We start from the raw sequence: 72,089 nt of genomic DNA, 5'->3' as shown, positions 1-72,089 counted from the left end.
CTTCTGTCATATGTCTTTGGACAGGGACAGAAACTCAAACCCTTCTATACAAGTTTTATTTCTGCCTCCATAAGTTCAAACCTAGAGATATTGCGCTCAGGCTAGCTAGATACTAGTCTCGCACTGTTCGTTCTCAGTTTATTGCATTTTGTCTTAATTAATCCCTGTCACATATGATCCCTTGCTGGATCCAGTAAACTTGAAAGGATTGATATATATATATATATATATATATATATATATATATATATATATATATATATATATATATATATATATATATATATATATATATATATATATATATATATATATATATATATATATATATATATATATATATATATATATATATATATATATATACTGTGTCATAAAACTGTATTTACCGAGTAAAGAGTCTTAAAATAGTCTCTGCTAACCTTTGGAATCCATAAATCATTGTTTTCACTCAGTCGTACATTTCGTGTGCTAATGCTGCTTACAAACTTTACAAACTTAAAGATACTCTGGGACTAAATTATTTAAAAATATAATAGTAAGCAAAACATGATACAATCCTTAATTACCATTTATCTAAGAGTGTACAAATAGGATTATATAGATGGAAAATATCTTAACAGTCAAAATCACCCGGCCGCTCTTTTCTGTAAGCTGTTGTGTATATACACAATATACATCAATCAGTATACAAAATGTGGAAAAATGCTCGGCATTGCACATATCATAAATCCTCTAAACATATTTAGAATTTGCATTTTCTCACATGCTTTTATACATAGTGTTTCAAGGTGCCTTGACCACGATAAATGATTTCAATAGGATACGTAGACGTTTTGCATATTTAAATTTCAATTTATGTATTCATTGTACTGTTTAGTCATGTAAAGTTTTGTACATTCAAGCTTTCTATTGTGCCTTTAGTTATGTCTGTTTCGAGAGAGACGCAGTGAGAGTCCAACTTGCTGAAGGTCGTTAAAATATACATATATTTTTCTTTAACATACATTTGTTTCCGTATGCTGACTCTGTCTATCTATATACCTGTCAGAAATTAATATTAAAAAACTCGGAGAGTCTGATCCGCCTTGAGTTTTGCGCTGGTAGTCCGTGACATTGCTTTGGTTACTGAATGAATGATGAAGACATTTTTTTAGTCAGGACTTCCGTTTCCTTCCTAGAATAATAGTATGGGATTGTTGACAGATATTAACATCAAAATGACCTTGATCCGCCCTTGAATTTTGCGCAAGCTGTCGGTGATAGTGTTTTTTATTTTTATTTTTTATGAATAAATAAGGACTTTTACTTCAGGTTTAATACATTGATTACGAATACGGGATTACTGCAAATATTAACACGTTTGACAAACACATTAGAAATAACCACGTGCGCATCATATGGTGGCATCAAAGGAATGGATGCATCTTATACCAAGCTTTCCACTGTCATTTTTTCCATCCATCCATTCTGTATTCATGGCCCTATCAGATTTATTCCAAGCACTGGGTTGTAAGTTTGCATCAAGTGCTGCATATTTATTGTCAAAACACGGCTCACCAAAACCTCACTGTCACGGAGTCATAAATCGCGTGTTCTGTGAATGGAAACCAACCCTGAAGAAAAACAAATCAAGAGATCTGATTTGTTTTCCCATGAAGAGATAAAGGACGCGATTAGATCGGGGGTATTTCATTCTTTCTTTTCTGAAGAAAAATATTTTTTCATGTGTAAGGTTACAACACTCTTGAAACACGTGTTGGTCACATTCAAGTACTTTTTTGTTAGTGTTTTCCAGATGCAATGTCTTAGGATAGTGAAAAAAACGTGGCTGGTAATTTGTCTTGGAAAGATGAGACGTATTTGATGAAGGACAATGATAATGAAGACATCTGAAAACTTTAACTTACAGTAAAAGCAAACATTCTTAATAACAGAAAAAGAAATTGTCCGCAAGTCAATAGCTTTAAATAATGATACACACAAATGATCCAATAATGTTTGCAATGAGTTTGTAATGTCAGTTTGTTTGTGTGTGATTCTGATGGTGGTGGTGGTCGGCGGCATATAAAAACTTGGAAGGCTGTACAGTGTCACGCCAGTGAGAGTATACTGTGATGCGCATTGATGTACCAATGCTACAGATCCTGGCTAGTCTTAGTAGGATTAGAACGGCGACCATTGGCATGCGCGCGTGTCTGTCAGTGCAGTCGCTGGAAAGACACGTGGTTTGATTATTTAAGATATATATGTTAATACTAACATTCATGCGTTTTCAGTGACTTTTACAGGCAAATGACGAAAGGGTTGCTAATATCCGCAGAGAATTTTTTTCTAAAAAAAACAATTAAATGGTAAATTAACCTCATTTTTGATTTCAAGAATGTAATCATAATGTTATCCAAATAATTGGCTTCCACTTAAATTCAGTAATGGTCAATTTTGTTACGCTTTGCTGCGAAGAAAAGAAAAACAGTTGTCTTGTCGAGAAGATAGGAGGATCATTTTGGCAAGTTTGTATCATCGCATCCCTCTGCAGCATGTACGTGTCTACACAATGTGAATGCGCACTTCGACTCAGTCATAGCGCACTGATATAAACACCCATCGTACGCATAAGACGATCAAAAATGAAAATGTACCTATTAGATATGTATACACAATTATGACACTTGATTCTCTTTACTCGTAACTGCAACATAGACAAGAAGTGTAAACATAGGACGTCTGTTAAGTCAACCTCGTCAAGAGCTACACAAATAGTCTCATATATCGATCTAAGTAGGAGATGACACCACGGGGGTAAAATTGGTTGTAATTTTTATAAAATTGCACATTTCCAACGAAGTTGTAAATATCGCTGCAAATCATGAATTGACACGCACACGTGTACACCAGTTTTACGATCTCGCGTCAAATGAAGACGTTTTGAAAAGGTCAAGGACGTAAAAAGGCAAAGATAGATGTGCGAGTGATCCACGTGGAATGCTCAACTGTGGAAAACATCTGTCGGAAAACATCCTGGTTGACAGAGAACGGTTATGTCAAGTGTCAATATATCCCACAGGCAGATCCATTATATCGCTTAGGTGATAGCCCAGAATCCTACCGTATAAGTGGAGCATTTGTCTGGTATTCTCACACACCAGTGCGATGCTTTTCTCTGGAATCACTGCTGCAGTGCGTCCTTCGTTCGGAGGTTTAGTTAGATTCATATGTCTAAATTTGGCTCTGCCTATTTTATATATATTATATAACACTTATTGCTATTGGATACTCTTGTTTATTTCCATTTGTGACTACGTTTAGGTTTCGTTTGGTATTTTGCAGGTCATTGGGGGCGTGATCAGGGTAGTTTATAATCTCCGCCTGCATATTAGGGATGTTTAAGTCCTTTTTAAGGTCATGGATTTGTTAACCTCATGAAAAGTTCATGAACAGTTGGTGTCTGAAAGGCTTATTGCATCTCTCAATAATAGCTCTTGTTGGGTGCAACTTGTGTATTAATAACTTGGACACGTATCTGAAGAGTAACTCTTTGCGTTTTTAATTGACGGGAATATCCCCAGTTAATATTCTACATATCTGAGGAGTAAGTCTTTGCGTCTTTAACTGACGGGAAGATCCCCAGTTAATATTCTACATATCCGAGGAGCAACTCTTTCTGCCTTTAATTGACGGGAAGCTCCCCAGTTAATATTCTACATATCTGAGGAGTAACTCTTTCCGTCTTTAATTGACGGGAAGATCCCCAGTTAATATTCTACATATCTAAAGAGTAACTCTTTCTGCCTTTAATTGACGGGAAGCTCCCCAGTTAATATTCTACATATCTGAGGAGTAACTCTTTTCGTCTTTAATTGACGGGAAGACCCAAAGTTAATATTCCACATTTTTTCCTAGATGTGCCACCAAGAGCACTGGTGCAGATAACTATAGCTTGGTGAATGATCTAATCCAACATTTTAAGTACATTTAGGTGAGCCGAAGCGTACACTTGGCATCAATAGTTATTTTTGGATCGAACGAATGCCCTGTATAGTGTAAGGTGCGTGATGTGATCTTCCCAATAATCGGTGTCCTTAAGGTTCTTCAAGATGTCCCCATTTTGCCCACACAACGACTTAGTAGCATCTCTACGAACCTAGCTACAAAATTTCACTTCTACTCCACTTAGATACAGCTTTGGTGGATGTTTCTTTACTTTTGTTAGTGGTGTGGCAAGGTTGGTGAAAGTAGAAGTTAAAGGAACTACTCAAGATTAGTTTTGTTTTGTTGTGTTGCTCCTCGATAAGTTTAATGTTGATGAATGTTGTTGTGGGGTTTAACGCCATTTAGGCTATGCATGGCGGCCAGTATTGATGTGGAGGAAGAACCCGGGAAAACCCCGGGAAGAACCACCGACCCACGAGAAGCTACTGGCAAGCTTTCTCACATATCTCGATAAGTTTACTGTACGATAGTATTATTAGGTTGATGTGGTATTTTGGTGGATTGCGATAAGGCTTGACATGTTTGGAGTGCAATAGGAGCTGGAGCCAGTTGTTGGATTCTGACTTCTTTCTTGGTTTCTATTTTTACTTCTGTTTTTTCTTGTTTGTTTTATGTTCGTCTTTTTTGACCCAATCGTTCATATCTTCGCTTCGGGGACGGGCGGGGGGGGGGGGGGGGGGGAGTGGTGTCAACAAGGAAGCTGCCGCTTTATTAGATATTGGAGTAGACGGAGTTTGAAATACTTATCGTGTGTCTTCTTCTTCTGCCATTCCTGTGTCTGTGTCTGTCTTTGTGCATTTTATTCGCTTTTCAATATTGTCTTGAAATCACTCTGATCATATTTAGCTGTTTCATCTAACGCTTTCTGGACAAGAGTTGAAAAGATTCCAATAAATGTCTGTACCAATGTCATTTTTCTGTTTCTGACAAATCGGATGGATCTATCAACGCTCGTAATTCTTCTTGTAACTGTGACATCTCGGGGAGATTCTGATGATGAGTTAAATAAAGTGTTTCTAAGGACCAAAGTGAATTTCTGTTCTTCCATAAAGTGCAAAGGTATAAGTGTAATGTCCTTCCAGAAAAGCACGTCCCCGGTAACGTATCCTATCCCATCTCATGACTCCTCCTAAAGGAAGTCCATCAATCGATCATATCAAAAAAGCAACTGTCACTTTTAACAAGGATCCAATCAGCAGGAGTAGAAATCCTCCTCATTAGCATTTCTTTATTTTGACTGATAGTTATTAATATTGTCACAATTTGGCGGAGAACGTTGCGATACTCTCATAATCGCCGTATCTGTTAATGTTTCTTGGAATAAGGTACCGTTTCTTTCACAACATCAAAACAACATTCGTATACATTAATTAAGAAGTAAATAACTTTCCAGTTTACTAACCTAATGAGTGACTAACTCATTTCAACAATGATTATTATATTTTGAAATTCAACACACACACACATTACAAAATATCATAATTAAATTGAACTGATGCAAAGTAACGATTTTTCATTTTTGTTAAGACTTTAATCACGTTCAGTTTTATTGTCATAGGGGAGAAACGTTTTGGACCGGGATGGAGTGGCATTTTATTTATTTTGTTTTGGAGGGTGGTAGTTATAGAACAACATTTAACCGAGGAAAGATAACATATTCTCATTTTACCTACGTATATTCTATCAAGAATCAGTCTTCGGTTGTTTTTAATCCATTAATGGTGTATATTTATATAGAAATTAGTCAATTATAAAAGACGAGAGAGAAAAAGAGTGGAGGGTAATTTCGATGTGTGTGTGAGCTATAACTGACAACCAATGCATAAAGTGCTAAGGAGCCTAAAGTAACTATGTATCACCTATAAGTGACACTATGTGTCAAGCACCAAGACAAACCTGTTTCGTGTTTTTGGTTGTAGTGGTAGTAGTACTTACAGGTAATAATAATAATAATAATAATAATAATTTCTCTCTCTTGCGTTATTATTATTATTACTATTATTATTATTATTATTATTAGTAGTAGTAATAGTAGTATTAGTAGTAGTATTAGTATTATTATGATAACTGTTATTACCACACTCTGCATTGGTACCTTAGCTAAGTTTAATGTCTGTTGACACATGCCACATATCTTTGAAGCCATGTGTTCTCCTTGAGACCTTGCTTTAAAAAAAAAATAGATCCAAAATTCGACCATCCTTACTTGCACACAGAGAAGGTACATAGGACATTGTTTCCGCATAAGGCGGACATTAACAAGGTGTTCGTTCGAATCATCTTGAACTTCTTATTGAACCAGGTTTATCAGGATGAAGGGAAGAATGTTCATTCACTTGTACGTACTGGGGTTTAGAAAAAATTATTGTGAAGACATAAATACAGCCAGGTCATAATACGCCGTTCCTATCTTTGCGTAATGGAAAGAAGCAAATACAACCATATTTGCGAAAACACGCATCCATGTCTGCTAAGATGTCGTTCATATCGAGAAAATGTGACAATGTTTCAACAAAGTCCTTTCCTTAATTCAGGCCGCCTGTCTTGAAAGTCGAATACATATCACGTTTTCCTAGCTCGAATTAAGGTCGTCGATGAGCAACTATTTAAACGTCATTCTTTGACCAAGTGCACAGTCCCTTTTCAGCAGTGTACGATCGTTTCATGTTTGTGAGCATAATATTTTATCAGATCATTGCGTTGTGTGTTTTACGTCAGAATAAAATAATGTTATTGATGTCGAAGCAACATATATGTTATTGTTGTGCATTGTACCATTTTCAAATTACTTGAAAATGTGTCCTCATAGTCACTTTCTCTCTGACTCTTATGTGGAATTCCAGGGAAAACACAAAATTCATTACATATTTGACAACAAGTAGCATATACATTTTCTCCTATTCAGACGGTGGCTTTTTTCATCCTATTTTTACAGGTAGTCTGTTGTCATCAGGTGTCGACCACAATGTTTCAGCAAAAAATGTTAACAATCAGGTTGTCAAGTGTCTGGTTTCGAAACGAAGGCGAAAAAACTAGTGAAATAAAATTTACAAATATCATTTGCCTAGATATCTTCGGAAAGCACTGGTAAATATTAGATCTTAAGGGGTCACTGACCAAGTTTAACATAAATATTTACCGGAAGACACTTGCTGTTAATTAACTTTAATTTAGAATTGCAAGTACATATTTTTGAATGTTTCAATATTTTTGTATTGTCACCAGGAAACTAAAGTTTGAAGAGATCGTGAATGTTTACGTTTCCAAAATGTTCTGTATGTCTGTATACATACACACACACACACAGATATATATATATATATATATATATATATATATATATATATATATATATATATATATATATATATATATATATATATATATATATATATATATATATATATATATATATATATAATCGCGTTTCCAATCCTGATGTTCTAATGTACGTATGTAATATCAACTTAATCAATTACATGTTTATCTGGAACTTTAGACAGTGCAACATGGTTTAAATTTGGTGTTTTTGCAAATAAAACGATCACTAAGGAAACCTAAAATTAGTTACCATTGAAACAGTTTAGTGGTTGTCTTCATTAAACATGTGCCATTCTTATTGCCAGTCAAATCCATTTATATTGCTCGAAGAAGTAAATTCTACAATGCCACCTAGACCACTTCGTTTCTCTTATAAAACTAAATTTTGGGAGGGGTGTAATCGTTAGCTTTCAGCATTTAGTGCTTTCTCCCCACCCGGCTTAGTGCATTTTGATCACGTTTATTCACTTGTATCTTATATAAGCGACTTAAAGTAGGTTAAAATACCACATTAAGAAGAAATATGGTATTTTTGTCCCCAAAAATTTGACATTAATGATATGTTTGATCATCCAGTCATTACATTTTTCAATAACACATTAAACCAATGTTTTGAGTTTTGCGAACAAAAGGATCAAAGTCTGTATACTTTGAGCACGTGCGGTTCTTGTTTGTTTACAGAACACACGTGCTATTGTATTCACAAGAGAGATATTCTCGTTATTGAACTGAAAATCGGTTTATTTCACGTTTCTAACATCGATCTCGATGTTTTCCAAGTTCAACAAAACTACCATATGTTTACACACAATTTTTGGTTAGAGATTTTTGTGAATTAAGTAGTCAACAGTCGGTAAGTATCTAACAAATATTGATTCAGTATTGTCATTTTCTACTTTGAACTTTGTGCGTGAGTTACTTCAAGTCTTATATGTCACAATTCAAATTCAGCCTAGTAATTTCATACAATGCGATTTTGGACATACAAATTGCATGACATTTCTCATTTACAGAGCGCAAGAAAATCAAATATAAAAAAATCAAAATGTTGGCGAAGCCTGGGTTTTATTCCTAGCGTTCTTGCTCTTGCCTTTCCGAAAGTGATGGATATTGTGACCTGATTAAAAAAAGAAGAAAATACAGAGATGTTATTGAACAGTATTTATGTACAAAAGAACCGGTTATCTAGCAGAAATGGGAGTTGTCATTTTACAACAAAAAAAAAAAATTTCTTTACGGAACGCGACTTACTGATATTATGATTAAAGAGCTTTAAGGTTACTTCTGTAGATGGTAAATGGATCATATGTAGGACCAGGTCATGCTGTTGTCAGCTGATCTTCCACCCTTATGAATTATTGTAAGTTTTTTAATTTCCCCAACGCATTGTGTGTTGCTTTATATGTACAATTTCGGGGAAAACTGTTGTGTGACTCTCTGTTATAACTATAAATAATTATCATCAAAACATCTAATAAGAAATAGACCACTTTCTCAAAGCTAACAAAAACCTTGAAATCAAGGTAATGTTTTATATATTAAGATATCAAAACTAACATCAAGATTCTGCATCAGGCATTTATTACGCATTGACAAAATGACGTACGTTATGGTATCATAGACAACTGATGCAATTCCCATAGACAATACTATTAAAGTATGGCTAAATTACGATACTTACCTAGCAAGACAGGCAAACTACGCTATCATCCTATAAACGATCTAGCTAGGAGGAAGCTTTTCAAAAGATAGAAATGACAGGGTGAGCAACTCGTGTCTGTAACAAAACCGATTCCCATGTATGTGCCTTCTGAATGTCAGTAATCAGTTTTGATCAGACGAAAATCAGTATAGAAGATTACAGAAGATTCGATTTCGAATTCTAAGCACCCCAAAAATATGAAATTAAAAGACCCTATCAAATTCTCAAAGAAGTAAATGTCTTTAGAATGCAACCGGGGCATCAAAAGAAAGTGGCTTACGGATTTCATGATCTCGTGCATACACATGATATTGTTTATAAAGTAGTACCTCTCCTTTCTTTCCAATTTTATGAGGATCTGTGAATAAATAGTTTTGAAAGTTTCAGTTTTGTTTGTTTGTTTGTTATTTCTTTATTTGTGTTTGCTTTGCAGATGTAGCCAATTGACGAAGAAAAAAAATAGTGATTCAAGTCAGGTCATTCATTACACGGATACAACTAGGAAATAATGCCACCACAGAAATCCAATAGAAAAGAAATGTGTCCTTCTTTAAAACTAACAGTTAAATTGTAGCTACTTATACGATCAAAATTCAAACCACCAGGTCAAAATATAATATCGTTCATATGATTAGAGAGGAAATATGACGTCTTGCCTAAGAAGCACATTTTGTCCTCAGCTTTATCTTGAAATTTCATCTGTAAGACAAAGTGAGGAGATAAGTTTGTCACTTTTTAGGCACAGATGTTCGTTTTCACAGATCTATGCGTAAGATATAATTCTATCTTTATATAGCTTGAACAGAAAGCAATTATAATCAGGTCAAACATACTGCCTTCTCGTTGACATAAAGAAGACGAACAATATTGTCTTCAATATAGAGAAGACATTCGCTTACAAAAAGGAGCATAGTCAACATTCAACAGCCTGTCATGAGAGCTGTATACAAATGACGTTTCTCAGACGCAATTTCGACGGTGTGGCCATCTGTTTCCAAAAGTTTGTTTTTGTACCTAGGGTGAAGCAGGAACAATTGGTTTTGAATGAAAGGCGTTCGTTATTATGTAATGAACAAAACAAAACCACCGAGTGAATATGTCGTTTTTGCCTGAAACATGTGCCTATCGTGCTTTACTTGGGAGAATATAACACCCTAAAAGATAGAAAGAGAATTTAACACCGTACAAAGTAGAAAGAGAATTCAACACCGTACAAGGTAGAAAGAGAAGACGACTTTAACGCCCTACCAAGTAAAAAGAGACTTTAACACCCTACAGAGAATTTTTGGAAAAGGAAATTAAACATACAAAACTTTCTGTGTACCTTAAATGTAAATTTATTCACAATAATGACACATGGTGAATCTTTCTGAATGATTGAAGGTGTCCTTGCTGTAGAAGAAATTTCAGTAGCACTCTCATAATTTGAAATTAAAAAAATGCAATACATTAACTAAAAATTACACCAAAACAAACTCAAATGAAACTCAGTTTTACAGATATGAAAAATTGTCATTGTAGCATTTCTGTCCAAATTTTTCTTCTGTCTTTGTGTCTGTCTCATATAATTTGATTATATTAGTTAAATCGTGCACGTTGCATAAGCTGTCTGATTTAAATAAAACAGATTTTGATGGAGAAAACTATTTAATAGTTCTAGAAACCTTGAAACTAATTCCACTGACGAAACGAAAATTCTTTATAATTCATAAAATATAATCCCTATTAATTCAAATAAAGACGAATCAAATCGCAACTGATTTTATTTAATCGATAATAAATATGCACCAGCATCAACCAAAGATGGATGTGAGAGGCGTGTGGGATTGTTTGGTTCATATAATCTTCACGAACTGAGTATATAATATCCCAGTTCTCTAATTTTAAGATATATGAAGTGGAGTTTGTTCAGTTTTAAACACATGCCACACTCTTCTCTTTGTTTAGAGTGTCATAATGAAATCGTATTTATTTACATAGTAAAAAGTAAATACAACCAAACTGAAAATTCCGCCCCTCTTATTTACATTAAGAATCAATATATCATTGTTTCCACAAAATAAGCAGCACTTCCTTACCTCAAACCGAATTTCATGAACACTGAATGCCTGTGATATTTCATACATGCGAGGCAATATCTAAGATCGGTTGTATTTGATTAACACAAAGACTGAGAAAAAAATGACCAAGTCACTGAAGTGTTATTTTAAAAATTTACAATTATTTTTACAACAATTTTTACCATATAGTAATGTTCCTTTTGTTTGATGACAGATTTTATTCATCTATTCCAAGAAAGCAACCAAAACTACGTTTAAACAATTACTCCAATTCCTTTGGATGAATCAAATATTTACAGTTTGATTACTGTTGTAGATAATAATTTGTAATCACTATTGCAAAGAAGGAAATTTAGACAAGATGAGGAATATTTCAGAGTAGTCATCTAATTATTCAAGGATTTTAACACCTCTCTCAATGGATCGTTATACCTTATCTGTTCACGTAGGTACAACATTTTTATCCAACTAAGTTCTTCTTTTAGATACATTCACTTTAGAGAATACGAATTTTACAACATTGCCTTCTTTCCGTAGGATCTGGCTTAAAAATATAAACGACCTATGATGTCTTGCAAGGCAGCTAAACCAAACGGTGAAAATGGACCACCAGAGTTACTATTCTCATTATGTTTGTACTGTGAGGTCGTAAATATTGATTAACAAATCTTGACCGTGTTTAAGCCACGATCGTCTAAAGATGCTCTAAAAATTGGGCTAATGGGATAAAACCAGGCAATTGTAAATTAAATTGGGCTAATGGGATAAAACCAGGCAATTGTAAATCAAATTGGGCTAATGGGATAAAACCAGGCAATTGTAAATCAAATTGGGCTAATCGGATAAAACCAGGCAATTGTAAATCAAACTGGGCTAATGGGATAAAACCAGGCAATTGTAAATCAAACTGGGCTAATGGGATAAAACCAGGCAATTGTAAATCAATTCTTCATCAGCTTTTTAAGAAACATTATATATAGCCATAATCTTTCATTTGAAGACAGAATAGACGAACTACATTTTTTGTTTCATATATGTATTTTTGTAAGCAGCAGAGGTTCGTGATGTGATATACAGAACTGAAACAAATACAGGAGATAAGGAAGAATTGTGCATGATAAAAAGATAATATCCCATAAATATTAAATATAGTACGAAAGATAATTAACATTTACTAGCATTGTAAATATGAAAGATAATTAACGATAACTAACATTCTATTTACTGCATCATTTTGTCAAGGATTAATTATACTTTAATGGGTAGAAGCAAGATTAAGAGCTAGAAAAATTTACCAACAAGAGATGAAACTTTAGACCAGCGACGTAGCTAGGATATTTGGGCCCCTGTGGAAAGCTTAACGATGGGCCCCTACAATGTCAATAGCAATATTACGGGTCCAAAAATACAGTATTTAATGGGTGGCATATTGCCTGTTCCTAGTTTCTTTCTATAGTGTATAAAAGTAATTTGTTTGGATGGGCTTCAGGACCCTCTGTATTCGTGGGCCTGTATGCTTTGCATATTCTTTCTGTATGGTAGCTTATCCCCTGCCTGCCGTTTCTTGTTTCGAGAATTAATGCACGTGTTCTGAACTTTTAAATGAAATCTTCCATAATTTCTGGTATTGTTCTCATTAACATATTCAGCTCTGATAATTGCGTACATACTAGTATCAATGAATTACTAAAATATCTAATCAGTATTGATCCAATCGATATATAATCGCTGTTATTTCAATCAACATAGTCTAAGTTATGTAATACAGGAGACAAGGTCTGACACAGTCCGAAATAAATTAGATTTTCTGTTTGTATCATAATTTCCTGCAAATTAGGTGGCCTCATCATGACGACTTTCTCTCGTTAACACCATTAACACTATTTATAACTATACGATCACAAAATTTCAGCTCCCTCACTGAATGGATTTTTTTTTTTTTACGAAGAATGTTCTGTTCGTGGGGGGCGAGGTTTACATTAGAGCAAAATTATGCAATGCATAGGGGCCCAAGAATTTTTTTTTTTTTTTTTTTACTATAGATTAGACAAGAGCCCATCGAGAGACTTTGTATAGGGGCCCGAATAAGAGACAACGTATCCTAGCTACGCCAGTTGTTATGTTAGTTCACCTTTTAATATAATAATAATAATAATAATAATAATAATGAGGACTTTGTATAGCGCCTAATCTTTAGAAGCTCTAAGCGCTTTACAACATTAGACATCACCTATAAGATAAAAAAAACAACATATACTGATATGATTACAAAAACAAACACCATGAAATTAGAAAACATAAAAAAACATGCTGAGAATACTTAAGGTAGGAAACATTGTTAGGTCTATAAGTTTGTTCTTGCAGTCGAAATAAGTGAGTTTTGAGAGCACCCTTGAATGGGATCACTGTGTCTTTGTGTCTAAGTTCATTGGGCAATTCGTTCCACGTACTGCGTTTCATTCGAACGATTTAAAGAAAGGTGAAAGCCTGTTCTTAGGCCGAGTGCAGTACTGTTGTTATTGTTGTAAGATTACCCAAATAGTTCGTACTCTTGTGATTGTTGTAAGATTACCCAAATAGTTCGTACTCTTGTGATTGTTGTAAGATTACCCAAATAGTTCGTACTGTTGTGATTGTTGTAAGATTACCCAAATAGTTCGTACTGTTGTGATTGTTGTAAGATTACATAATAGTTCCACACAGTGAATATAATCATAACGGCGGACATGCTCACGAATCAAAGCAAAAGTGGGTTATTTTTGTTATGGGCAATGTTCGTTATCAATTGTATATTAATAGATCGGTTGCAGAATTTTAACAGCGGCTGTTGTCTCACTTGCAAGCATACAATGCAGCACAGGAACCAGGTCCAGCCGTACTCTGGGTACCCAGATCAGTGACGTCGATAATCAGTATATATATATATATATATATATATATATATATATATATATATATATATATATATATATATATATATATATATATATATATATATATATATATATATATATATATATATATATATATATACCATGTATCATTGGAATGACAGGAGATATATAATTTTTCCATTAAATGGTCCAGGGGGTGGGGGTGGGGGTGTGTGACTGTGGTAAAACGGATAAGCTGACAGACAACCCAATGATTAATAAGTGGAAATTTCATCACTGATATTGAGAGCATATGAACAATAACCCACTGTTGAAACAATGATTATATATGCATATTCATTCTCAACATTTAATGTACCATGAAAATATGCATATATCTTGTTGCTATAGGATCTGAAGTGTAGAAAATTATCAAATGTCTTTTGAATTTTTTTTATACATTTGGCCATTTGAAGCAGAGGAAACCATTTTCGTTAAGTATTACGCCTTGTTACAACCGCCAAGTTTATTGATTTCTGTTGGTTTCAACAGCATTTTGGTACATTAATGCCGATATTAAGCCAAGGAAATTGGAGCTATGTGCATTTTCCTGGCACACACAGAGGTGGCCGGCAAAGGCTGGACGGGGCGGATATCGAATCCTTGGATTACGAGTCTGACTCTAACAATTGAACTGAAGCGTCTCTCTGCCAAAACGTACATAAATCAAATCTATTTCCACCAACATTCCCGGATGTGAATGTGTTGCAGCCTTGAACATTTTGCAAGATGTGTATACGTGCAATCGCTACTTAGTTTCTTTACAAAATTGGCGAGATAGGTATTCATCAAAAACATGTAAGTGTAAAACGATACATTTTGTGGCGGTAGAGCGTTCAAAGAGGCCAAGAAAGCTGAAGCCACCAAATATATATCGTGGCAGTGCAGTCTGTTATTTTTAGTTTGTGCAATATGAGAAGCTGTGGCATGTGGATATTAATTGTCCTGTATACTGTATTGATCAGAACCAAAACTAATATTAAAATTATGACAGTCTCGTTTTCAAAACAATTATAATAGATAAAAACAAAAGGTATGAAACGATTCTTCCTGTGATGAGACATATAGAGCTTAATTTCAGACCTTTGTAGATTTCAATGTTATTCATGGTCTGCCCAAGCTTCGCAGGCATCGCACAAGCAATATAAAAAATTGATAAACGCGAACACCATGCATGAGACACGTGTTGTGCATACCAGTATCACCCACTTTGGAGCAGCGAAAAATGCACATGCCAGAATGAATTTTCAGTATTTGCTTCTTGATTTACTAAGAATCTTCTCATGGCACATATAATATTTAATTATTGATACTCTCAGCACACCAAGAAATCTAACTAGTGACAAGAACTTGATTTGTCTTACCTCTTCCCCCTGCCATACATTGGTGTCAAGTGACTAATCCATCTATCCATCCATCAGTCAAAAAATTGATCAAATTAGTACCGTATATACTCGCTTATAAATCGAGTCAACCTGCAAAGAACAAAGATCCTGATATGCCGTAAAATAATTCGCCAGCAGATCAGGGCATATGTTATTTGTTCTATTCATTACTTCCAAAAACCTGTACAGACCCAGATCTCCCGGCGCATTATGCGACGGCAGATCTGAATCTGTGCAGTTTGTAGTTGGACTCGTTTTATAAGCATGTCCAAACGGTAAATAAATCAATCGACCACTTTGCACAAAACAAATATTTGTGTGTCGATGAGACATTCACTCTGTCAGATGAATAAGTGAAAGCCCAAAACAAAATCAGTTCGAAATGAACACATTAAACATGGTGGTCCACAACTAAAAGAAAAACAAGCTATCTTAAAAATTTTATTTCCATACCAGACACATGAAAGAAAAGGACTCATCATGACAATTAATTAACAGGAAAATTAGGTCTGATCCTGAGACACCAATTTAGTCAAAATTAAATAATTTTCTGAAGACTTATGGAATTAAATTCCGAATCCCAAATAGCAAAGGTTTCACAAAACATTAACCTGTGCTACAGCTTTTAGAGGTTATCCAATCCTAGAGTGGTAGTACTACATATGATGTCTTCCTCGATACTAAAACAGGCGTTTGATATTGTTTGGCAGGCTGCAATACTCCTAAAATCTTTTTGTCTTACAAGCAAATGCAAAATGTGGAGGATAAGTGGGAATGCACAAAAATGTACAAAGTACAGTTTTAAGAGGTATCAGTACAAATAGTTATAAATGATTCAGTGAGTTAAACAGGGTTGCGCTCTTTCCCCCTTACTTTATGTGGTAAGAATAGGTGAACTGTTCCATATTTGAGCTGATCGGGAGCAGCTTAGGTTGCAAAATAGGTAGTCAAGAGTGCTGCAGAAGTACACTTTTAGGCTACATGTCATGTCTTTCTAACTTTCCTGATTAAAAAGCTCATATGTTGAGTTATTGCAGAATATCAACCAAAATGGCGCTACGAAAAAACTAGTAAAACGTTAAGTATTGTTATATTTGGATAGAGAGTGGGTTCAAGCCTTGGGGTTTGTCTCATATTTGGTGAGCCAGTCATTACGGAAACATGACTGAGCTACATAATTGGGATGTTACAAGATACCTCATTATGCTCAATAAGTCGCACCGTTGCGCACGGCAAGTTTCTTGGTGGCCTACTAATGATGGAGCTGGTGGTTCAAATCCAAGTCAGTAAATAATGCCAGTCTGTAGAAGACAATATAAATCCCAATACGCTGTACTGTTGCAAAATCTGAAATGATAACAATACTATACGAGGAAACCAGGTGGGAGAGCCTTAATTCGCGAGGTTGCAAACATAGACTAATTCAGTTTTGCATAAAAGCTATCATGGTCTTGTTTCAAAATGCAAAGAAGATTTACTTCGGCCCTTTGTCGTTTGCAACGGATCTTACACAAGTAAATGATCAGATGGTAATCGTCCCCCTCCCCGCCAGACCCCCACCCCCTTGTAGAAACACGTTGTATGAAAATTTAATTTCTGCCTTTCTGAATTCAAATGTGGAACAGTTTACCAATATAAAATATTGAGTAACTAATCTGGACAAAATGTCAAAGCTTGCACTAAGTAGGATAAAAATGTAACTCCTTCGTGTTATTGTGTTGGAGACCGGGTGGTTTAACCCCAGCATCCGCGACTGAAAAAAAGTATCATAACTTAAATAACGATTTATTTTTAATTCTTCTTGGTACTGTACACGGATACATATTAAATCAGTTCAACACTTAGTTTAAACATATTTTTAATAAACTTTGTAATTGTATAATTGAAGACTGCAAGAGGTACAATATAGAAGGTAAAGGATTAGAACGAAAGTCAATAGCTGTTAATGTTTTTCTCCTTTTACAATACAAAATTTGTAAACAAAGAAGAATATATGGCGGATGATATTACGTTTTTAATGACAAAGAACTTAATGGTGAAGGTGAAGTGTCTCTTAGTTAAGCATTAGAATTTAACCAAGGCATATAAAGCAGGAAGATGAACAACGAGGGAGGGGTAATATGAAGATAAAGAAAAGAAAGAAGTTACAATTACATACTGTGTCAAACATTATGTAGAAAGGTAAAATAAAAATAGAAAATAGGGACAAAAGAAAGTGGAGGGACAAAAGTAAATATATAAATAAATAAAATAGTAACATGAAAAGGAAAAGAAATGTGAGATGAAAAGTGAAATGCCACTCCCTCTAGAGTGAGTCGTTGCGAAGGCGTTGGGGATTTATTTGGAAAGAGAGGGAAAATTGCTGTTTGCAGCTGTTCATGACCCGTGGAAGTGCATGGGTGATAGTAGATATACTCTTAAGTAAATCATTTTGACTTTTCAATAAACGCATTAGTGGCACTGAAAGTACGAATGTTTACTTCATACCGAAGCGTTTTATCACCACGCACGAATGTATTTATAGTTAGTTAACTTACCATGGGGTGTGAGGGACTGAAACAGTTCAATGTGTTGTTCTTGGTAAAAAACGCAAGATAATTAGTACTGATGTGCATTTTATACAGTCCCACATTCTTTGTCAATAAATGTTGATTAAGTGAACTGCGCTTTGTTCTAAGTCGAGCATGAGGAATTTGAATTTTCCTTTTAACCCAATAACACTGTCTGGGAAGGTAAGTGTTCCGAGCATTTAATGTGCTTTAGAAATTGTTAATGGAGTCTATTTCAAGAGTCTTTAATAAAATAATGATTTCTTTTCTCGAATGGTCAAATTAAGAATAGACTTGTAATTCTAAACTTGTTCTAGCCTGTACTAATTAGAAATTGTTTACATTAAGTAAGTCATAGCGAGTAATATCACTGACAGCTGGTGAAATTAGAGATGTGATATTGGGAGGGCTTGAGCGAGTTGTCATTTTATACAATTGTGTAAGCTTGAGTTTTTGTCGACTGGATTCAAGACTTTCCCATCTTATTTCTCGGTGCAGCGCTTCAATATATACTAATTTTGTTGCACCAGTCACAATTCTGGCTGCTTCATTTTTGGATTTTTTCGAGTTCCCTTTATCTTTAGTAATATGCAGTTGCCCCATGCCACGTGAAAATATTCCATTTGTCCCAAGCCACATTACTATATTCCAGTTGTCTCAAGCCATATTACTGTATTCCGTTGTCCCAAGCCACATTACTATATTCCAGTTGTCCCAAGCCACATTACTTAATTCCAGTTGCGTCATGCCACATTACTATATTCCAGCTGAGCCATGCCACATTACTATATTCTAGTTGTCCCAAGCCACATTGCTATGATCCAGTTGTCCTAAGCCACAATGCCATATGCCATAATGGATCGTATAGAAGACGTATATACAATTTCTAAAGATTTACTGTCAAGTTGGAATTTGAGTTTTGCATTATTAATTCTTGACCATGCCTGTTGCTTTATATAGTCTATTTGTTCGTGTTGTGAGCACTCATTAGAGAGAAAAACTCCAAGATGTTTATGCGCGTCAACTTCCTCAATTATTTGGTTGAGCATATATGGTGGTGGATGGCAGTGTTTATTAATTTTATTTGTAATTGTCATGGATTCAGTTTTAGAAGTGTTAAAATATACTTGTCTATTATGTGCCGGCTGAGAATTTTTCGCAAGTTGGAGTTGAGGTTATCAGCCGTTACGACCGACAGGATTATCTACGATTAGAAAGATACTTGTGTCGTCTGAAAATTACTTATATTAGAGTGTATATAATATGCAATGTCATTTACGTATAGCAAGAAAAGTAAGGTCACTTCTACTAAAATGTCACAAATACACAGCTATGAGATGTTCTTTTGAAGTTATCAACGAATCAAGTCATTATTATTCTTCAAATCCATGCTATAAGGGTTGTGGGGGGATTACCAGTATGTCGGTTTACCGCGGTATTTTTTCCAGGGTGCATACCATGTTATTTATCCACTGTTCCGGTGCTAATGTACGAAATTTCACGATTAATTTGGTACGAATATAATTGTGTTAACAGCGTTTTCATTTTTCGTGACAAAATAATTCAACAAATTATTATCGTTTTATTACATAGCGATTGTATTTGTCACACAGTAAATGTAAATATTGCCAAAATAATTTTAATTATGATCCTTCAATTACATGCTTGACACGTGTCATGTATGCCAACATGGTATCCAAATCCGATGTTCTGAAAGATGTTTGGGGCAAATCCAACTTTTCAAAAACTTCCAATAAAGAAACAAAAGAATGTATTATTTTTAAGTTATTAACCAAATGTGTGTTAATGTGTTAAGTACGTTTATTCCTTTGTAATGCTGCGATTTACAGGAGTACAGATGTTTTCTGTTTGAATTTTAAGTAATGTCTCAAGTCCACTAAATATTTGCTCATTTGTTGAGTAAGTGTGTTTTATATTTACCAGCCCTCTCTGATAAATATCTTTCCCGGGTGTTGGCATCCCACTCACCGTTTGCAGGCTACAGTATCAACATGTCCTATTTTTATCAACAAGTTTTCAAATGTTAGCAGAATGTCGTTCACAGTCAGCCAGCTGTTCTTTAGTTACAGCTTTTAGATTACAAATGATACACAACACTTAAGACACGCTTACCAAATGAGGTATAATATTAAACAAATTCCAATACAAGCACCGGATAAAGCACCGGATTCTCACTGGCTCATTCACAGGAAGTTGACTGGCATAGCCGCTTATGTACTTGAAAGACACGTTTGTTTAAATTTTCAAATTTTCCCTTTGTCTGTTTGCTAAAGGGCGTATTCAGAAATAAGTGTTCAAGAAATATCTACGCAAATAACAACTAAATTAAGATCACAAGCGGTGGATGTGTTGTATGTGCCATTATTTCAGAAATATTACATTGTAAACCCGCGACGTTAGGTTTTGGAGAGCTTTGGAAAAGAAAACACAGTAATATTTCTTCTTCTAGATAATATGTTATAAATTTTTTAGCAGAAAATAGTTATAATTTTTAGCATAAAGTGGTGGCAAAAAACTTATCTATCAATTTATTTTTTATATTTTGATAATGCCATATAAATGAATTAAATAACTAAATACGTTCTTTTCCACTTTGCTTAACTTATTTCTTGTGTTTTTATGCCTGTCCGGGAGCATATGTAAGGGTATTTGGCCAATGTACTGTTAGTTTTTCAGATAACTTGCCTGAGGGACAAGTTCGTAGGAAAATATGAATGGTCCCCACGGAACACTGCTGTGCTTTGTGTAATACAGGTTTAGGCATAAGATGACATTGGTTGAATTTGTTTATATTAAATTGCTGTGTAACTGATGCATCATTTTCTTGGCAAATTCGACCTTTAAAATCTTTGGCATAACTAGGATATTTGTGCACCTATGCAAATCATACTGATTATTGTATATTCGGTGGATTCTATATGTTACAGAAATACCGCTCCCTACCCCCAACCCACACCCCGCCATCAAATAAGCAGTACCCTTAGTTTTACTTTTTACTGTTGTTCTTGTCTTGTAGTTTTATGCCATTTTTGTCATTATAATATTGTTATACATGACATAACATACCCCTATGGAGGTAACATATCCATACTCTGATAGCCGATACAAATTTTCCTCAGTTTCCTTTCGTGAGTAGAGTTCAAAATTGATCGCCAAAAATGTTCATTCAAAACCAAATATTCCAGAAGGCGGGGTTAAAAACGTTTTCCACGATCCCAGCCAATCAGTAAAGATGATACTGCATAATAATTTCATGGGCTTATTTGGACCAATCAGAATCACATAAAGTGATAGTTTAACGTGTGGTAATATAAAAAAATATGAAATTGCACATACTATAGGAAAACTATACATATATATAATTGTTATGACAATGCATATCATTTATGACGTTACGTAATGTCGTAATTGTTATTTTAAAATAAAAGACGTCATCCGTTTTCTTTCAAAACATTTCGTGCCTGAAGAAGCATGAATGCGAAACTAGCTGCACAGAAGTTTCGGCGTTTGTGGTTTTTTTATATCCCAATTAAGTAAAGTTAGTAATCCTATTATATTTACTGATGTCTGTTTCCCAATTTCAGATTCTCGTTAATGAAAGAAGTATTATTATTTTTATTTAATTATAACATTATCTGTAAACAGATATATTTACAGGATTCGGTTCAACAATGTTGTGATAAAATATTTGGCTTTGCACAGATATGGAGATTTTTGCTCTGATGATTATAGCTGGACATAATTGTTCAGATCATAACAATGTCAGCTTAGGGTATGTGTAGATTTTGTGGATTAACGCAAGAAGAGAAATTAACCTTGAACAAAACAGGGTACATGAGAAAGACCGAAACGTTATGTGACAAAACATGTGTCGCTTCCTTTATAAATAAGGCATATAATCTACTCTACAAAAGTTTCATCTGTACGACTAAATTATGTTACTGTACACTTAGCAACATAGAAATAAATCATTACAAAACGTATACATTTCATCATGTAAACAGAAAAGCAATACTTTAAGAGCAAACGTTGAAGTTATTTAACTCTATGACAATAGGGAGAGTTTGAGAGTTTTTGTTGAAGAATTATGAACAATGTTGATGTTGGAAAGATTCAAATAAACAGTATTTTACCAGGTAAGTTTATTAAGCAGCAGTGCGTAAACGGGAGTAAATGGAAAGAGAATGATTTTAAATGAAAGCTGATGTTTGTAACAAGATTTACATGGCGTGTTTCAATGGTTTTCCAATGGACCTGCAAACAATACTCCACTTGCATATTATACTTCAAAATTAACAGTTATTAATGTATGTTTGGTTGAAATAAGCCTGTTCTTAAGATAAGAAGAAGAACCTTTTAATACTTAATTTTACTTTGAAATAAAGATATTAAATAAATTGAAGATACATATAACTTTCTTACTACATACACATATCACAAATATAGTCCCTTTTTGTAAAGGCCATCTCTTTTATACAGTCACTTTTCTGGTGCAGAATTGGTGCCTATATAAGAGATGGACTCCTGTACAATCAAAACTGTCTTCATATATCATTTCTTTTCTCAGATTGATTGATCCCAATGATATTTATTAAATTATTTGTGAAAATTGATTCATGTACGAAAAGCTATGTCTAACCTGGCACGTATGCCATATTTCTAAACTTGAAAATTCATCACATTAATTTTGGCATTAATGATTCATTTATCTGCATTTTGATGGAACAGTAATCTATTTGTTAAAAATATGTTTCATAGTCTCTATACTTGTTCTTATTGTATTAAAATAATTTATATTTTAAAGTATAGCATTAAAATCTTTGAAATTTCTTACAAAGCCAATTGCATTTAAAATGTAAGTATTAAGAGAAAATAACTTATCACTATTTACTGATTGTAAGGTGAAATGATCTTAAATAATTATCACACGTTCATTGAGCCAAGTCTGCATAAGATTGAAATTTAGAGCATTTGAAGGATTTTTGTACCACCAAAGACAAGCATTATATATTTTTTGGAATTATCACTTTTTTTCTTTTCATTTTCATTAGTGTTTCATCCTCGTGAGCAAGACACATACATAATGGATGATCTCTGTATCCTTGCAATATGTCTGGTGAGAGAAGAAGGTAGGTTGAAAAATGAAAATGTTAATTAATCCATGACAATTTTGCTTGATACAATTTTTTTGAATTGTTTGATGGATTTAATTCAGGTGCCTTTGTTACTTGTCCATATTATTACTGGCATAGTAATTGGTTAGATATATTCTAATGGTAGATATCTTCCAATGGTACATTATATCACTTTAAATTACGTGCTAATTGGCATGTAGTGGGAATTAATACAACTGGAAAATAAATAATGCTTAATAATTATTGACAATGAGCAGCATTGGTGTAATCAGATATTGCTACTTTATTAAAACTTTATTTGATAAAGCTTCAGCATGTATATGGTGGTACTCTTAAAAATTGTTGTGCGCGCACACACACACACACACACACACACACACACATATATATATACATAGTGGAAGGCAGGGTGAGACCACTGCTTGGTTAAGAAACACATCAACAGAAGACAAGGTGAAACCACTGTATGGTTAAGAAAGACACGGCCATTGACCGCATAAGACACCAGACTGCTGATTATAACATTTCTCTAGGCAATTTGCGGGGTGGATTCCATACTACAGATTAACCGCGCATCTACAACGCTTTACCTCCGCTATACACTGAGCAATACCCATAGTTTTACTTGTTGTTATTGATGATGTCTTGGCAGTTTTAGCCATTGTTTTATGTTATGATATGTTATACTCGACATAACAAACCAAATAAGCCATATTGAAAAAGAGTAGACCATTTTCCCCCGATTCCCTTTCGCAAGTCGATTCGAAAAATGGCGGTCAAAAATGTTCATTGAACACAAACAATTCCAGAAGGTGGATTTAAAGATTTCCCACAATCGCAGTCAATCAGTAGATCAAATGCTGCACCATAAGTTCATGGTATTATTTGGACCAATCAGAATCACATCAAGTGATATGTTCACATGTTATAATATCAACAATATCAAACTGCACATATTATAGGAAAACTATACCGACTATGTGATAACAAAAACAACAAAACACAATAGAATTTTCAAACATATTTTTATCAGGTTAAAGAGTACATATCATTAAAAGAGGTTACTCAAGTACAATTATGAATATTTTGAACTCTTGAGCAAATATATAACTGTATAGCAAACAAACATTACAATTTGTTCTTAGTAACCGATTATAACTGATTATCAGTATGTTAAATGGAACCGATTATCGATTGTGAAATTCTGTCCGATTCCCATCACTAAGACACACACACACATATGTCATAGCAAGAATGAAAACATTTATATACATAAGTATGAAATATAGCAAATGATATGTCATTTTTGGTTCCAGATTTTCTGTTGCTACAGTCTGAACATTATCATTCTTTGTTTCATGAGCTTTCTCTCAAACTGTTACAACTGATTATTGTATGTAGTAAAGAATATTATAGACTTTCACTCAGCAACCTTATTTTGTACAATATAGTTATAATCTTTTCTTATTTATATTTATCAGAGAAATTTAGTAATTTTCTCACATCTATTATTCTCTTTCAATACTAGTTTCTTTCAAGCATGGAGTCATTCGAGATTTTTGGGAGATTTCCATTTATAGGTCAGACTGGTGGCCCGATAATGTGAAATTCCAGTCCCCTCATGAGAGACAAAAAGGAACATGCATTTAATATGCAGTACTTATTTGGTACTTTTTGCAATGCATGGGTGTAAGTGCAGACAGGCTACCACCCGTTTTTCTCAAAGTTTTGTAATAGTCTAGAGTATATCTGTCTGTCCATTAGCTATTACTACTTACCACTCAAAAGGCTATATATCTGATTTCAATTAAACTTTGTAAGATGATACTAATATTGGGAAAGCTCAGTGAAATATATATTAGGTGATTTTACATCACATTGTCTTAATATGTTAAACACAGATGAGTCCACAATTATGATCTGATTTTGACACCAAAATGTTTCTATGTTTATAGATATGGATGTGATGGTATGTGGGTTAGTCCTGTTGACCCACAGAGTCAGGATCAAATCTCTGTAGATTACCAATTAAAAAATCTCTAATCTGTATAATAGTATTTATTAATATTTATAAAACAGCTGCTTGTATCATCCTGCATTACTCTGCAAAACCCAATGATAACAATTTCCATTATGTTAGGTACATATTTGTAATTTCTCTATCTCTACAGATATATATATATATATATATATATATATATATATATATATATATATATATATATATATATATATATATATATATATATATATATATATATATATATATATATATATATATATATATATATATATATATATATATATATATATATATATATATATATATATATATATATATATATATATATATATATATATATGTATGTATATACAGTGGAGCCTCGTTAATCCAGACACATTCGTTCCCAGCGAATATGTCCGGATTAACGAGTTTTCCGGATAATTGAATCATGCATATTTTTTATTTTACGATATCATCACACCGTATATATGTACATGTATATGCTAGCTTTAAATATAATGTACTGTATATTCAATAATGAGTGAAAATAAATTAATGAATACATCTATTAATTTGTGTTTATTTCACATTATTATAACATGTGCTTGTACGTACATATACAGTAAACAGAAGTTTGGACAATTAACACATCACACTATGTTCATGTACATGTATGTACTGTACATACATTTATTATGTCAATTTCCTGAAGAAGTCTGTAACCTTTGTTTGCCTGGATTCTTTGGCGGATCTATCTGCAATGATTACTGATAGTGGCCATAGATTGTCAAGGGCTTCGCTATTGTGTTTTATGTCATCACTGGTGAAATTTGCTGACGTCTGCTCAAAATACGAAATTAATGTTGCTATACTGTCCTTGGCTTGGTTGATGGTAATGTCTTTTCCCTCGGGGTCGGTAGTGTCATCATCGTCTTCTTCGTTATCATTGTCTGGAACCTCATCTTTAGATACCAGAGTCAAAATGTCGTCATCGTTGAGTTGTTGCCCTTTCTCTTCCTTTTCGTCTATCCGTACGAATTCCTCGGCAGACATCTCAGTCTCGGTGGGAAGGCTTCTTATTAGATCTCTGAGCTCACTTAATGGCATGTCATCTCCGTCATCAATATCTTCGACATTAGTGGTTATTGTCGGTATGATCTGTACATGTCTAAAGCAGTTTGAGATTGTTGTTGGTGTTACTGAACCCCACGCTGTCATTACCATGTGTATTGCCTGCCTAATGTCCACAGTTTGAACCTTGCCTTGCTCAGCACAGTCAATGTAATGTCTAACCAGTTGTTTCTTGTAGTGGGCCTTGAATGCACGTATTATGCCATCGTCCATTGGCTGAATGTGTGTCGTTGTATTTGCCGGAAGGAAGTGTAGTTTTACGTTGCTTAATCGAACGTCCCCTTGTGTGTGGCTTGCAGCGTTGTCTACAAGTAAGATGACGTTGCGTTTGGCTACCCTCATCTGTTTATCGAATTCATTCAACCAGTCGATGAAAAGTTCTGCCGTCATCCAAGCTTTGCGGTTGTGTCTGTATCTCACATATGTGTCTGGATTATATGTTTTGCCAAAACACCTAGGTCTGTTGACCTTAGTTATGACAAATGGTTTCAATTTGATGGTCCCTGTTGCGTTCGCAGTGAGTGTCACGGTGATCCTATCCTTTGACTTTTTTTGGCCTTTAATGTTGTGGGTTGCTAAACTGTGGTTTGGCCCCAGTCGGAAAAACAATCCAGTTTCGTCCAGGTTGAATATGTTTTGTGGGTCGTAGTCTTGCAGTAGTCGCTTTAGTTCTTCTCTGCCGGCCTGCACTTTGTTCATGTCGGCACTCTCTGCTTCTCCCTCAATTTGCGTTTGATGCCCCGCCGATTCTTGAAGCGTTGTAGCCATCCATGAGAATAGGCAAAGTCAGTGGTGCCGAGTTGGTCTCTGAGTATCTTTGCTTTGGCAATGAGCATTTCATCGTTGACGGCGGCGTGGTGGGCCAACATGTCTGAGAACCACATGAATACGGCATCATCGACTTGTTGATATTTGGCATGGCGAGCGCGGGTTAGGTCTGCTGAGTCGGCAGGTACGGACAATCATTTGTCCTTGTTTTTTATAATGTCCGCAACTGTCGACATGCCAATGTCTAAGGAATAGTAAGCTATAATATGCTGGCGTATATCTTGAACTGTAGCTTTTGGGTGATCTTCTTTGTGCTGGCAAATCTTCTTTTTTATGCTGGCCGTATCTCTACTCGTCTGCGCTTGCTTGATGGTGTCGCCATAATATAATATATGTAAAAAGTACAACGAATACTAACTGTTATCTCCCAGTTAAATGCGTAATGGTAAACTAATAAAATGCAGTCATTTTTATAAGTCGTATTTTACAGTTGCTAATGATTGACGTCCCCATTTTATTCGAAAATGAAGCCCTATACTGTCCACAGCTTAGAAATGTCAACTGTATTTGTTACATACAATTGGTAAACAACAAAGAGGCTTAATGACACTTTTAATTTATTTACCATATGTTATGTCAAAAAGCGTGGACGATTTGATCCCAGTGTGTTTATTTAATTATTAACACCCCCGTCGGCGACTAGCTAAAACAGACATTGTTTATACAATCGCTGGTTACAATATGGTTAAGCTACTTAGTTATTGATAGTGGCCACAGATTCTCAAGGGCTTCACTACTGTGTTTTATGTATTATTCTTCTGATTGTATTTTCACATACGATTTTTCGAATTTTCTTATTTTTGGACAGATTATTTCCGGATTATCGAGACAAGTTTTAATGTAATTTTACACTTTGGTCCCCGATTTTGATTTCCGGATCCGGAACGCGGATTTCTTGATTAACGGAGCAAATTAACGTTTAGGAATACGGTTATGTTTGCAAACCTTTACATGTCTGTTTCTACAAGAATTACACCTTTATTATGTTTCAGCTAACTTATTTCAACTTGTTGATGCTGGAAAAAATAATTCCCTGATGAGCGAGCTCTGCTCATCTTTGTCTGCTGCGTTTTAACAAGCCATTGTATTGAATCATGTTCAGACCAGCACTTCACTTCCTATATCTGTGGCACATTGCATTCATTATTTTTTGTGTGAATGAAACATGTTCTTGATGCAATTTTTTTTTTATCACAATGATCAAGTAATATAACTATACATTTATGTAAAGTTTTATCAATAGATACATATGTACTAATGCATTTTATCTTTCTTTCCTTGTTTCTTAGCTCATCTCAGTTGATGATGTGAGGATGCTGCTTGAGAACTTCTGCCCAGAAGTGCGGCAGAAATGTCCAGATGCCGACAATCCAGAAGAATTGTTAACATTCATACTGCAAGAAGAGGCCAGATTAACAGCAAAATACAATTGTTTTTAAGGTGTGTGATGGCTGGAGAGTGGTTGGGTTGGGCTACGTACTAGTATTTGATGTAGCTAGCAACAAGTGTCTTGACTACTACATTTTTCCAGAGAGTGATACAAAAATTAATTAATTAATTATTTGTTATTTTTTATTTATTATTTAATTATTTCTTTCTTATTGTCACTGCAACTTGCGAAATGTGAAATAGTGATAGCATGGTGAAGCTGTGTATGTATTTGTGAAATGTGAAATAGTGATATCGTGGTGAAGCTGGGTATATATTTGTGAAATGTGAAATAGAGATAGCATGGTGAAGCTGGGTATATATTTGTGAAATGTGAAATAATGATAGCATGGTGAAGCTGGGTATATATTTGTGAAATGTGAAATAGTGATAGCATGGTGAAGCTGGGTATATATTGGTGTGTCTCAGTTGAATTTATGTCAGAACAGTTTTCAAGGTCAAAATTGTTTTCCTCCAGAAATAAATGCATGCCTAATTTTTAATTTTAGAACTAAAATTCTATTTAATTCCATACATGCCTGTTCATTATATAACCATATAACTGTATAATACTTGTTTTGGAATTCTGTGTTTCCTAATCTTTATTCTGCTGCTTTCTTGTTAATTAAAAATGAAAAATTACTAAGTATTGTGATTTGGGAAACATTTTATAAGGTCGATCAGTCCTAACACTAACCTTCTAATGCTAAGCTCCAAGCGAGGCAGCCATTTTTATAAGTCTATGATTCGGCCTCCCGCATCCGAGGCGGACGCTCTAACCACTAGGCCACCAGAGCGGTTTTGTATAATTATAGGAAATGAAACCTTCACATAATTTTAAAGTCCTTTTTATGACCCCTTTATGTCACATCATGAAAAAACTTTCTCAAAATATTGGCAAATATTTCCTGAACATAGAAAGAGAAGGGAGGGATAGATAGTAATATAGATGAAAATATAACGAATAACAACCAATTCAAACTGGTTTGTATTTTATATATTTTATAGCTTTTAATTAAATAATTGCAACACAGAAGGTGCATACACTATGGCAATACATATCTTACAAAACAGAGTTCAGAAGGCAATCACCATAATAATAAACAAACTTGGAGTCTACTGACATGCTAATATCATTAAAACCAGTTGTCGCACTGACTCAATGCAGATAAATTAATCTGGAAAAATATGAGGATGGACCGCATGTGCCATGTACAATGACTAGATTTGACATAATTACACCGACAACTGTGAAAGGCAAAGGAAATGTGTGCCATTTATATGTTTCATATTTGAAAACTTGTACTACATTCAATTTCATGCTAACGACTATACAAAGAACAAAACCTCTGAGAAAAAATGTTAGACCAGATGAAACTGACCACATGCACATTCCTGTATATACATAGGAAAAGACAGCCATTATACACATCTCTCCAGCAATGATGGCTTTCATAAAACATTACATATACATCATTATAAATTTGATATCTCAACTAAACTATTTTGCACTAAAACATCTGCTTATAACACATGCACACATGAATCACATATCTTTGTTTCTCTCTATAAAATGCCAAAAGAACGGACCCTTATTTGTGAAAGTGAAGAATATTACAATACAAATCAGTACATTTTTCTGAGCTACAAGTTTCTCAGTACACTGTAAATAATAATCCTTTGTAAAATTTTGATCATTGAAAATGTCACTAATGCCGACTGTTGGAACAACTTAAAAAATATGAATAAGAATGAAATAAGTTTTGTAAACTGAAATTTGCGTTTTAGTCATATTTTAATTCAGATTCGGTATAATCATCTTTTGCCCTCTTATATTTAAACAAAATTAATTACGAGCTTTCATTTCCTTGTTGCAGGTCCATAGGAAGAAATGCATGAACATTGTGTTGAGTCATGTATGACAGCGAGGCGTTCAGCTTCTTCAACTTGGAATTATCTTGTCCCACAATCTAGGTTTTGACACTTTTGAACTTGGGATACAGTTTTGACTCATATCCCATGGAGCAGCCTGAAATATGCAAATGAAGCTCTAACCTTTTAAAATATAAGAAACAAAAATGTTTATTTAAAAAATATTCTGATAAAAAGATATTTCTCATATTTGATAAATAAAATTAAAAATGGTAGTAAGTATGCTTATAAATGTACTGAAAGTTGGAAACAAATTGCAGCAAACAATTACCTTAGAAATATAAAATTAAAAGTTGACAATTTTTTTCTTAACAGTAAGACACAGGATTTTCAATCAGTCAGGGACCATTAATTTTTAACTGAAAAGTGTACCAAAATGAACATTGAGGAGAGTGCTCAAATGGATATCCCATGATGCTCTTTTCTCATGATATTATTGCAAACAAATTAAACACCTTGCAAATAACTGTTACAATGCCAGCACAATGTGAAAAAAATAAAAAAACATGGCAAAGTTTATTGTTACCAGTAGTTGCAAATTTAAAAGATTTTAACATACAAAATAATGATACATCCAGATTTAATGTTATACAACTTATTTTGAAGATGATGGCAATCTTACCAACTTTTGAAAAACTTTGGTGACAACTATGTACACTAAAGTAAGTATGAAACTAGTTCTTATAATCAACAACATAATCGCAACTAAAACTACATTCGAAACGGGGCCCCGAGTGGCCATGTGGTCTAAAGCTCTCTCCGTTACGGATCACTGCCATCTCACCTTTGTCTGCGTGGGTTCGAGTCTAGGATTCGGCTAATGTGGGTATGTGAGAAAGCTTGCCAGTAGCTTCTCTTGGGTCGTTGGTTCTTCCAGGGGTTTTCCTGGGTTCTTCCTCCACCATTAATACTGGCCGCCATGCATAGCCTATCATGTGCTGAAAAATGGCGTTAAAACCCCACAGCAACAACACCATTCGAAACAACTAAAAAAACATGTGTTGTTCATATTAGGTCATGTGAAGGAATATAACTAAATGATATGCATTTACATAGTGATGCAATTAATAGTTTCCAACCCTAAAAATCATCAATACATGAGCAAAATCAGAATGAAGAACATACAATTGCAGTAACATACAGGTAAAAATGCATTGCCAGTATGTATGGTTAAACCAATGCAAAGCATCAACTTCAAACTGTGTCCTTGCAAAGAAAACAGGATCTCTATTGAGACAGTAAGCATGCAAGTTGCAGGCATTTTCATAAATTACTGCCTCTGGAGCAAATGAAACAAAAACAACATAAAATAATGACGCCAAGGAAAGATACATTCATCATGCTTTTTTATTGTTTAATTTACCTTATTGACTGTGATACCATAATTTCTTAGCATTAGTAAACGCACATATAAATGAATTATATTGTTAAACAAACTAAAGCATATTGTATTTTCAACATAATTAAAGCCCGTTTTCTTATAAGCTTGTCCAATTGTAATAAATTTTAATTATGGCCAATGTAATTTAAATAACTTTTGCTCCTGTTGGTGGGATATGTAATCAAAAACTCTTAATAAAACATTCCAATTTTCAGATACAACAAAGACACAACAAAGTCCAACCTTGTTAAGAAAAGTATGTATCTTAAACATCAAAGATTGAAAACAAAATGTATAACCAGAATGGCTAAGAACCTTCAAATCTTGTTTTAAGGAATGTGAATGGAATATTTGGTGACTCCATCGATTTCATGATCTGGAACCAATACCAAAAACCTGGGGCAAAAACCCAGCACATTACAAATTGGACAGATTATGGTGTTAACAAAATATGGATAGATTACAAAAACTGCGGGCGCTTATATAACAGAAGCATGTGCCTTTTGTGTTTCTTGCTGCAAAATGGTACCTCTCCTTTCTTGCCATCCAGCTGATATTTTCCCCTCCTACACAGTTCTGACAGAGCTGGGTAAAAGGCATCTCTGGATGCAGGTCCAGTTGGAGGTCCTGTATCCTGACCCTTGCAATCTTCAAAAGTTGTCTTGACCTTGCAGATTATCTCCCTCAGTGCTGTTTTCAGAAATGAAGGAATGTCATCTATAGTTTGCAGCATATCAAAGAGCACGGGAGAGTGTTCTTGGAGCACCTTCATCTGTGGCAAAGTTATCTTTTCTTTGTCAATATTTTCTCTGACAAATCAGTATAAGTATAATGAAAAGTGCCACATACAGGGGATGGGCTGGACAGCAGCTTCGTCAGTTTTGAATATTCATCAGGGCATTTATCAGTGCTTCCTGTGAAAAAATGGTAAGATTACATTTTTATTAGCTTTGTCTGCTAAACAAAACATATTTAACATAACACATACTTAAAATTTTGTCATCAAAGCAAACTTCTAAATCAGACAGGGACAAGTAAATGTCATCAATTTTACCATAAACCAATGAAAATGTTGTATCACCACTAGTGTCGTCCTAATTTTGTTCATTGATAGCGATCAATGCAGCGGAGGCATTAAAAATAAATTTATATGACTTTCTAAATAGCCTCATCTATTGTGAATTGCTGGATATATACTAAACATTAAAAAAATTGGCAACACTGGCGTATAGTATACAATTTTCTATGAATAAGGGCACAATCAAACCAAATTGAATCCAATAATTTAGTGTTCTGGACACAATATAAATAGAAATAAATGTGACATACAAAACTTTAGTAAGTCAGAAAGAATGATTTTGTGGCAATTCTTGAATTTAAATCGGTGCAGTGAACATGTAACCAATTGTATTTTAATGAATTGTTGCAAATGATACAAAACTGTTTGTGCTAAATATAGTTACTTAAACAAACATATTTGCCCAAAGTACTCTATGTCTGGAAGCAATGAGGGCTGATGTTTTACATGCAAGGACTTCATGGTATCAATGTCCTCTAAATTTCCTTTCACATAGCTGAAAACATTTCCGTGGTTTGGTTTACTGTCAATGAATACCCTATCCTTGTGAATATTACGATACAAATGGAGTCTGTAAAAACAGTATTTTGTTCAAACTGTAAAATCTGGACATCGACATGTATGCTACTTCATAACATATCAAGTGGCAGAAAGTACATGTCAGTGCGACATTTAATTTGCATACGAATTAGGGCCTATTCCCTTGACCAGAATACATATACATCTGGTTAGTATGCGAGCTTGCTGCAAAGGAGATAATTGATCCAATCAATGCAATCAAGATGCAAATATTCCTATACCCAATTTATGAGTAAATAGGCCATGATAAATGAATGAAGGGTCAAAATGACAGGGCATATTTATCAATCTACACCAATAATGAAATTTCCCCAAAATATTATGCAGTTCATATAACTGTAACTTCAGAGATGTGGCAGGAAAGAAAAAGACATATCTACTTACAATTTTTAGTTCTCTTCATACATTTAATTCATTTATGTATAAAAGTATAATTGGAAACTATAAATTTGTCATAAAAATTAAATACTTGTGCACAGACAATTAAGAAAAAAATAGAAATAACTGTGAACTTTAACAAATCTGTGGATCTGGAATCTTCTTTTTCTAAGATACGTCTCATTGCAATATATAACATTAAGAGGGTTAATAAATATTTTATATTTTTGTTATGGCACTTGTATCATGTTAATGGCTATATTGTGCAGAGGAAATGGGAGCAAAATACCTTTAATAAGGACATACAGATGCTCCAAACCCAGTCTGGCCTGAGCAGGTAATGAAACACATGACCCTTGGATTACAAGAACCCAACTTAAAAAACTGAGCTACTATGGCTCTCTATTTATACGATATTACAGTGATAATAAATAGAATATATCTGCTACTAATGAGATCTAAGAAGGGTATAATGATTAATGCATAACAGAAATGATGAAAAATATACCTCTTCAATATTTTATTTCTTGTCAATAATATTGTAACATTATACTATAAGCTGAATTAGAGGCTGTGATATTTTTTAGGTGTTTTGTTTAAAATGATCAATGTTATACATCCCAATAAGAATTAGCATGTTACTTAAATTTTCCCCAACTATGTGATACTCATCTGCCAGATAAAATGAGTCCAGTATCATCCGGGTAATTGACATGAACCTTTCTGTAATCCGGTGAAGTGCCATCCCATATTAAAACCTTTGGTGATCTCCTACACATGTGATTCATGCATATGAAGCCATCGTCATAGCTGACATCTAGCAGACCAAGAAATGAAAACCAAACAAGAAATGAAATTAAACTAAATCTAAAGAATGTGCATGGAAACTTTTTACAAAAGTCAACATTTTCAACATCCTGATGATGCAAAGCCCACACACTGTAAAATGCAACATAAATAAACTGGAACATGAAATCTCTCAACACATCATAATGTACAAGGAATCGTTCCATATTGAGTACACATTCAGTTTGCCCATCATAATGTACAAGAAATCGTCCCATACTGAGTACACATTCAGTTTGCCCATCATAATGTACAAGAAATCGTCCCATATTGAGTACACATTCAGTTTGCCCATCATAATGTACAAGAAATCGTCCCATATTGAGTACACATTCAGTTTTCCCATCATACGGAAGCTTCCCATCACAATCTGGAATTGAGCACAATCTAAAATAGATTGATAACAATAAAATGAAAAACTGAATGTTTCTAAGGTCATTGTGATATAAGATACTAAGAACTGTCCAGTAGTGTAATTGCAGTGGCAGCAGGTACGGTCATGCTGTTGGGACCATTCGTCCTGGGGGCCCAGCCCAAATAAGAAACAATTAATTGACAGTAAAGGAGGGGAGCCAGTACAAAAAGTTTGCTGTGGGGCCCATGGTGAGTTAGTTACAACATTGGAACTGTCTCTATTGCCCAATTGTGGTTTAACATTAATGACATCATCTTATAAAGTAAAGCTACAGTTAGCCCAATATCAACATCTTGCTTTCTGTAAATGACTATGTAATTCGGCTTTCAGAATTTCCAAACATATGAAGGCTTCAACCTGCTTTTGTTTTCATAACCAAATTATTTATATGTACATTGGTCCTAACTAATTGGTACTATTAAAGAACAGCCTTAGAACATCTATCTTACATGTCTTTCACGTTTTGTTGTTGTTGTAGGGTTTAACGCCATTTCTCAGCACAAGATAGGCTATACATGGCGGCCAGTATTACTGGTGGAGGAAGAACCCGGAAAACCCCCGGAAAGAACCACCGACCCACGATAAGCTACTGGCAAGCTTTCTCACATAACCACATTAGCCGAATCCGAGACTCGAACCGACGCAGACAGAGGTGAGATGGCAGTGATCCGTAACGGAAAGCGCTTTAGACCACTCGGCCACTCGGGGCCCTTCTTTCACGTTTTCAAACAAGCATCGTCAAATTAGAATATGAATTAGAACACTGCTTTTCATTTCATATTCAATATGAGTGTTTGGTATGATTTTTTTTCAAAGCTGTTCACACATAATTAGCAGTTTAATGACAAATACCTACATCTGATTCTCTGAAGGACTTCTAAAAGTAAGCATGTTCATCTGACAGCATATATAGAGAATGTTACAAACGTATCAGTGTCAAATAAATGTTATCTAATGAGTTGAATAGTTTCAATTTTTTGTGAGTATTGGCAACCTAGTGACTGAAACTGTTCAATAATATTCATACATTTCAACTGAAACAAAACCAAACATAAGGGTCTATGTTATAATAGGCTGTGGGGTACTGAATGTTTCATGCAGAATAACTGTGATAATTCACTGGAGTCAATTGCGATTATTTCACTGCCATGTCGATAAGAAGATAAACTCAAAATTCAAAGTTACTCTTAGATACTTACATGGCCAAGTGGTATTGATGGACACCTGTCAAAAGTTGGTCTTTCAAAGTTCAAATCCAACATGAAGTGAAGTATTTGTTGTTGTTTATGTGCCATATTTCTTTGAATTGGGAAGGAAAATTATATGACTGTTTATATTTTCTGTACGAAAAATCACAAAACAAAGCAGAACAAAAACAAAAACCATGGACATCAAGTTAAAAGCCTGCTCTTTCAATTCGTTACATAATAAACCTTGCTAGCCAATTTGTTTGAGAATAAAATAAAAAGTAACTTTGCTTGCAATGATTGAATAACAGTTATATTACATCTCATGGGTGAATAACTTAAGTGAAATATATCGATTATTAACAGATTTCAAGCTAATATCTTCTACATATTTGTGACATGACGAAAAACCAGTTTCGTAAAAAGACTTTGATATAATACACAAAAGCCAGACATTACATATTTGGTGTACATAACATTACCATGTCAATTGTGACATCATGGGGTGTTTTGAGACATATTCCAGATCCAAACTTAGAACTAAATAATATAATACTCATGTGATAATTATATAGACTGTAAAACTAAGATAGCTGTAAAATGAGTACTAAATGGCAGTAGCTAAGATATACTCAAAGAGCTTCTTTTAGGAATATGCCATGAAATGTTACTTTTTCACCTACATAATTCAGTGTTGATAACCAAGCAAGTACCAAGACCAAGAGATCCGTACTCTACAAAGAACAGTATCATAATTGGTTCGTATGTGACAAAACATAATGCACAATTGGTAAACTCGATCAAAGTATTTTGGACATTGATCTTTCTGGTTACAAAGAAGTCATGTTTAGCTTTCTTTCAATCTGTTAAAATACAATATTTTAACACTGATGTACAGATAAAGTTAATGAACAAAAATGAATAATGTTATAGATAGCCTCCATTAATGAACAAAGGGAACAAATTATGACTAACTGTGAAAAGAATAATAAATTATGCATGAACCTAAAAACACGCGAGGAATATAATATGAAGTAAATTTATTTGCATAAAAAGACAATTTGAAATATTATAATGAACAATGAATAAAAGACATTAGACAAACAAGAAAATTATTTTACATTAAGGCTGGTATAATGGTGAGGTGAAGAATAAGAAACAACTTATGCATTGTTAATCGTTGTATTTAGAGCCTTCTTTGTTGTTTTCAATTTTGTTATGGCGTTTAACGCCATTTTTCAGCAAATGATAGGCTATACATGGCAGCCAGTACAACTCTTGCAGATGAACCTGGAGAACACCTGGAAGATCCACCATCCGCTAAGAAGCTACTTAGAAACTTTTTCGTGTACCTGCGTTGGCCAAGCCCGAGACTCAGACCCACACAGAAAAGAGGTGAGATGTAACAGTGAATACTTTAGACCACTTTGCTACTCAGGGTTCCAGAACCTTATTTACAATTTCAACAAAAGTTTACTGTTAATTACCTTCTGTGCTTCAACTTATATAAACTGGTAGTTCATGAAACACAGGTCTCAAAGCATTGATATGGATGCAGGGTGGATGCAAAGACTCTATATCTTAAAGTAATAAAGTCAGTATTTGGAAACCAGTCCTAACACAATGCATGTAATGAGTTTAACAGAACTGGACTTAATTCAAGATCTTACAATGTTACAGTTCAGGATAATAAAATGAAAATACTTCATCAGTCTGTGTGTTTTTATCCTTATATAAGCTTCATGTAATAAACAAAACAAAAATATCATCATTTATAGTTTTCAATGCTACAGTCCTTAAGGACTCAGTATTACCTAAGAAATATTAGATTCATTAACTAATTAATTTATGGTATTTTCATGAATAAAATTGTAAGAAACTGAATTTATTTTACTACGAATTCTGATCGTTTATATGTAGGCACAACAAATTAAATGTATTACATTATGTTAACAAAATGCAACAATAATTACATATGTTTACAAGTATCTTATATTTAATGTATTATACTGTAGTGTTTCGAATCAGGTTTATTGTAATATTTAATTCTAAATATTTGTTTACTTGACCAGTAAAAGTCATTTTATCAGTACTGGGGTAAATGTATATATATATTTAAAGATTTAATAGTAATCATGGAACCTCATAATGGCATAATTTTCTTTTCGAGAAAAGTGCATACTTTTATGGCCTTTTTTACATGTGTATTGAACTTGTAATCTACACAAGTTTTCGAGAAAAATGTCATGGGAATGAGAGATACCAGATCTGTATTTGTTTCTTCGCATCATAAAATATTGAGTCATTTAACCTATCGTTGTTGCCAGATGTCACTCTGTGTTGCTGTTTTGTGTTCAACACCATTTCCTTGTGCAAGAGAGGACAGACATGGCGACCAGTATAACTGATGGAGGAAGAATCCAGGAGAATCCCAGTAAGGACCACCAGCCCAGAAAAAATAGTGGCATCTTTCTCACATAATCACAAAGACAGGGCGCAAGACTCAACACCATGCAGAGAGAGGTGAGAAAATAGTGATCTGTAAAGGTGAGCACTTCAGACCACTTGGACACCTGAGGCCCCTATCACAAATACAGTATCAAATCTGACTAAATTGTAATCCTTTTTGAAGAAAAAAAAAAAAAAAAAATATATATATATATATATATATATATATATATATATATATATATATATATATATATATATATATATATATATATATAATCATTTTTGGAAAAAAAGTAAAATAGTTCAAATCAAATAAACAATATTTCAAAGTTTTATTTTGCACAAAGAACAATGAAATTCATCCGATATTCTAGGAGTAAAACCTAATTTTAGAGTATTGTTACTGTCATCCCATCCAGCCACTGCAAAAACTTCCATTCTGTCGTTCAATTATTGATATGCTTGTTCATGTTTTAATGTGTGCCAGTAAAAGCATCCTTCATCTTCTCCATCTGGTGCAATATGTATGTCTCCTAAGATAAAGGTCTGAAAATAATCTTGTAAAGTGTTACATATAAATTTAGATATGTCTCCTAAGATAAAGGTCTGAAAATGATTTTGTAAAGTGTTACATATAAATTTAGATATGTCTCCTAAGATAAAGGTCTGAAAATGATTTTGTAAAGTGTTACATATAAATTTAGATATGTCTCCTAAGATAAAGGTCTGAAAATGATCTTGTAAAATGTTACATATAAATTTAATTTAACAAATCATATGGCTCAAGCATGTAAAGGATAAAATGATGAATAAGCAAATATTCGGAAAAATAAATTATGTGTGTCCAAAGGACTGGAATTCCTGACACTCACCTCTGTTATGAATAATTAAGAAGAAAAGAAAATCAAGTGAGTCAACGAAAGCACATGCAACATGTTCAGATGAACTTAATTAACGACTGCAACATTTCTGAGCCATTAAACAATAGATGATATATATATATATATATATATATATATATATATATATATATATATATATATATATATATATATATATATATATATATATATATATATATATATATATATACAAGAGACGGTTCCAATATGGTTGATAATTCTGAATTGTGTATTCTAGTTCCATGTGGAGATATTGTCTCCCTCTTAACATGAACAGGTCTCCTCCTCATAGGAATTTTGTCAAGGCTGTATGGGACAGTGCCACCAAGAAAGATAGGATCTCTGTATAACTCTGTTCTACATTTGTACTGCACAGGCTAAAAATGAAACAAAGTTATGATGCATCTGACAAAACAGAATCTTCATAGATGGGCTCAGCTATTATTATGTGAAAGTCACATGTGTATTTGTTCATTAAGTCATATACTTTATATGCCATTCAACATTTAATCTTATGATTCAGTCTCGTACCATTTTCCACTGAACAAAATAGAATATTGTATGGCTGAAGACCAGAAATGAAAATATACAGTCCACACCTGCATAATGACCACCTGCCTCAAGGATAATCCTTTCATCTTCATCCAGGGTCTGATTTGCTTTTCTCTCCATTTAAACTTCACTGACACAGCACCTGCCTTAACCAGCTAAATGAATTTTCCCAATGTTGACATTTGCTCAAGAGAGATTGTATAGTAATTACTTAATGACCAAAAATGTAACCATAAATAAAGCAAAGTTTCGGAAAAGAGCAAACAGTATCGCTGATCAGTGTATTATATTTTGTTTTCAATTATTAAAAAAATAAAATTATACATACAAAAACCATGTTATAAATATATTAGAAAGTTTCATCTCCAACTAATTTACAAATTGTTTTCAGCACCCCACAGCTCTTTTAGTGAGGGATTTTACCCATCCTACCTGACAATGCATTCTTTACTGAATTCTTTGCTGAAAGGATCTCTTTCAAAACAAAGAGACTCTACTGCACTCATAAGTTCTAGTATGTTAAACACATGATACCAATACATATACTAACCTATTTTTAAAACAGAATTAAATGCAACAACTTTTGAACAATAAAATATGTTACAAGGTGTTATAATTAGAATGCTCAAAGAAATGACCTAATGATTAGGGTTGCAAAAATGCAGTAGAAATCATTACTTTTTCTCAATGAAAGAATTTGAATGGCGTGAATTTATAAAGATACCCTAGACACACTTGGCCTATATACTCAATGAAATGCATGACAAATTAACATCAAGTATTAAAACAAACTTACCTTGGAATACTTGTCTCCACTAGCAGACATTTTCAGGAATCTGACAAGGCAAAATGATCATATATTCTCATAAAAGGTGTCCTCTTCTACTTAATTTTGTCACCGTAGTTGAGTCTGCACACCTAATATAAATTTTAACACAAACTGCAGGTGAAGTTAGCAAAGAAATCTGAAATAATGAGATGCTCTCAAAAATTCAATTGATTGAGCTGTTTATATAATTATATCCTTTTTGAAAAAATGGTCTGTATAAAGGCACATAGACAACATCGTACAATCTGAAAGACCTACTGTGTTAGAATATTTTATATCAATTATGATGAAGTGGAGCAGAGTGATTTCTGAGAAGTTGTGTATTCAAAATCTATGTTAAAGTATACTTTTGGACGATATGAACCTAAAGGTGTGATAAAGTACATTCCGGATTGAATTTATTATGCTGTAATGTCACAATGAAAGTTGTGCATGTGATAAAACAAAATTCATACTACCCTATATTGTGATGATTAAATCTGACACTCTTTTTTGTGCCTATTTCTGCCACAATTGTAACAGTCGACAGCGGTAGATAAGTTTCATCTGGAAGTTTCTTGATGACAGCTAAGGTGCAGATCAGTCAATAATCTGGACAGACAAGACTTTGGTTAAAAATAATTACCATGAGATCGTTGTGGTTTCCTCTCCTACACGTTTCTATACATTTTTTTCTTTTAGCGTCTTGTAAGTACGCGGCTTGGCCAGTCAACTTCCAGCGAACCAATGAGAATCCGGAGCTTTATCCGGTGCTTGTATTGGAATTTGTTTAATATTATACCTCTTCAAATTCATCTATATGAGGTTCTGACCAATTACTTTTCCCGGCGGTGGGGGAGGGCGCTTTACTTTAATTTGGAGCTGAGATGTATTAATATCATTTGCTTTATCTCAAGATATTTACTGTTTTTATCCAATTAATATAACGGATGTAATATGGTGTTATTTGGCTATACATCATAGCAAGATGTTTCTTCCAGATATGGACAGGGTGAAATGAAATTTAAAAGAATGTCAGGTTCCAGCCCCAAAAGATTAAATTGTTGGTCCCTCGCTAATACAGCTGCTTTATACCGTGGTAAAATTGTTCGTGGTACCCAGCTCATGTGTGTGTGTATGTATGTGGGTGGGTGGGTGGGTGGGTATGCCCGAGTATGTTAGTGACCTATCAACTTTAATTCAGGAAACAGATGATCGATCGATAGATTGATTGATTTGTTACGAAATATAAGTATAAAACTCTAAAACTCTGCTGAATCTCCACATTACACTGTTTGAGGGGGGCCCGAGTATCCGAGTGGTCTAAAGCGCTCACCGTTCCGTATCACAGCCATCTCACCTCTGTCTGCGTGGGTTCGAGTCTCAGACTCGGCTAACGTGGGTATGTGAGAAAGCCTGCCAATAGTTTCTAGTGGGTCGGTGGTTTTTCCCGGAGTTTTCCCGGGTTCTTCCTCCACCAGTTATACTGGCCGCCATGTATAGCCTATCTTGTGTTGAAAAAATGGCGTTAAACACTACAACAACAACACTGTTTGAATTATATATGAAGAGGTTGCTAAAAGTGAATATTGTTCAAACGGACACTGAAAAGCGGTTCAAACGAGAAACCTCCATGAAGTAAACAAATTTCAGTATTTCACTGTCAAAACATTAAGAAATTCAATGAACAAATTCGCTTGGATATGGGCGAGCATATGCAAGGACTAGTAAGAATAACAACCGAGATTGCTCGACGTAAACACATATTTCTTGGAAAACTTTGTAGCTCTCCAAATCGTGTTATCTTGAAACTGCTATTTACTACGCCTCTATTGATGTTTTTCCATCGCACGTATTCTCAACAACATGGTCATAATCCCCCTATTTCGTGTACAGTTCAAAAGTATGAGATAACCGACTTCCTCTCAAATGTCATAAACAGACATATATCCCAAACAAACTTTAACAGAAGACAGTAGCTTATAAAACTATTCCCAAGGAGGTAGATTGTTGAGAAAGGATAAATAGTATTATGAGTTCTTGAGATTCCGACTTCTTTATATTCTATCTGTCCAATATATGGCCTCCAGTATACCATCTACTTCGACAATTTGTGACCTTGGCGTTTATTCGAGACATGTCGCGAATGATTTTCACAGGTATACGTAAATTACAAGCATGGAATTTGTACATCTTAAAATTACCAAAGAGGACAATATCTAAATATTGTAAGAAACTTAAATACAAGCTGTTTAATTGCGAGTCTACCTCATGAACGCAGATCTTCATATTACGTCTCGAAATTAATTTTGACTGTAATATTTATTATTCACTGCATTTGTATGGGAAAATATGAACGTGTTTTTCGGATGGAGTGCTGCACGACCTTGTGAGTGCAGTATATCTATCCGACAAAACAAGTTCATATTTTCCCATACAAATGCAGAAATCTTTTTATTATATGCTCATTTTCTTATTCTACCAAAGACTTACTTATATACATAAAATACACTACAAGAAACAAAGTAATTGAATGTATGCCGTATTCCAAAATAAATACACAAGCACAGATTCATCATTACACAACAACAACATTATTAATGCACACATAACTCCGCCCAGATAAATTTGAACTTAGTCGCGACCTAGACATAATTTTCGATAAAAAATGGCGTTTTCGTCTACTTAAAATTTAAATTTTGAGTCCTATTGTATATGAATGCGCATTGCAACAACTTTTCCATTTGATCTGGAATGAATAGATTTTAGTATTTTTGTCTATTCTACGAAATTTAGTGATTATGGACTGGATTCATCTGTGAAAATTGTACATGAAATACATCGGATTGAATCAGCTCGGGAGAAGCGTGTTGACATCTGCAAGCGTGTTTCTGTTCTGTCATTGAATGTTTGAAATCATGACGTGGGAAAAATATGAAGTCTTTCAATTGCAATGACCAAAAAGACGCTATTGAATTTAAAGTGTATTTCATTTTGAGTGCAGTAAGGAGGCTGTAATTGAACTTGAAATATAGTCGAAATTACAGTACAATTTGAAATGTGTAATCAAGCTTGAGAACTCATGACATGGCTCATGTAATTCGGATTTGCAAAGCTAAGAAAGTACATTCTGAGGAAATTCAGGATGTAAAACTGTAAGTTTATTATTTGCCATTCTTTTTACCAGCTAAAGGAGACAGTATATGCCTTGTAACTTGCATGTTATTTGTAGGTACCCAGTAATTTTATGAAATCTGGCGTCTATTGCCAAAATCTGAAACATTGTATCAAAAATGTTAACACAGAATGTAGCAAAGCAGCTGGTATGTGGCAGTCCACGAAACATCTGCTTTAGTTCATTCAGAAACAAACTTAATCAACCAAAACGTAAAGCGTCTGCTACACTAGTGTACATGATTTGTTTACAAAGTAGTTCCTAATACACTATTGGGCACACGTGTCCTGCACGTGAGTGCAATATGAAGGTGTGCAATATCGTAAAATACTGAACGATTCTGACAATGTAAAGTTAACAGAGAAAAAAATGAGCATATAATAGTCTGTGATATCTCTTGAAAGTAGCATCTTATTATTCTGTGATATGTCTTGGGTGTTTCATCTTATTATTGTGTAAATCTCTTGGATATATCATCGATATGTAAAACCAAAATCAAAATAGTATTATCATGTATATCCTTTCTTTGAAGGTTTGTGAGAAAATGATTTATGTATATGAATCACGTGTCCATGGGGCGGTTGTGACATCAGTAGTCCAATTGGCAGATAATATCTCCGTAGCCTACTTCGTTTTTTTTATGCATTAATCGGTTTTGCATTAAATGAAGCCATGCTGGTATCATTGAATCTAAATAAATTTCCGATAATTGTACGAGGTTTAGACAGCAAATTTTTATTTTAAGGGCCATATCCGAAGTTTAAACACGAGCATAACAGTCGGTCTTTGAAAAAACATGCCACGCTTTCCGGTTGCAACTGTCAATTACGTACCCTGTTTTATGCATTTCCCTTCAATTAAGTGATATATAACATCATTTAAAAGATAAATAAAGTTTTTGCTGATTGCACAAACTTTAGAAAAGCTAGAAGCCATATCCAAGAACTACTAAAGATCAACAAGTCTCTGTCTGATGGGAAGGAAAATGTTTGGTGCAGATGTGTGGAACAGCGCTGAAACGTGTCCTTAAAATGTTTATAAACTGGCCTGATATTATAGTGAAAATGTCATCACAAAATGTGGATTTATAACAACTCATGAAAGTCAAAATTATCTCGATTTAAAACATCTGCTGAACGCTTATCACCTGTTTTATGTCGTATATGCAATTACCGGTAGCTTTATATCCCCGACCCGTTAGCCACCGCACAAGCATCAAGTCTCTTTACGTGGGCACTATCCGTGTCGTGCATATGAAAAGGGTAAGGCGAGACATTAAAATGATTAGTGGGGGAAATTCTGTATTATGTATGTCTCTGCAATAAATGTAAAACTTCAATATCAGCATGTCATGCAACGACGTGATCTACAAGTTCGTCCAGTTCTTCAGCAGTTGTCCGTATTTTCACACCAATTCCTGACATAAACGGAAACATAGGTTATGGCCGTGTACACTGTTCTTCAAAGAAACTTTCCATCTGTTCCATCTGGTTTGAAAGAACAGAAAACCAGCTGCAATAAAGGAATGCCTCTTATCTGGAGGATGCAATAAATACAAAATATTTTGTATTTACCTACCAGCGGCAGTTTTAGAGTTGTGCGAGCCCGATGCAAAATGAGGACAACTGGCCCCCAGAAGATAATTTCTATATCACTAAAGAAAATATATGAAATATTAGTAGAACAATACAGGCTTGTTTTCAAAGTCTAATTTATTTTTATATAGTCCTCTTTAATTATAACCTGTTTTAAACAAAATCCAAAATTTCCCCACGCCCTCCCAGCTTGCGAGCCCGGTGCAATTGCACCTTTCGCACCTCGCTAAGGAAGCTACTGCACCTACACCCCTTCCATTTACAAGTAAAATGTTACCATTAATATGGTTGAAACACCTGAGCTCTCAGTCGATGCAGTGCACTCTTTGCTCAACAGTTAACATCCAGCGAAATAAACAGAAAATATTCCAGTTATTTTATATCCTATGATTAAAGATGTCAGGTGCTCTCTTCAGTGTACAAAACACTACGATGCCCTCCGCCCCACCCCAATAATAAAAAATAAATTTGGCTTATATCGCCACATGGAACTTTAAAAAACGTAGTGAAGAGTTGCAGCTGCAGAAACTTTTTGGGCTTGTATCGACACTGCCCTGGATGAAACTGCACCTACCGTTGCTTTAGTTCATTCCAGTTCATTGTGCAGCTATCAACAGCATATGTTCCCACACCTTAGTTATAACAAAAATAATCTTTTAAAGAACCCAGCATTACTGACCGGATTTATTTGTATAGGTGGTGTGCTGGTGATGAGTCATGAGCCAGATTCACTATCTTGGTTCATACACATATTCATTAACTAATGTTTATGCTTCATCTATGCAATTGAAGATGCACATTGATTTCATTATTCTCTAATTGTCGCTTAGATGGAACTTTTTAATTCGCTTATATTGTTTTCTGTTAGTGATAACGATGTCAAAGAACTGCTTTAAATGAGTGTAATTAAATACACTAAAACTGTTCACTGATTATTATTCTTGCTTAAATTGCATATCAAAGTACCTTAGCAATTTGTTCATTCATCTGTTAGAATACATAATTCAGCTCCTATCACGATCAAAATCAAACATCAATTACCGGCGTGTGTTTAGATTGTGGGCACGTTTATTTCAGAATGTGGGCACATTTATTTCTGATCGTGGGCACATTTATTTCGGCGCTTGTTCAGAATGTGGGTACCTTAATTTCGGCGTTTGTTCAGAATGTGGGTTCATTTATTTCAGACGCATGGTTGATAACACCAAAATTATGGACAACGTTCAAGCTACTAAAATACGTAATAAAAACCTGAACATCGTGCAGTGGGAAAACTTACAAAACTACTGTTTAGCTTCCAGCAGAAATCTAGCAGCAATCTAATAAGCAAATAAAAATAAAATCAAACTAAACAGATACAAAAACAAAATATACATTCTGATGAAATTGTTAAATATTTGAAATGTACATGTCTTTGAATATTGTTATATACATTATACAATTCAAAGAAACAGACTAATGTTCAATATTTATTTCAAAGTGCCGTGTGCACATGTATAGTATATCAATTTATCCAAATATATGAAAAGTATTAGTCCTTATCTCACAAGGTTTATTTAAATATCGGAAAACTATTGACCCTTATCTCTCAAAGTTAAAGCAAAACTTGTCGCCGTTAGTTCATCATGGGGGGGGGGGCGCTCTTTAAATCGTTATGGAACAAAATACATGCCGATATTGTGAAACTGAGCAATAACAAAAGGAATCATTACTTTCCCATTGAATCATATGGATAAATAAGAAGTCCATATCTTCCCATCCTTCACTAACATCAGCACACGTAGGTGGAAAACATACCTGTGCAACACTTGCCCTACTTCAACAAGCGATAACGTGTCTCTGTCCAAATAGAAATGCTGAACTATCGTCCCCAGAAAAGAGCATTCATGGAAAGATTCACCCCGTTCATATTAATCCTGCAGTGACATGCGCATATTTGTGATATACACAGAGCTGAAAATTTGTTGGTGTCTACGCAAGCCATACTTATAATTTTATTCTGAATGAAAATATATCAAATTACAATTGTTCTCAGTAACCATAAAACAAATTAATCTTGCGCAAATGTGTAGTCGGACAGATCTGTTTTGTAAGCAAAGTGCTAGCTTATCTACTTCTTGACATGTTTGTGCAGACAGGGGAAATGGCATATATTAGATTTATATACGACGCAATAAGTAAATTGCTCTTCCATATAGACGTTGTTACACTCATACTATACTGAATGTACTTTAAGCTGCAGGCATATTTTTAACTTGTTTGTGCAGACATGAAATCCATGTGCTATGGCTCGATAGACATTTAGGAAGAAGCATAAATTTAATTGATGTAAATGAATGCACACCAAGCAGGGCAACATGAGAGAAAAGGAAATATTGAATCATGAAATATTGAAATATGTATTTTAATCTTAACCATTATGTGATTTTTTATGGCCAGAAATGTCATAAAAAAATGATGTTTACTGAACTGTTTATTTTCTCAAAAACTTCTGAGCATTCACAGATTCCGACATGCTATTGAACGTACAATAAAATAACACCCACATATATAATCACTCACGATGCATCAAATTTTTAAGACGAATAATTCAGTTTTCGTTTTTATGGTGATGCACTTTCTCAAACGCTTGTACAAGTCTTAATAAACCACCATTAACCGTTTCTTCTAATAAATACATGAAGGAACTATTGTGTTATAATCCACCAGACATGATGCACAAAATCTTTCTCCTAAATCTTATTTGCTAAGCTTTATAAAAATAGTAAAAACACACTGTCTTGAAAGCTTTGGGATTATTTGAGATTTATTTCACAATTTGTAACTGTAGTTTGAGATTTCACCTTGTTTTGTAGGGAAAATATCATTTGTTAAACTTAACTCAGATTTGTTGGTTTCGGTTCTTTCTGTTGCACTGTAAATAGTTAATTGTTGTAGATGGTTGTAAAATATATATTAAGATACTATTATTTCTAGGTATACTTTTTCACTTGGTTTTGAATTCTAGATACAGCCTTCAATCTGAACTTGTAAGATCCCAGAAAGGAAATTGTTTTTACAGTTTGATTGAAATTTCCAATAGGATTACCCTCATCCTCATATTGTGACTATGTTCTTTATTATGGTTGTTTTTTTTAGAATTACTCATTCATAATTCAACATCCGAACTAGTGGAATCAGTCTTATATTTGTGTTCAGTTTTAATTTGAGAAGATTTATTAATTTATATTCACTGGAATTACAAAGTGCTCAATCACAATTTCGGACTAAAAAACTACTTTGGGATTATTGTGAATTTATTTAGAGACATTTTGGATGATACAATTGTGATGCATCAAGACTGTTAGCACGTCAAAACTTTTCCAGGCTATTGGCACATAAGCACTTTCAAGATTGTAATTGACTTGGAACAATTATTCTAAAAATATTAGATAAATAGAAATAGAACTTTATGGACTTTTTGGAATTTAATTCGCATTACTGTAAGATCTTTTCAAATTTTATTTTGTATTCATGCGAAATAAATTATTTGTTGAAGTTTACAAAACTTGCTTAGTTTTACTCTTTTTTTATTACTTAGTTTCGAAAAAAAGAGAATATGAATTATCAATTCATGTACAGAAAAACATCCTAACCTGCGCGAACTTTGAACCTGAAACTCCATTTCTGCATATGCATGACTTGAACCTACATACATTCATGTATTCTAAAACGTTACTATTGGCAAATGAGTAACCTATAGTCCTATACCAAATATTTGCTAACTTTCACAATTTAATACACATCTACTGCAATAAATAAGAGTGTTGATTGTACACCTTATTCAGCGTGCAATAGTTGCAAATTAAAATTTTAGCAAATATAATCCAAAATTTACTGGTATTGAAGTGGTAAGGCGTCGGTAAAATGTGGTCTGCGTACTTATTGTTTTAACATATCGAGGAAAACTAAAATCATTTTTTAGTATTTTAGTGCAATATGAAATCTAGGAAATTTGTATTTGTGATATGAAATCTGAGATATGAATATTGTTAATCACATTCAAGCGGTAGTGCCTCCCAATTGACGAGTTAGAAGAGCTACAAGAGAGTGATCCCTCATCAGTGCTCTAATTTGATGTACGTATATAGACACGCCTTCGTTTTTTCATTTCTTTTATTTGCAGCTTCAAGACCTTCAAGGTCCTCTCAGGCACACAGGTGGTCATGTAGAATGGTTTTCTTGATATCAGCTGTTTGACTTTCAACTATATTGACGACAGCTCAGATCCACAGATGTTGACCAAAAAAAAATGCTGAATTAATTTTAAAAAATGCTGATTTGTTTCATGCAATTTCCTTGCTTAAACGTCTATATTGCGCAGTGATATGTACTTCCACTGAACAACTACTGTGTCATCCGCTTTCATTTTCTAGCATTATTATCAGCTGCATACTGTGGCTTAACACCAGACGCTGCTCGGATGGAACTGGGACGTTGTACATGGTCTTAGGACATACTTTTCAGCAACTCAACTCATGTAGAGATCGATATAATTAGAGCTGGAACCTTGTACAGTAATTTGGCAATTCTTGATATCGTACATAATTAACGAGACAATAAACACCTACAGGCTATGGGATTCGACGGTCTGAAGATCGCATATTGCAAGACCTACACTTTCAGATGCAGCTTTAGTATTGTCATACATAGAACACTATTATACAATATTTGTTTGGTTTAACACATTTCTCAGCGCATGATAGACTGACTAGACATGGCGCTGTGTATAACGGGTGCCCAAACAACCCGAAAACCTTAGCTAAGAACTACGAACTCATGGGAAGCTACCGACATGGGTATTTATGCGAATTGTATGCAGTTTGTAACGACTTGATGTAGTCTTGTACGAATATCCAACTTAAATATAGACTCAAGCCAGAATTCTCTGACAGTCTCTGTCCTCGTTATCAGTTCCGGTCACAAAAGCCTTTGGGCATAAAATACAAAAGATGATGACACGCAAAAAGCTACTATGGCTAGTCTATGATGTTATAGAGCAACATACATCAGGTATAGATCCTTGACATTTTCGCTGTGTAAGTCAATGACTTCCACGCACCTGTCTCGTGGTCGAGCCATTTCTAAGTCAAAGCAACCTACGAGGACCTCAAACATCACTCTGGTTGAATATTAAGCTATAATATATAGTTATAATACATATTGCTTTGCGTTCCACTTTCATTATAGTATCCTTTTGACGTGCAACGGATTAGGCTTCGTCCATCATATACACAAGATGATAGTCCTGCAATGTAATACCTCGACCCTGATATTTATATTTAGGAGGGAGAGGTCTTACTGTCTAAATAACGGCGCTGTGTAGCGTGTTTTGATGGCGACTAAGATCGTAACGAGAAATCAAAGTTTCAGGAATATCTCACACTGGGCAACCCATACTGTCGCTTTTCTACAAATTAAAGTCATAATGTTTTATTAGGCTTTACTTTCTCAGATGTCTTTTTTCTTATAAATTCAATTTCTCTCACAAGCAAATGGACCTTTTTTCTCTTATGTTATGTGTTTAGGCTCGAATAAACTGTAGCACAATAAAGAGTGAAAACAACAAGCTTTGAAAAATATAATAATTTATTACCCTGGAAAAATACTGTAAAAATGAAAAAAATATGAACTTACGGTTTTTAGAATCAAATCCAAAACTAATTCAAGAATAATCCACGAATAAAAGTTTAGAAGTCCTAATAATAAAATGTTCTAATTATTTCAAGTTCAAGTCCCGACGAAGAATCATTGATGGAAGACGATGACGTATTCTGTAACCTGTAGTGTGTTGAACTATACAATTCCTTGCATAAACAAGAAATATCACTCCGGTTTCGGAAATCCGAAATTTGTTCTAAAAGAGCTGTCTTTGTTGAAGATTTTCTTATGAGCACACGTATATCTCCAGTTAAATAAGGAATTAATCCTTTTGAATCCAAGATATTTGAAATAACTCCAAACGGCAAAACAGTCATTTTCCAGTGTAATAGCCCAACTCAGATTATTTCTCTAAAATGGAAGGTTATATCATATTCTGAAACTCAGTTTCGAAAATCCCCAAGTTGCGAAATCGAAAAAGGGGGTCACGTGATAGTGTTTATAATACGTACGCCTGACATGACCCTGATGAAAACCAATCATTTTACTCTAAGAAATAAAATGTAAAAAATATTTACTTCTTAATCACCTTGTCCCATCATGACCTAGACAACAACCAACCATTTTAAAATAAAAATAGAACTTATTTGCGTGGCTGCTACCAATTTTGAATCAAGGTCAAATCGTTATTCTGGCTCTAATGCCTCCACCACCAAATCATAAATATCAGGGTCGATATCTTATATTGCAGGACTACTCAAGATGACTGATATGTACCTTCTTATTAATGTGTACACTAATTGCCGCGCTTTTTATAATCTTAGACGGATTCGCATTAACTTGAACCAACTTGACGTTAATTGACAGGAACGTAAGATAGACGTTACAGTTATTAGTAAGATTGAAAACAATGATAGACCGGCGTCCACTTGTATCTAATGTTATATAAAACTTCACTTTTACTTTGTACCTTTCCCAGTACTATAGAAGAAGGATTCAAAATTGTGATCTTTTTCAGTATTCTTGTAATCGATTTATGTTGTTTGGCATCGGAAATAGTGCCTTAGAGCAATACGAGGCATTACTTGAGATATATATATATATATATATATATATATATATATATATATATATATATATATATATATATATATATATATATATATATATATATATATATATATATATATATATATATATATATATATATATATATATATATATATATATATATAAAGCATTATCATTTTACATGATATACTCCTGAAACTGCGCGTCAAGTAATCTGCATTTTCGTTTTACCTCTTAGATTTAGGTATATGAATTTATAGTCATATAACTCGTTTATTGAAATTGAAGCTGTTTGCATAGGGATGATTTCTTTATTGCAATAAGAACTTTCATAGAGAATTTCTTATTTGCAGTGAAATTTGTTTGTACATAATGAAGATTAATTTATTGCAATTAAAACGTTTGCATAAGAAAGATTCCTTTATTGCAGTGAATGAACTTTTTGCCTAGAGTAGATTCCTAATTGCAGTGAATGAACTTTTTGCCTAGGGTAGATTCCTTTATTGCAGTGAATGAACTTTTTGCCTAGGGTAGATTCCTAATTGCAGTGAATGAACTTTTTGCCTAGGGTAGATTCCTAATTGCAGTGAATGAACTTTTTGCCTAGGGTAGAATCCTAATTGCAGTGAATGAACTTTTTGCCTAGGGTAGATTCCTAATTGCAATGAAAACTTTGTCAATACTGAAGATTCCTAAATTTGCAATTCATGTGTTTTCTGCATAGGAAAGATTCTTCAAGTAATTCATCAAGAGAGTTTGAGTATGATTCTAAATCATTAGACGTAATGGAGATCCACATGAGGTGTTTCCTTGAGATTCGCGAAATCACGACTGTCTGAAAAAATATTCACTTGTGTCTTAACTGACTGACTAAATTACTTAATTATACAATTATTTTTGTGTTGGTCAAAACTTATAGTGTCCGCAGCTGACGACCACTATAGTTTATCTCCTCATTTAAGTACTTCAACTACAATCTACACTTTGACCCTTCCACTCTACAGTTTTGCCCATTTCAACGCTTTCTTAGCATGCCTTCTATAATCTATTCTCAATAGTTGTCCAGGTTTTTTTTATTTAATTACCTGAGTCGATTTTAACATATTATTAAGCTCTATATCATTCTTGCAACTGAACTCTTAAGATCTCCCTTAAATAGCTCTCCGTCGCTGCAAGAAATATCCGTTCAATGTCCTTCCTTGACTTCCACGCTTTCTTCATATTATTGAACATATTTGCATTATAATGCTTCCAATGCAGTTCTTTTTTCTTTCTCTCCATGTGATGATTCAATTGCTTTTGCCCCCTTCCATATCTATACTTAGCTCGATTCAGTCCTACACATAACTGTTTATGTTCCTTCCGAGTTTAAATGGATTTTCACATTTAGGTTTCCGTCCACCTCTTCTTTCTTATTTCCTGAAATATTACCTACATATGCTGTTGTTAATTTTCGTTCTTACCTTCTGAAACAAAGACAGGATTGTAATGGTACACGTTTTTGTTGATACCTTCACTGTACATTATGTCGTGGTCATCATGACACGCAAACATTAAGATTGACGCATGCGCTAGGTTCGCAATAAATTGCTGACAGCAAAAGATGGTACATGCTCTGTTTGGTGAGTGAATGAATTTTAATTAGAGCCCGTTCGATAACAGTTTAAGAGAACGGCTAAATGAATTTTACAACTCTATTTAATTTATGTGCATGATATTGATTCTATTGTTATATTTTTCATACGGGGGCGTCTCTTGTTCTATTTTATAACTCTGCTCAGATCACTTATTCCATCCATTAATTTCATATTTTACTTTATTGTTTATTTGATCCGGACAATAACACCGTGGTCGATCATCTCCTAGATAACGACAACTTAAAGAACAATAAAGAGTGGTTATCTCTCACATCATCTAGCACTTTTCGACAATGATGTTTCTGTCATACTAAGTATACTTTTCTTATGATATAAGGAACCGTGCCAAACTGCGTTTCGCTAAACAAAACTAGTTTTGCTATTGCTCTTACCTATGGTTTTTTTTTTTTGATAAGTGACTAAAATGAGTTTGAGTCATTAGAATTTTAAAGCAAGTGCTGCTACGGAAATATGTTGGATTGTTCATCAAAGTTCGGACTGATAGGTATCTAGATATTCCAATAGCACATGCACGAATCATTCTTGGAATATTTTGACATCAGTTTGCGAAGTAGACGTCCTTGTCACGTATATCAGTTGTCCGTAAACTGTCTCCATCCATAAAGTATACATAAAAAATTTAGTAACAGATATAAACACTAGAGCACACTGCTCTCACAGGCATCAACACTAGGATCCAATATCCTTTATTTTCATGGTCCAAGGATACAGAGAGTGTTAAAAGAAAGGTTAGCGTCAACAACTCGTTCCCCATCTGGTTAGTGACAGGGTGCATTTTAATTTGTATGCATAAATGGGTTTTCTGGCAGACGAAGATCAGGCGATATACCAGACATATGCTATAAACCCAATAAAATTTCGAACATTGTTTTACATTGATAGAAAATGCAAGTGAAATACAATTATTGATTCATGCAAAAGCTGACTGGATCTAGCAAAAAGTTTATTATTTGTTTCATAAGGAAAGCCATTTTTATGATCAAAAAAACAATCATTTTTGTCGTCGCATCTCAGTCTTGCTGGTTAGCAAGGTATTTACACGCCCACGTGGTATTTAAAAGAGGAAGCTAACTGAAGATTTTCACAACCGTCTGGTCCTCGATAGGTTTTATCATTCCGTTTCTATGGCAGGGATGGCAATAAATGTGGCTAATGATTAATTAATAAAATAAATTATTCAAGTTCAAATACTGATAAAAGAATGATCGAGTACCCTTCCACAGTTCTTGAAATTGAAAATGTTTTTGTTGTTTTCTGTGTGTCTAAGTCTGAATTTTTGAACCCATACATTAAGCTTATGATTTTGTTGTTGCCATTATTACCAGGTCCTTCCAATGCAACACTCTTTGCATCAGTCGCCACATTTCGTATGTGTTGGGTATTGAAAGACACATCATTATGGAAATTGCTATTTGAATGGTGTTATAGTCAGTAAGACTTTTCCCCTTCAATCTTATCATGACAGGTACCCTCCACGCCAGCCGTGGAATGGCAATGAATGTCACATTGAATTGACCATCATCCCCATAATATATTCCCATCTACTTCGTGGTGGAAAGATTCGTGATAGTTTTGCTACATTAATCCTTATTTTATGTTGTTTTAACATAATATTCAATTTTACAATCATTCATGTCACGTTCACAATGTCACTAAGAAAATTCTAGTGAACAGCATATTTTATTATTTTTCTTTAAATTTATTCAGATTTTAAATAAATGTAAATTATGAATTTGTATACGCAAACAGCCTTTTACTCACTGACGTCACTTAGATGTCTTATTTTTTTGTCGTCCATGCCAAACTTTTATTCGCATTCAAATGTATTTCTTTTTATTTTCTTTTTATCTTGTAGTTGTTCATAATGCACGGAATATATTCCGTTAAGATTTTGAAACCAATTTAAAACTTCTTTTTTTTCAATTCAAAGTTTTAACCTCTTCCAAGACTCAGCCGATTTGTTGGCGTTTTATTATCTTTACATTTTGGTACTGCATCAGTCTCGCACATTCAAACGTTTGATGATTTTAGAAACTGTGCTCGTACAGGTTACCGTCTGTCGCCGTAATCGGATATGCTAACACACTCCTAAGTGATATCAACTCAAGTATATGGTCCTCGACATACCTAAGCAGAATTTAATGATAAGATGTCAATGATTTTTCATGTTATCGACATCATTATCAATCGTGGACGCTTTGATGCTCCACGAACTTTCAAGTGCATGTTCAAAATCTCTTGCTCGAAGTCCACTTACACATGTTGCAAATCGTACTGGAGGTCGGTAACCTCAATGTTTCAAGGTACATGAGCACTTGTATTCAAGATATGTATGAACATTAAATGCGCATAACGTTACCACATCCATCCATCAATATTATATATTTGTGTTTATTCTGCGAATTATATTTTGTGTAAAGGAATGACTTCAACAACCACTGCATTGAGTGTTCAGAACATCTGCAGTGTTAAAACTGCAATGTTAGAACTGTCTTGAGTATTCGACATTTCTGCAATGCTTATATCTTACCTACTATTTTTCCGATAATTAAATTGGAATTTTATGCTTTTCGGTTCTCAGCTTCATTTTTGCAGTCATTTAATAGCTTTGCATGCTAGTTTCTGACGACATTTATGTTTATATGTATGCCGTTCATGCCTTCAAGAAAAATATCAATTATAGTTTTACTGATAATGTCAATTGTATGTAAAGTATTTGGCGTATGGCAGTTTTTGCCACATTGAATGTTTCACAAGTACCGTATACGTTGTCACATTGAATGCTCCACAAGTACCGTGTACATTGAATGTTCTACAAGTACCATATACGTTGCTAAAGGATTCACGGTACTAATTCAACTCCTATAGTACACATATGGAAACACCATCATATTAAAAATGCAATAACTTAACATTTCTGGGTACTGATGATCTGAATCATATTTCTCCATGCACATCTAACCTTGGTGCAAGCTTATGTGTGGAGAACACCGTATGAGTCGCGGCATTTTTTTAATCTACATGTGCATGAAACACGTTATCGATTCTGCACCAAATGAATACGGTGCTACTTTCATTATTGATCGATTCTAAGTCAAGTCTGTAAAAATATTAAAAATGCATCAATAGAATTTTGTCTATATTTTTTAAATTACAGATAGGATAAGCTCTCAAAAGATATTTTTACTAAAATTTTATTCATTATTAACCAATTAGGGACCACCAAACCCGTATATACTATATTCATTTCTAGACTGGTTCACAGTTCTTCCATATAACTAGTACCGTGTGTCCTATATTGAATGTTCACAAGAAATGTATACGATTCAGTATACTTGAATGTTAAGGTATTTGTGAAAAATATATTTCAGTTTCAATGATAATATGAGTTTTATGGAAGGTAGTTGGCGTATGGCTGCTGCTGCTACACTGAATGTTCCACAAGCATCGTATACTCTAAAGCATTGAATGATCCACGACTATCGCATACGTAGCCACATTTAATTTCCACAAGTATCGCATGGGATTCAGTCTACTTGATATTTAAGATCTTTGTGTCTATCTTCCTTTATATGAGTAAATTTCGTGATGTTTTTGCGAATTAAGTCCTTATTTTATATTGCTTGTAAATATCGTATATTCTCGCTTGTAATTCGAGACCAACTGAAAACTGATCCGAGTCGCATAAAGCGCTGCTGATCAGGGTCTGTGTTTTTTCTTCTACTGATTACTCCTAACGAACTCCAAAGATCCAGATCTGCCGGCTCATTATGCATTGGGACTTATCTTATAAGCGAATACATAAGGTAGTATTCTTCAATTATTACACACATTTATTTACGTTTGAAATATCTCTGTGGCAAATTTCACTAAAAAGCACATTTTTCTTCAGCGAATTTATCACATTCTTTCGGAACTGTAAAGGTAACGAATAAGTAAGCATTATTGGCGTCTAAAGTAATTATATTTAATCTGTAACATTAAGAATAGCCAATCATCTTTATCCATTAACACGTGTTAATTTTCTTGTATGTTGAACTTCTTAAGTAGATGAGGACAATAATGTTGAAACTCCACTCCAAAATCTGCCAGTCATCGAAGAGTATATGACCTTTAAGTATCGTTCAGTGACTTTAGACAGTTTGCCGCAAAACAGGTTGTCCGATATCAACGGAATCGGACGTGCTTACAAACTTCTTTAGGACCTCGATAGACGTGCTTAAAAACTTGATTAGGACCTCGACAGAAGTGCTTACAAACTTGATTATGACCTCGATAGATGTGCTTAAAAACTTGATTAGTACCTCGATAGAAGTGCTTACAAACTTGATTAGGACCTCGATAGAAGTGCTTACAAACGTGATTAGGACCTCGATAGACGTGCTTATAAACTTGATTAGGACGTCGATAGAAGTGCTTACAAACGTGATTAGGATCTCGATAGACGTGCTTACAAACTTGATTAGGAAGTCGATAGAAGTACTTACAAACTTGATTAGGACCTCGATAGAGGATCCATAGTCCTAGGCAAGCAAACATAAATCTTAAATAAGTACGATATCAATGAATTTTCATAATAATCATTATGAAATGTGAATGCTTCGAAAGTAAGTGGCATGAACTTTCCAGGAAGTGCATGTTAAAAATCTTCTGTTAAAAGTTCACACGAGAATGTTGCAACAAAATTTAACGTGGACAACAAAAGGCTATAATGTAAAGGAGCAGAAGTATGCAGGGAACGTTATACGGCTGAAATATATCACCAGTGGGTACAAACCTTGACCACAATAATGAGTTTATAAATTATAATAATACTTCTTTTTTTATAATACAAACGACCAAAGCCAAAACATTGAACCTTTTCCTATATATGTCTATGATTTCGAGTCACCCCGTAAAGAAGATATACGTGACATTACTTAGTGAACTCTGGTACGCTAAGAAGATCACGCTTATCCACAATGGATGTTGATTTGCCATTTGCACTATGAAATATTCAAACACTGGAAGGGTTATACGGGGATTTCGTTTCGGTCAATTTCAGTAAAAACATACCAAATTATTATTCTTAAAATAAACCCAAACAAAACCAACTGAAATCCACCCCTTCCGATGCTACAAAGCACCGTAGACTGATAATGCAATATTTCAGAAATATGTCGCCTGCTTCATAACATCAAACTATGTTGTATTAGACGAAAAAAGCTTGAAAAGCTTAGAACCAGTCAATAATAGTAATAATAATAATCAATAAGCTTTGAATTTCTTACTGCACGCATGTTCGATTACAATTGTGCATACACGTAACACATTTTATAATCACATATACTCTGAAACAGCAGGTGAGAGTTAACGGAAAATATTTTCCTTTTACAAAATTCAAACTTTAAAGCGGAATCATAGGTTATTAAAGGCCATTTAGTTCGAACCATATAAACAATATTGATATGGTTTTAACTCCAAATCTTCACGACGACAGCATTGCACTGAAAATATCAGACAACGCTGATTCGTATATGTTAATTAGTTAATTAGTTAATTAAAATGCGAGTCTTGGAGGCACTTGAATATCTAACTCCCTTTTCTCACATGAATATCTCAAGTCCCTTTTTTCTGTTGTGATTTGAATATAAAATCTAAGATTAATTAAATAATTGTTTTGCAGTGGCGGTTGGCACATTTCTGCTCTAAAACAGCTCATCCTGAGCAAAACAGATGTCTTGACTGACTGCAAGTTACGCATCCCATCCTGTTTGCTGGGTTAGTGGGTTACACAGTAAGGAGATGTTAACCCGTTTTGTTTCACTGAAATTGTATCGGCTTGTCGCTGTTAAACAGTACACCCGCTGCATATAGTTATCTAGTTATTCGCTACACTGTTAGTGACAGCATATGTTTTCTACTGAAACATGCAGGCCCCCTTATCTGAGATTAAAATATTGGGCCAGACCATTTGCACCTCGTTTAATAGATTATTTCAGATAAATGAAAGAGTAACGACTAATTAACCGCAACATGAGGCTCTCAGCATCAATCTCATCTTGATCATTTTTAATTTATGTGTGTGTGTGTGTGTGTGTGTGTGTGTGTGTGTGTGTGTTTTGCTATGTATATTTAGTCTCTATTGTGTGACTGCATTTTGTCCATAATTGAAGGTAGGGCCTACCTGACTAATATCTTTTACTGGTCAACACCATTTTACATAGTCAATTTTATCTATGATTGTACATTATATATTAACATTATTAGTATTTCTAGGCAAACATGTTCACCTGAATTTAAATTCTAGATACAGCCTTTAATCTGAACCCAGAAGATCCCACAAGCGAATCGTGGTTATAGTTTGATGGGAACTTTCGTTAAGATTACCATCATCCTCTTACTGTGACTTTTTTATTTGGGTTGTTTTTATATTTGAATTACTCACTCCTAATTTAACATCTGAACTTGTGGAATCAGTCCTTTAGTTGTGTTCAGTTTTAATTTGAGACGATTTATTCATTTAAATTCAGCGGAATTACAAACTGCTCAATAACACTTTCGGACTAAACAGCCAAATTTCGATTATTGTGAATTTATTAAGAGACATTTTGGATTATATCATTGTGACACATCGCGACTGTTAGCACATCAACACTATTCAAAATTTTCAAGATTGGAACTCAGTCGGAACACTACTGTAATTCTTTCGGCATATTCTATACTTTTGGACTTGCGATAGAGCTTGAAGCAATATTTGGAATTTAATTCTCATTACTCTAAGTTCTTTTTAAATAAATAATTTTTTAAAATATCAAAGCTTCCTGGTTTGCACTCTTTTATGTTACTTAGTTTATAACCAAGGAAAAGAGGACAGTGTGTGCATTTTTTTCGCAAATCAATCTTTGGGGTCAATAATTTTTTCGAAGGAGTAAACAGACCATCGAAAGCCATAGACGGCATTGGAATGTCAATTATCAATTCAAGTACAGAAAGACATCCCAACACGGGCAAATTTTGAACCTGAAACACCATTTATGCATCTACATTTCTTGTATTAACGTACATACATGTACGCACATATATTACTACTTGAAAATGAATAACCTCTAGTCCTTTACAAAATGCTTGCTAACTTCACATTTTGATTCACATTGCAAATGACTAACCTCTAGTCCTTTACAAAATGCTTGCTAACTTCACATTTTGATTCACACTGTACATGAATAAGAGTGCCGATTGTTCACCATAATCAGCGTGCAATAGTTGCAACTAAAATGTTTAGCAGATATAATCAAAGATTTACTGGTAACGATGAGTTCGGACTGCTTTTAAATTTAACATATCGAGGAAAACTAAAATCATTTTTTAGTATTTTGGTACAATATGAAATCTAGGAAATTTGTATTTGTGATATGAAATCTGAGATATGAATATTGTTAATCACATACAAGCGGTAGTGCCTCCCTATTGACGAGTTAGAAGAGCTACAATAGAGTGATCCCTCATCAGTGTTCAGATTTGATGTACGTATATAGACACGCCTTCATTTTTTCATTTCTTTTATTTGCAGCTTCAAGACCTTCAAGGTCTTCTCAGGCACACATGTGGCCATGTAGAATGGTTTTCTTGATATCAGCTGTTTGACTTTCAACTATATTGACGACGGCTCAGATCCAGACATGTTGACAAAACAACTGCTGAATTAATTTTAAAAAATGCTGATTTGTTTCATGCAATTTCCTCCCAGCTGAAGAGTTAAAACAGCTACAAGAGAGTAATCCTTCATCAGTGCTCAGATGTGACGGTAGAGAGTGGTCGACTCGTTATCGGCTGTGTGACTTTTTTTAAACTACAAATCTGATCCATACGTGTGGAAAAATTGCTGATTTATTTCATACAAAGTCCTTGCTTAAAAATCGATTATGGGCAGTAATATGTACTTCAGCTACAATACACGTGTCACACTATTATATTTCAAGCATTATTATCAACTGTATAAAAGTGCATATTTTCAAGCTTTTTATCAGCTTCATACTGTGGCTTAACACGTGACGCTGTTCGGATGGAACTGGAACGTTGTACATGGTCTTAGAACATAATTTTCACCAACACAACGACTACATGTAGAGATCGATATAATTAGAACCGGAACGTTGTACTTGGTCTTAGAAAATACTTTTCAGCAACACGAAGATTCTGTATGACTCACGGTACTAATTCAGTTCCCATAGTAAACTATACAAACCCCATGCTATTAAAAATTCAATAACTTTAAATTTTTGAGTGCTCATGATCAAACCTATATTTATCAGTATAGATGACACCTGGATGTCAGCGTCTGTGCAGAGGAAAGGATATGAACCGCTGCATTTTCTGGACCTGCAAGTTTTTGAAACATGTGCTTTCAATTCCGCACCGAAGAGTCGGGTGCTACTTTTAGTAATGAATGTTCAAAATTCAGACTGTCAAAGGACTGAAATTCCATCAATAAAACAATGTTTCTAAAAAAAATTCACTTACAACTAGGATAAGCTCTCAAAAGATTATTTTTCCTAAAACATAACTTACATTATTAACCAATCCTGGTCAGCCAAACCCATATATACTCTATTTTAGGTTCACCCATTTCCAGGCTGGTTCCAATTTTTCCATACCATTAGTGCCGTGTGTCCTGCAGAGTTTGGTGGAGAGGGGGAGATAAAGATTCCTACTCATACATTAAAGAAACAGACGACGTTTGAACGCACAAACTGATCTTATTTTGCGTATTTAATTAATGCATGCATTCTGATTAAGTTCATGGACTTTAAAAACCAGCCAAAGTTGCACTACATGACAACATAGAGGTGTACGTCAACAAAAAGCATTGTAAATCATCATTACTAATACTTCCTTTTGCCTGGAAAGCGGACATTTCTTGATGCTATTGGTACATATCAGTAAACATGGTGAAAGTAATTTGGCAATTCTTGACAATAAACACCTACAGGCTATGGGATTGGACGGTCTGAAGATCGCATATTACAAGACCTACACTTTCAGATGCAGCTTTAGTATTGTTGTTGTTGTTGTTGTTGGGGTTTAACGCCATATTTCAGCACACGATAGGCTATACATGGCGGCCAGTATTAATGGTGGAGGAAGAACCCGGGAAAACCCCAGAAAGAACCACTGACCCACGAAAAGCTACTGGCAAGCTTTCTCACATACCCACATTGGCTGAATCCGAGACTCGAACCACCGCAGACAGCGGTGAGATGGCAGTGATCCGTAACGGAGAGCGCTTTAGACCACTCGGACACTCGGGGCCCCGCTTTAGTCTTGTCATGCATAGATCACTATTATACAAGATTTTTTGGTTTAAAACATTTCTCAGCGCATGATAGACTGACAGATGCACCCCCCCCCATTTCCAAAAAACTGAAAAGGTATTTTATGTTTTTGTGTTTCCCCCTCAGATATGAAATATGCTTTATTTAAGATAGAATTTTATATAAAAAATTTAGTCTTAGAATTTTTGATGGGGTATTTATGTTTCCTTAGTGTTATCTAAAGGTTGTTCGTCCGAGCCTGTTTTTTTTTTCATCTTGCTCGAAGTTCCTTCCCTTGTACTTTTTTGTGACCTTTGCTAGAGGTCGCCTAGGTCTCAGTGTATGCTATATGTAGTGGTGCTATATTATGTGTATGCTATTATATATATATATATATATATATATATATATATATATATATATATATATATATATATATATATATATATATATATATATATATATATATATATATATATATATATATATATATATATATATATATATATATATATATATATATATATATATATATATATATATATATATATGTTTGAGAAAGCAATTTTAGATCCAGTGTTCTTTTTCCCATTTATATTTCTTTTCTACTAATTTGGATTTAGGATCCGATGTATTCTATTATGTTATATTCGATTAAATAGTTTTGGTTTTTGAATTTTGAAGATGGAACCGTGTATAATTTTTTTTATATATAAATTTGCTGTTGTTTGAATTGAGTGCTAATATGTGTCGTTCCTAGTGGTAGTTCTAGGAGTATCAATATGTAGGTTACACTCGATTCAAGGTCCACACTTCTTTATTTTCATTGTGTTTCTCCTGAGTCGAGTTAGGTCTCCTTTTATTAATTTATATAAATATTGTATTAGAAAGAATCCAGAATTGTTTATTTTTCACATGTGGGTTGGTCAAACCATACAGTACGGGAGCTGTATGGTTTTAAGATAGATAAAGAGGTAGTAAAATATGAATTATCCCCTGTTTGTGTTTTATGTCTGTGTTTGGTCTGTTTATGTTCTACATGGGGTATTTTTTCAAAACTCTTTCATAGGCCTGTTCACTGCGCGTAGCGTCATGTGACTTAGCCCCATGATGTCATAGTCTTTACTTTCCACATGTAGGTTCCCTGTATTTATGTATATTTTGTCTATAAGCTTTCTAAGTTAGGTAGGAATTGTATTTTTTTAAATATATATATATATATATATATATAGAGAGAGAGAGAGAGAGAGAGAGAGAGAGAGAGAGAGAGAGAGAGAGAGAGAGAGAGAGAGAGAGAAAAGAATATATTAATAATCCCTTTTTTCCCTCCTTATACTTCTCTTTACCTCTTTATCACAATTATTTGCCCACAGGCCATCATGGTGTCTACTATGTACTCTGTAATTTTGTATAAAGTTTTTTTTTATTGAAGTCTCCATCCATGTATAATATATTTGCCTTTTGATATCTCCCCCCTTTGTTTATTTCTTCTATCTCTTTCAATCTACATGTTTTCCTGCTCTCGCACTGTATCATTGTGTGTAGTTTACTAAAAGGGGCTTTTTTACACAGTGGGCATTTTGGCGATTCCCTGACCATGTGCCGTCTCACTGCTACGTCTCCTGTCAACCATGCATTGTGCATGTATTTGAAGCAGAGGCTTTGTATTTTTAGGGAGCGTAATTTGGTCCAGTGCCCCCATGCTCTTTTCCAGTTAATCTCTATGTTCTCATGTTCTACTTTACTTTTAGTTTTAAGTCTTTTTATTTCCTCTCTAATGTATCTATATGTTAGTTTTTCCTCCAGGTCCCATAAACATTTTATATCCCTATATTTGGTTAGTATTTCTTTGATATGTCTAAATTTTCTTGGCATTTCTTGTTTTTTTTACAAGTTTATTATTTTTGTTAAGGACTACCAACTCATGGGAAGCTTCCGTCATGGGTATTGATGCTAATTGTATGCAGTTTGTAACGGCTTTATGTAGTCTTGTTAGACGATCAAACTTAAATATAGACTCAAGCCAGAATTATCTGACAGTCTCTGTCTTCGTTGTCAGTTCCGGTCACAAAAGCCTTTGGGTATAAAATACAAAAGATGATGACACGCAAAAAGTTACTATTGATACTCTTTGATGCTATAGAGCAACATACATCATGTACAGATCCATCGTGGTTGAGCCATTTCTAAGTCAAAGCAACGTTCGAGGACCTCAACCATCACTCTGGTTCTATATTAAGCTATAATATATAGTTATAATACATATTGCTTTTGGTTTCCCTTTCATTACAGAGTCTTTTGGATGTGCAACGGTTCTGTTTAGGCTTTGTTAATGTTATCATCAAGAAGGCTGAAAGTCATCTGCATATTAATGCGTACAGAAATGGTCAGTCTTTTTGAAATCGTCTTACAGTGTACTTTTAGCCAGATTCCCATTAATTTGAACCAACTTGGCATTATATTAAAAAGGATTAGATGATCGATGCAGTTATTCATAGGATTAGAAACAATGTCACGGCAGCAACACCGGGTGTGTTGGCGGCGTGTACTTTTTACTGTTCTTTGCTAGTGTATAAATGCGCCAAAGTGAGACCAGGGTCGACTTGTATCTACTGTTGTATAAAACTTTACCTGACCTGAACATTATAAACCTTCAGAGCGTGACTTTTGGCTTGAGATTTATTTTAGCCAATTACAAAGGATCTTGGTCTACGCTGTTCACAGTTCTATTTGATATACTTAAGTATATAAAGGAAATTTCGGTCTCATATATTCTTTGCATAATATATTAATGGACGTTACCGTGCATTCACCGAACAAGCCACCAACCATTGCGTGACCAAAACGTATTTGTGACGAGTTCTTCTGGTTTCAAGGAATCTCTGATTTTGTTTTGTCTTTCCTTTCTATCCATCATGCATCCCTTAATAATTATCAAAGACGAAATCCTTGTGCCAGAGATAAGCTAGAGTCAAGGTCCGGCAAATCGTTTATGAGATTGATGCTTTTTGACAACAAATATTAAAGATAACTGTCACACGAGTCAGCGTTTCTAAGTTTTTCTCTGTCCCCATACGTAAGAATGAATGTGTCTGTGTACTTCCTCTTCAGTGTAAATACAAGCTCATGTATAGATAGAATATGCATTTTTTCATTCTATCTTGTTTATATAGAGTCCCAATGTATGAAATTCGCGTGTGAAATTTACATTCTAGTCGTTCTGAACAAAGTCATAATGTACACGCAGACTACATTTTTGCATGGTCTTCTACAATATTAATTATAGCCAGTCATAGCTAATTACATTACCAGATGAATGAGATGTGGGTATTAAAACAATTTCCTAAAATGGCGGGAACAGTTGTCACATGGTATCAAGGTATCATGCCAGTGATGCTAGTAGCGTAATACCTTACTTGGTAGCAGTTTAGTCGAGATGTTTGTTGATAGAAATAGATATGACTGGCACGTGTAATGTTGCACTGCTGATATTCATGCATCTGTTATTGAAAAACAGATGTCGTGCTGAAAATAGCTCTAAAACTTCAGGTGTTGCTGGTCATTTGGTTTGTTAACTAAATGTGCACATTTGCTATATTTTTGTGTGAATTTAATACATTGGATAGAAGCATTTAGTAAAGTTGTTTTTAGGTATTTGAGTGATGCATTGCAGTATTATTTGTTCTCGTCATCATCGTCAATCTAGTCAGAGTTACAAGTATCAGTTTTAATCAAGCATTAAGGCAGTTGACAACATAACCATTCAAACTCAAAAGTCTGCTTGTTGTATGCTGCAAGCTAATTGTGTTATTAGCATTCAGGATCGACATATTCTTACGTCAATAAGTGTTATGTTAATGAGGTTTATGCTTTCTGACAAGAAATATCAGAATTAACTGTCCTGCCATTCAGCGTTCTCGACTGTTTCCTTTTTTTTTTTCACCCGCATGCTACACCGTAGAGACCGGTAACATTTTGTTTGTACTTCTACTCTGCATCTCTCTCAGTACTGACCATACAAGGGATCCAAAATTGGACTGACTTTCAGTATCCTAGAAATTGATTTATTTTGTGTGGCATCGGAAATATTGTCTTGGATAAATAAGAGGCATTATTTGACATATATCATATTTATGTCATATATTTAGCATAATAAGCAAAATTAAACACAATTGTTGTAAGAAAATAGTTCGTGTTCATGCAGCGGTTCTTAAGGCAAAGCATGCTACTGACAAAGACAGAAACTTCTAACATTTCACATCGATAATACGACACACTGCATGATTTTATTTTAAAATCCACTTTAGCAAATCCTTCTATGTGTGACCAGAATTAAATTTCTCTTCTTACAAGTAGTTCTTGCATTCATTGTCCATTTCTTCTTTTCTACGTTCGTTTGATTTGTCCTGTTTCGATGAATGTCTTAAGGGTTATTTTCAGAATCTCCGTATACCGGACATGTATGGCGAACAGACAACTGCAAGAAAAGCTTGCTTCGCGTTTGAGAACTTACCGACTAGAAATATGGAACTGTATCCATTTGTTCAAGAAACAGAATGTTTGTGATGTGAATTATGTGGTTTCTGTTCGCAAATAGGAGAAGTTTACATGACATATGAGAAGATTACTTTAAGCAGAATTTGGAAACGCAAATCCATTTTCAGGTTAAACAAATAATCAAATAATAGTCTTAAGAAAATAGCAATATTATATATGTATTATATAGGTAAATCCGTGCACTCGATTGACTTGACTTTCTAAGTATATAATAGCACGTCGTCTTTGAGAACTGATGGACCGAGAGAAAGTGCAAGTGCTATGCACAGAAAAGTATTATATTACATAGGTTAGTATTACAAACAAGAGAAAAATGAAGAAAGAGTGAGACACTCTAGCACTTCGACCAACTGACATACTTCCTACGTTATTCAACCTGGCTGAAATTGAAATTGCATAATGACGCAAACGATAATATTACACAATGACGCAAACTGGCTGACGATAAAATAATTTGCATAATGACGCTTACTGGCTGACAATATCACATAATATGCAGGTAATTCGAATTTTTAATATATATATATATATATATATATATATATATATATATATATATATATATATATATATATATATATATATATATATATATATATATATATATATATACACACACACATAATACTGTTGCTGCCATTCGTATATTACTATAACCAGCCATAGTGTTATCTGCTGAATAGACACAGCCTATATAAACTTCACTATTGTATGTTTAAATGCTACTAACTAAACTTATTGTCATCTTGGACTTAGGAACTGTACTAATTTATATATATATACTAAAAAAAAATTCAGTTAAGTGCCATCTGTATTCTTCTTTTCCAGAATATATATATATATATATATATATATATATATATATATATATATATATATATATATATATATATATATATATATATATATATATATATATATATATATATATATATATATATACATACATATATATATATATATACTTTAGAAAAGGAGAAATATAGATCGGCCTAAATTGAGAAAAAAAATCGTTTTTAACCTACCATGACTGGTATGTTCTTTCCTTTATGTTCATCCTCTTTTCATCCTTCTTCTTTATTTCTTTTTTGTCCTTTCTCGAAAGACTTGATCATCTAACCTTTTTTATACTTTTACTGGCAATACTCTTTACATCAGTTTCCCTAAAGTTTATGTCTTGCGCATTTAAAGACGAATAATTAGTTAAATTGCTATTTTAATAGGTAGTATATCATATTCCATGTGATGTTTTTACCTTTAATTTTATCATGACAGGTACCCTCCACGCCAGTCGTGGAATGGCAATGAATGTCACATTGAATGTACCATCATCACCATAAATATTCCCATCTACTTCGTGGTTGACAGATTCATGATAGTTTTGCTACATTAATCGTTATTTTTTGTCGTTTTAAAATAGTATTCTATATGACAATCATTCGTGTCACGCTTGCAATGTCTCAAATGAAAGTGCAGCAAACAGCATATTCAGTTTTTGTTTTCGTTGAATTTATCCAGATCTGAAATGAATGTAACTTATGCATTTGTACACACAAATATCCTTTTATTTATTTATATATCTGTGTGCGTGTGTTGTGTGTGTGTGTGTGTGTGTGTGTGTGTGTGTGAATTTTAATTTAGCTTCAACATTTTTTCATTCACATCGCTACGATGTATGCTGTGTGGCAGTTGATAGTGATGTCTAGCACTTGGGCACCATGCTGCAGACATGTAGCATCATGTCCCACCCAGTCACATTATCCTGACACCAGGCCGATCAGTCCTAGCACTAACCTTTTGATGCTGAGCGTCAAGAGAGGCAGCTATACCATTTATATAATTCTGTGGTATGACTCAGCCGAAGTTCGAACCCACTGCCTCCCGTATCCAAGGCGGAGGTTGTAACTACTTAACGTCTGTGTGCATTCAAAAGCGTTTCTTTATTTTCTTCTTTTCCTCTTGTTATTCCTAATGCACTAAATATGTGCTTTTAAGAGTTGCTGGCGTTTTTTGATGTTCTTTACATGTTGGTACTGTATCAGTTTTGCAGTTACGAGTTTGATGATTTTAGAAACCGTGCTCGTAGAGGTTATCTTCTGTCAGCGTAAGTGGCATGAACTTAAGTGAGATTTCAGTGCCTTTTAATAACATCAGCACCATTATCAAACGTGGACGTGTTGATGCTCCACGGACCTACAAGTGCATATTTAAAATATGTTGTTTCAAGTCCACTTACACATGTTGCAAACAGTACTGGAGGTCGGTAACCGCGCTGTTTCAGGGAAAATGAGCAATCGTTTTCAAGATACTTAATCCAAAATTGAATATGTACAACGTTACCACATATATCTATCTTTTTCTACTTTGGGAATTATACTTTATTTAAAGGAAGATCGTCAACTACCATTACATTGCATGCTTTTGCACACATGCATTATAGAACTCTTTGATTTCGAAGATTACGTAATCAAAATAGAACGGACCCATCCATTCCAGATGCATTGTATGCTCTAACATAAGTCAGTTCAGACTCATTTCACCTATTTCTGAGTATAAAAAGTATTTAAACTGTAACTGCGAGATGTGGATCAATGCAAGTTTTGAGTTCAGAGCATCTCCAATTTTATGTCTTGAGTTGTCTACATTTCAGCAATGGTAATATCTTACCTATTACTTGTCAGAAAATTATTATTGTGTTTTTCGGTTACCAGTTTCATCTCTGCAGTCAGTTATCGCCTTTGCATTCTAGTTTCTGACGACATTTATATTTGTAGGTATGACGTTCATGCCTTCCAGAAAGATATCCGTTTCAGTTTGATCATAATGTCAATTTCATGTAAACTATGGCGGATGGGAGCTTGTGCCATATTGACTTCTCAACAAGTACCGTATACGTTACTACATTGAATGTTCCACAAGTACCGTATACGTTGCCACATTGACTGCTAAACAAGTACCGTATACATTGCCACAATTAAGTTCCAGAAGTATCCTATATGTTGTCACGTTGAATGTTCCACAAGTACCTTATACCTTGCCACATTTGAGTGATCCACAAGTAACATATACGTTGTAATATTAACTGTTCCACAATATACGTTGCTACATTGAATGTTCTACTTGTACGTTATACGTTGCCACAATGAATGTTCCAGAAGTATTGCATATGTTGCCAGATGGAATATTCCGCAGGCATCGTATACGATTCAATCTACTTTTGAGTGGAGTGTGAAGGCAAGATTGTTGTGTCTATCTTTCTTTATGTTAGTAAATTTCGTGATAGTTCTGCGAATCAAGTCCTTATTCTATATCGCTTGTAAATACCGTCTATACTCGCTCATAAGACGAGACCAACTGAAAACAACACAGATCCTGATCCATAATAGCATAACGCGTCTGCATATCAGGGTCTGTATTGTTTGTTCTACTGATTACTCCTAACAAAATTCAAAGACCCAGATCAGATGGCGCATTATGCGAAGGCAGATATGTGTCTACGCACTTTAGAGTTGTTCTTGTCTGATAAGCGAGTAATAACGACAGTATTCTTTCAACATTACTCATTATTTACATTTAAATCATCTCAATGGCAAATGCCACTAAACACCACATTTTTCTGTAGCGAATTTGTCACATTCTTCCAGAACTGTGAATGTAATGAATTAGTAAGTATAATTGGCGTCTAAAGTAATTATAATTTTAATCTGTAAAATTAATCATAACCAATCATCTGTATGCATTAACACGTGCTTAATTTCTGTTTTCAATGTTATGTTTAATGTCCAACGCATGTGCAGACAACAATGTAGAAACGCCACTCAAAGATCTGCCAGTAATCGAAGAGTCCATGGCCTTTAAATATCATCCCGTGACTTTAGAAATCTCGCCGCAACAGGTTATCCGATATCAACAGAAACGCATGTGCTAACAAACGTGATAAGGAAGTCGATAGAGGTGCTCACAGACTTGATTAGGACATCGATAGAGGATCCATAATCCTAGACAAACAGTAGAAATCTTAAATAACTAAGATAACAATGCATTTTAATTTTTTCAATCAATATGAAATGTGAATACTTCGAATGTAAGTGTCATGGACC

General features: G+C 34.2%; 1 protein-coding gene across 2 annotated transcripts; it reads right to left on the bottom strand.

Moving 5' to 3' along the window:
* Positions 1-29,473: 29,473 nt before the first annotated feature.
* Positions 29,474-69,225, bottom strand: LOC149802232 (uncharacterized). Of its 2 annotated transcripts, none has more exons than XM_089956661.1 (4): positions 69,015-69,225; positions 40,989-41,110; positions 32,334-34,656; positions 29,474-30,520 (listed from the first exon to the last, which is right to left on the bottom strand). In XM_089956661.1, the coding sequence occupies exons 3-4, from the start codon at positions 32,574-32,576 to the stop codon at positions 30,434-30,436; spliced, it is 330 nt and encodes a 109-aa protein (XP_089812787.1). In that variant the 5' UTR covers positions 32,577-34,656; positions 40,989-41,110; positions 69,015-69,225; the 3' UTR covers positions 29,474-30,433. The 2 variants fall into 2 exon arrangements, with proteins under 2 accessions (XP_089812787.1, XP_089812788.1); XM_089956662.1 differs by having other exon boundaries at positions 40,989-41,028.
* Positions 69,226-72,089: the final 2,864 nt, after the last annotated feature.

This window comes from Sinohyriopsis cumingii, chromosome 4 (assembly GCF_028554795.1).
Source record: "Sinohyriopsis cumingii isolate HCF-2022 chromosome 4, ASM2855479v2, whole genome shotgun sequence".
NCBI classification, from domain to species: Eukaryota; Metazoa; Mollusca; class Bivalvia; order Unionida; family Unionidae; genus Sinohyriopsis; species Sinohyriopsis cumingii.
This window is presented reverse-complemented; position numbering and strand designations above follow the sequence as displayed.

Excerpts from the sequence above, each read along its gene's own strand:
- LOC149802232 (XM_089956661.1), bottom strand. The coding sequence starts at position 32,576 with ATGAAGGTGCTCCAAGAACACTCTCCCGTGCTCTTTGATATGCTGCAA. Across the intron at positions 30,521-32,333 it reads TGGATGGCAAGAAAGGAGAG|GCTGCTCCATGGGATATGAG; the intron begins GTACCATTTTGC and ends TGCATATTTCAG.